Here is a 72089-nt window from a genome sequence, read left to right on the forward strand (position 1 = left end):
GAAGCTCCTGCATTCAAAATAGCAGGTGCTCTTTCTACATCCATATGCAAATTGGGCTGCTCATTCAGAAGCTCAGTACTTGAATTAAATGAAGCACCTGTTTGTCTTGGTTGTCCTGGTGGCAATGAATTTATTTGCCCAGTTTGTCCTGGTTGAGACAAATCCTGAATGACCATTCAGTTCTGTTGTTGCTGCTGGATTGACGCTACAGCGTCCAAATGGGTATTTAAAGTCTCTACCCTTTGCGACAAAAGTTGGATCGACATAGTCAATTTACCCATCAAATCTGGTTCTGTATTAGCATCCAATAAGATGGTAGGTGTTGAATCAAAAGAGACATTAGCCATAGCGGAATACGAGTGACAACACAAACCACCAAAATATAAATGACTAACTGTTCAAACAAACTGCTAAAACTGCCAAGTCTCTTTATACATGAAGCAAGTGTTTATAACTTTAAAAATGTTATTACTTTATCATGTGACCCTGTGAAGGTTATTTAAATGCAGTTGGATTTTTTAAATGTTTTTTGTCAATCTGAAGAAGTCCAACAATACTGTTGGATGAAAAGCACTTAAATAAATTTGCTTCGTGTATAAAGAGACTTGGCAGTTTTAGCGGTTTGTTTGAACAGTTGGTCATTTATATTTTCGTGGTTTGTGTAACCCTTTTAACTGCCTGTTTAGAATGGTCAGGGTTTTCTTAGAATGTTAGGCTTTTTTCATCTTATATTTGGCTAAGATTTTTTTTGTGTTACAGCCGATTGACATTGTGATTCCACTAGGGTGGCTTGTCTTTTAAGTTTGTCTTATTCTTTATATGAGTGGGCCCAGCTCATATTAGCTATCAATATGGCTATACAGGGATTTTGTAAATAACTCAGCATATGCTATGGTGTTTATTGAGTTGGAGGTGATTGGAATAAGTCCTAAAGGTTTTTGGTTTCGCTGGTTCCCCAGATTTAATTTTTATTTCAAGCAATACTGCCTTATGGTCAGATCTGATGAGTGAGGACATTACATTGCGTAGGGAACATTGTTCCCCCATGTTTGTGAGTGCACAATCAAGAATGTTTGTAAACATGGTAGGAAACTGGACCAACTGTTCCAGGATGTTGGTATAAATGAAGTTTAGGAATCGCTGGGCTTGTGCATTAGAAGTGGTGTAGGATTCCCAATCTATAGAGGGGTAGTTGAGATCCTCCATGAAGATTGTATTGGGATGAACAGTGAGGGGCTATTGTACTTTGAGATAAGTGGTGTGGGTTTCCTGGGACATGGAAGGGGACCTATAGGTTGTAAGGATATGGCACGAGACTGTTTATGGTAAGTTACACATATATGCATTCCAATGGGTCATATACTTGAACTGGTCTGGATGTGAGGTTGTTTTTAATACAGACTGAGAATCCTCCACCTTTAGTTCCCTCATGTGTAGTAGATGGTCTAAAGGTCTGAAAGGCATTATAACCTTGCACTGCCAAGGTACTCTCTGTGACTTTATGCCATGTCTTGGTTATTACACAGATGCCTACACTCTCCAGGGAGAGAAAGACTTGCACATAGTGGAGTTTCTACTTAAGACTTCTAGCATTGAGCAGTACCATCTTCAGACATTCCTTCATACTTTCAGTTAAGTCTGGAGATTTATCAGTTTGGCATTGCCTAAAACAGTAGTATGGGAATGGAATAGGTCTTTGCCAAGATCCAAAAGCCTAGATGGGGTAAGTGCAGACCATCCCTGGCAAAGCAGCCAGTGCTCACAAGGTTTTAATGTTATATGCTTGGGTTCTGCATCTTTTATTGTACCTATCTCATTTTCCTAGGTTGTTACGAACTGTGGGAAGATTGCATTTAAATCCTCCATAGCAGCATTCTATTCATTTTGCTTTGATGTTAAAATAGCAAAATAGGTAGCTTCATCTGTAGTGATAGTATTTGAGTATAATCCTAAAGATTCATTAAGAACATCTGGAAATACACCATTAGGTGCCCAATAAATGATGCAACTCAAGTAACACATTACATCTCTACTTAAATTTAGAAGGGCTGAATTTTCTACAATAAAAGCATGCCGATCTTTTAGTGGACCAATATGAATAGGAACAGGTTTAGTTTCTGAGTAGTCTAAAGGAACTTCAGACATGCCCGCACCCTGAATTGTATGTTTGGAAACAGGAAAGTGTTCAGCATTTACTGAAGCAACCATAGGTGGCTGTAGCAGCTCCTGTATTGATGGAAAATGGAACAGATTAATGCAGCATGGTAACACTGACAAAAAGATCATCCTGGTCTATTGGAACCAACGGAGGTAACTGTGGCTCCTGCTCATGGCTGTTCTAATGCTGATGGCTGCCAAGTATTGTTCCATACAGGAGAGTTTCTTTCACTTTGCTGTGATATTTGAACATTTGGCAAACTTACTTGCTCTCCATTTAATGGGAGCTCATTTTGTCATTGCCCAGTTTGTCCACATCTAAGACAAGCATTTAAATGTATTGTACTTTGTGGCAACTGTGGTGAGTCAGATGAATAATAATTTTGTTGATATTGTCCTGGGGTTTGTTGAAAAATTCAAAATATACTTCATCCCCCATGATTTCTTCTTACCATTCCCCACCCTCGGTAGTCAGAATTGAACTGTTGAAGCTGGATGTCTACTCATTTTTTCTTGTGTTCCTTTTCTTCCCTAAATATGTTATCTACTACATATTGTGCCCGATTTACAATGTCATGAATACCTAAACTTAGCCAATTTAAATTAACATTTTTAATATCTCTTTGTACAGGTGGTAATGCCCTGTACAAAAGCTGCTTACAACCCACTGACTACTGCACCTTATCTAGGCTCTGGATGTCCAGAGAAGGCTTCAATGCATCTATTATAAAATGCAGTATGCCTCAATGTATTCATTCTCTTTCTGTACAATAGCTTTGATCCTTGCTTATTTAGGGTTTGGGGGCATGCTGTAGTAATGCCTTTTAACAGGTTATTTCCAGCATCTAGAAATACTTAGTTTCTATGTTTTAGAATGTTATCATCTATGTTTGATTTATCCAATACCTTTCTAAAAATATCAGGAGGTCTGGAGGCTTTTCATACTTCTCTTAGGTCTTTGATAGTAGAGTTCTGCAATTGTTTTGTGTCCATCTAAGATTTTTCCATATTTTGCCAAATGTATTTCAATGGGAGGAGAGTATTGATATTGGTTTGAAATTCCTCTGCAGTCCATGGTGGTACTACTCATATAGTAGGTTCAGCCACACTATTTCTAGCAGTTGCCAGATTTGGTACTTCTCATAAAGGGTGCATTTGTGTAGAAATTATATCAGAATCAGCCGACTGTCTGTCTGCTCTTGAATTATGAGTGGGTCAGAAGGTGGAGGGGGTGCAGAAGGTAACACAGGTCAGTCATTATCTAATCATTCTGGTTCTGTGACTGATAACTTTTCTAACTGTCTTAATGGATATGTACTCCAAGAATGGTATTTATTAACTGCACATTTTGTAACGTTAACTACATATATCTTTTCCTTATCTTTAACTTCTTCTTGTCATTCATTAAAAGATTAAGAGAGTGATATCTTGTTACCCCTTTGTTTCAAGGTGTTTGTTACATTTTCTGAAATTTTCTTATCAAAAGTACGTTTTTCTGGAAACTGTAAAGTGTGATCATTTTGGGTGAGCTCAGATTATTTTGCCAAATAACTACAGCTGTCTCATACCTGGTTGGATTCTCATCCTCTGGCTCTTTTAAACCAATTGTACTGGTGTCCATTATAAAAATACACTCTTGTAGCAAAGGGATAGATATGCAACTGTAATTAGAGTGACTCATATTCCTAATAAAGGAATCCTCCCTGTCCCTTCTCTTTCCATTTGATAAAAACACATTCTTACTGCTTAGAAGGATATGTTGTCTTTTTGACAAGCATACACAGTCCTTGTGTATATTGATTAGACCCCCACAACAACACAATTAAATACATAAAGGCTATTAGTGTGGATGATTCCACGTGCATCCAATTTCCTAGATGTATATGATTTACCCACTCATATACAATCAAAACTAAAGAAAGTTTCAGTAAAGCTTACTTTTAACTTTAGACTCTGCTAAGATTTAAATTTTATGTATTTATATACCATAAACTTGTCTGACAGAAAAGCTGCCACTTCTGGGCCCAGTGGATGCTTCTAATACAGCAGCATATAGACAGCTCAGAAATCTGAGTAAACACAGTGCTAGACTGTTAAGGTACCCAAAAACTTTAACATGACATAGTTCAGCAGAGAATTATAATGTCCTTTATTGCAAAGAGAAGCATGTAAATGGGAGAAAGAAAACCAAAGTCCTGTCTCCCTGAACAACTGATTCATAGAATTTTTATACTTTCCTTAATTAAAAGCAACATTATTGTAACAGTCTTAGAACAACCACTGAACAGTTAAAAATGAGCACTACAGCATTAATTTTACAAAGATCTCCCAACTCCTTATTTATGACTTTCCATATTAGGCATGTGTTCTGAACAGTGGCGGCTGGTGACTTCAAATCAAAGGGGGGGGGCTGCAGTATACACCTGAATGATGTGGGGCCAACAGGAAGGGGTGGGGTTAACTTCACATTACAGAACTAATGAGGTGTTTAGGTTATGCTATAACAGCACAAAACCTAAACATCTCTAAACAATAAAAATGTGGTTGGTCTTGACTGCATGAGACTATTATGAGTACACACAATAAAGTAAACATACATTGTCCTGTATCAGGTAATCAGCATTTTGTACAATGCCAGGTAGAAATCACATAGTACTGTCTTATTTATCATTCACAATTCCAGGACACTCCAACGCCAGTGGTTCTGAGAGACAGTGACACAGGCTTGTATGACAGTTGACTTTACCTACCAAAATGTGAAGATAGGTGAAGGCTGTCATTTGTAAATATTAATGTAAGCCACAGGCTTGTTCTCTTAAATGTGAAAAGACTGCATTGGGTATTGAACTGCAAAAATGTAACAGTGCACTCTGATGTAAGAAAGCTATGTCAAGCATTTTATGACTGTCTTTGGTGTCAAAATTCAGAGCCGATATGTCTGGATGAAGGAATTCTGCCTATTGTTTTGAGGCCAGAGTTAATGGCTAGAATCTGCATGTATAATTTCTTTTATTGCTCTGGTTTCTGACCAGCTGCAAGACCAAAGGACTATTTACCTCTGAGACTCTGTTAGCCTGGGAACAAGAAAGAAATGATATAACCTGAAATGAATCAGTGGTACTGTGTTATCAATTTAAGGACAGAAAGAATGAAAGCATTAGAGCATTTGTCTTGAGAACATCCAACTCAGCATTGCCTGTGTCTATATGCAAGTAAGATCTTAGACTTTCGTGTTTCTTTTAGAAATAGCAAGGAATTAGGAAGATTACACTGTTTCTCTGTGATGTCAGATTTTTTTTACTGTATTATTTTAAACATTTCTCTGTGATCTCTGAACTCTTGACTAGCACTGTGTAGTAAGAATTATTGTCTTGTGTTTTTATTATTTATTAAATATTTTTAAACCTTTCAACTGTGGCTGTTTTGTGTAGAGATAATTTCAGCTCTAAGAGTACATTGCAAGTATATAGTGATACTGTACCAAGTCACTCCAAATAAGTCTTGACTGTTTTGGTCACACTTACCATTTAGATAATAATATTGCACAGTAATAATTGGACACCCTTTAATAAGGGCCTTTGAGTAGCGAACAAATATTAGTGGGTGGTGGCAAGTGGTACTACCGTATAGTCTGGGTAAAAGGGGCACAGCTGGAAAACCTGTGCCAGCCTTCCCCAGGAGTGTTTGTGTGGTTGTGTATAAACTCTTATCTCAAAGTGTGTGTGTGTCAGCTACTTGGGTGGGGACATGAAGCACTGGTTGGACAGAGAGGCTGCTGGAGGTTTTAGCTTGCCCACTAGGCTGAGATCTGGATCCTATAGCTGTGCCAGTGGGGAGTCTTATTAAAGACCTGGAGAGAAAGGAGAAACCAGCCCCAGACTGACTGTGATCTCTGTGCGCTCTTAAGGGAAATCGTACTTTACTATGTGTGTGTGTATTTATTATCCTTTCCCTATATGGATGCCCTTCACTGGTGTTAGTGGTATGGATTGAGGCTCCTTGATTGCTGGGCCAGTGCACGGGCATCACACAAAATACACATTAATCTTGGAAAGCCAGAATTACAACATTAAACAGCAGGACCACTCAACCCATTTCATAGGTTCATAGGTTCATAGGTTCATACTAGGCTATCTGCCCTAGGTCATTTATAAGCCTAGCCAGAGTGTGTTTGGCTTTCACCACCCATTTTAAATTAATTTTGCTATGCCCTTTTTCGAGGTTAGTATACTGTGCCTCTGTCTAACAGTGACACAGAAGTGATACCCGGGGTAAACCTACAATCTCCCATCCACTCATCAAGATTCCTCTTGAAGAGAGTCAATGAGGGACTCTGCCTAACCTGGACTGGGATTTTATTCCAGAGTGAAGGGAGCCTCTGGGTTATGAATCTGTCCCTCCAGCATGTCCTATTAATTTCAGTGCTGAGGTTCAAGTCTCTTGAGAGCGTAGCTCGATGGGATTTGGATTTTCTGAGGTGCAGCATGTCCATTAATTCCAGGTTGGACATGGCTTTATACGTCAGGCACAGATCGCCTCTGAGCAGGTGGTATGCCACTGACTAGAGCTGGAGTTTCTTTAACCGGGCAGCATATGGCATCTGTTTGAGCCCTTTGATCCTTTTGGTGAGGTACTTTTGGGGTCTTTCCAGTTGCTGCAGGTGTCTGGTAAGGTACATCCCAAAAGGGGCATTGTACTCAATTATGGGCCTGATGAGGGATGAGTAAAGAGGCACAATGACCTCCCCTGATCTAGATGTGAATCCCTTCATGATTAGGTGAGCTATATAAAATGTTTTTCTAACCACTTTGGCCACGTGGTTGTTAAATGAGAGATTGCTATCAACTTGGGTCCCCAGGTCCCTAATTACTTCTTCTGTACTTAATGGATTACCACCTATGTGGTAATTTGTGGGCACTTTGTTTTTGCCAAAGGGGATGACTATACACTTTTTGGCGTTTAGCTTGAGGCCATGGCTCTGGCACCAGTTGTCTGTTTCTATGAGGCCCTTTTGGAGGATGCTTGTGTCAGCTGGAGAGTCGATTATGGCGCCCAGTTTGCAGTCATCTGCGATCTTGGTCAGCCACAGTCCTTCCATGTTGGCCTGTACCTCCGAGAAATATATACCGAACAAGAGAGGTCCCAGGACTGAGCCTTGTGGGATGCCACTTGTAACTGGTTTGAAGTCTAACATGGCTCCAGCAATTCTAACCATGTGGGTTCTGTCCTTGAGCCAGTATGCAACCCATTTAGTGACATAGGGGTTTATATTTAAGATGGTAAGCTTATCTATAATGCCCGAGTGGGGTAGTGTATCGAAGGCTTTTGCGAGGTCCAGGTAGGATGTGTGGACCACCTTCCCCTTGTCAATGGCCTTGGTAACTATTTCAAAGAAATCAAACAGGTTTAAGAGGCAGGATCTGCCCTTAACAAAGCCGAACTGGGTAGGATCCAGTGTTTGTAGGTCCCCAATATCTTTATTTATGAGGTCCATGATGATCCTTTCCATAGCTTTGCAGACCAAGCTAGTCAGGCTTATGGGGTGATAGTTTCCAGGATCCGTTGAGGCACCACCTTTGTGGAGAGGGACCACTGTTGCTGTACGCCACTCTTTGGGTACATATCCTGTAGTAAGGCTGAGATTGAACAGTAGTTTTATGTTTGGGTTTAGCTCTTCTTGGAGTTCATGTAGGACGCAGCCTGGGACACCATCTGGTCCCATTGATGCTGTGTTTTTTGCTTTGGAGAGGGCAGCTCTTACCTGAGCATCTGAGATGTCAGGGGGGAAGCACTCTGCTGGGATAGATATTTGCCCTTTTGGTGGGGAGGGGGGGAGAAGTTTGCACTGAACCTGTCAGCTAGGATGTTGGCAATGTCTGTGGGTCCGGTGTATTTTTTGTCATTTTGGACTAATTCTGAGCATATCTGGGAATTCCCACCCAGGTTCCTAACATAACTAAAGAAAGCCTTGTGATTATCCTTAGTGTCCTGTGCAATTTTTCTCTCGAAGCTGTCCTTAGACGATTTTATGAGTGCCCTTAGTTTTTGCTAATACTGATCAGAGATGCCTTCCCTTTTTGGGATTTTGCTCTATCATGTAGTAGCTTCCTCCTTCTATTGTATAGTTTGTTTATGGCTGGGGTCCAAAAGACAGGACGTCTGCCTTTGGAGGATTGGGTCTTGGTTTTATTTGGGATTGCATGATCCATGCATTCCTGAAGGTGTTCATAGAATGCGTTTATAAAGGATTCTGCGGTCTGGGCCATATTTTCCACAGGCCTGGGGGCTTTGAAGGATTCCACCTCGGTTTTGAGGAGTGTGAAATTTGCTTTAGAGAAGTTTTTCACTGTGGTTTTCAGGGCAGGGGGTGGATTCGGGATGTGACTATCCAGTGAGATTAGTTTATGGTCTGATCTTACCAGTGAGGGATACACTTCTGGTCTGGAGCATAGAGTCCCCATGTTGGTGATGATCAGGTCCAGTATGTTTTCCCCTCTTGTGGGAGTGGTAACAAGTTGTTCCATAGCATTTGAGTTTATAAATTCTAGGAACCTTTGGGCTAGGGTGTTGGAGCAAGAGTAATGTTCCCAGTCTATGTTTGGGTAGTTGAAGTCGCCCAATATAATGGTGTTTGGAGAGACCTTCATATTTTCCAGTGTTCTCAGGAAGGCCGAGTGGGGTTCCTGGGTTTGCGAGGGTAGTCTCTAGCAGGCTATAAACTGGAAGGCAGTTTTACCCACTGTTAGTTGCACATGGATAGTCTCTGATGCTTCGTGCTGTGCCACCAACCTGGAGGTGTGGGTATCTTTGATGAATATTGATACTCCCCCTCCATTTGTGGTTCGGTCCAAGTTTTGGGGCCGAAAAGCATGGTATGAGGTATAACCTCGTAGTGCTGGGGTGCTCTTGGGAGCCTTGAATCAGGTTTCTGTTACTGCACAGATATCGATGTTCTCCATGCTAAGGAGAGCTTTGAGTGCATGCATCTTGAGGTTTAGACTTCTAGCGTTGAGTAGCATTACTCTTAGTTTCTTATCCCTTGTGATACCTATGGAGGTGGGTTTGTCTTTTGAGCCTTGCCTAAAAAAGGCACTATGGGGGTAGCAAGAGCCTTTGCCAATATCCGAAAGCCCAGGGGTGACAGGTGCAAGCCGTCCCTAGCAAAGCATCATGGCTTGTCGAGCATGTCATCCCAGGCTGACAGGCATTGGATCCCCTTTGAATGACACCAATACTTAAGCCAATTGTTAAAATTGATCATCTTGTCTTCATATTGTGGCATCATTCTTGGTGAGGGTAAGATGCTACTCAAGGTCAGGGTCATATCGGCCTGGGCTACATGCTCAGAGAGCTCCTCTATGTCTCTTTTCATGTAGTCCAGGGAGGTACGTCTCAGGTCATTCACACCAGCATGGACAATGACTGAGTCATATTTGTACTTGCCTTGGAGTGACCTGAGTGCTTGTGTTATGTGGCGGATCCTAGCGCCCGACAGGCAGCTCACCATGACCTTCTCCTTGTTCGGCCTGGTGAGCGGGATGTCAGTGTGCCTGATGATAGAGTCACCTATTACAAGTGTATCAGGTGTGTTGTTTAGCCTTAAGGGCTGTAACTGTTCAGCACACTGGCTTTGTGAGCTATGTGTTGCACGTGTTTTGTTTTGGGGTAGCGGTTGCTTGGGTGTCTGCTTTGGAGGTCTCTGCTGCTTAGGCAGATTTTTATTTAGAGCCTCCGAGTATGTTTTTGTGTGTTTATGTGTTTGGTTTGCTGTCATAGTAGGTCTATGTGAGACTGGAATTGTAGTGAGCGTGGTTTCCTTCTCCTCCTGACTGGTTTTGCCAGTACTGAGTTGAGAGAGCTTAGCCTCCAGTATGGCTATATGGTTGCATCTCTCACATGTGTTGGAATTTGTTGGGAGGAGGAGAGAGTTGTCTGTGTACATGAGGCAGATGTAACATTGCCTCAAGATTCCCAGATTCACCAGCTGGACTGGAGAGAAGATTGACAACTGACCTTTGGACATGCTAGAATAGTATTGGGAATTCCTTTATAATTGAAAAAAAAGGGCCAATGGGGAACGAGGTACTCAAGGGGAGTTTGTGAGGGTGTAGTGCTCTTAATATTTTAGTGCTGACTTATATAATTGCTTTAATGAGCAAGTGCCAGGTAGCTTAAATGCAATGTGTTACAGGTAACTTAAATGCAAAAACGACAAACAGTAACTTTCTTTCAAGTGAAACAAGGAAATAAGTACAGTAAGCAATGCAGATATCACTAGGGATCCACAGAAGCGCTGAAAATCCGCGTTTTAGGTGGATTCACAAACAGCACCCCCCCACAATTACCAAACAAAAGTATTTACTTTGACCCTGATAGGATTAAAGTATAAATAATAGTAACAGTTAGGCTATATACTTGTATTATTAATTTCATTTAGATGACAGGAAAATTAGTCATAACTTATGTGCACTAGCTTCCCTTACACAAATACAAATTACACTTTATTTTACTTTTTGTTTGTCCAACTAAAACCCTTTTCAGCATATATATATATATATATATATATATATATATATATATATATATATATATATATATATATATATATATATATATATATGGGTCTACTTCAGCAGACTGATGTTTCACTTACCCGACACTAACATTTCTGAGATGAAAGGACCGACAAGTTCAGAAGAACGACAACTGACTATTCACACGAAATAAACAACCTTTTGGCCATCCTGTTGAACTTTGCCCCTTACCCCCACGGTAGTGCAATCTCAGAGTTGGTATATTTAGTTAGGGGTGTGGGGGGCAAAGCCCCCCCACAACAGTGGGTGTAGTTTTGTTTTATTTTGTTTTTTTATTCGGGATGAAAAAGCGGTTTCTTAGCTGAAGTGAAAAGTCTGTTTCGGATGTCGGTCTTCTGAAGTTATCGGTGCTTTCGTCTCAGCCAAGTGGGAGTTGGGTAAGTGAAATGTCAGTCTACTGAAGTAGACCCATATATCTATATCTATCTATATATCTATATCTATATATATATCTATCTCTCTCTCTCTCTCTCTCTATATATATATATATATGTAGATATCTATATATATATATCTATATCTATATATATATATATATATATATATATATATATATATATATATATATATATATATATCTATCTATATATCTATATATATATATATATATATATATATATATATATATATATATATATATCTATCTATATATCTGTATATATATATATATATATATATGAGATATAAAATAATATACATTAAGAATGACTTATACATTTGCTAATTAGATTGCATTCATCTGAAAGTACAGACAACCGTTACAGTCTTACAAAGACAGAATTACAACAACAGTAGACAGCATGGCCAGTTGTTTCATTCACACATAGCTCTAAACCCTATTGCCCACCACACCCACAGTATCTGATGAAAAAAGGAGAAAAGACAGCATTGTTATAAATATATTCATTTTTTTCATATAAACAATAGCCAAAGTTCAGAGCTTGTGGTCGATCTTGCTTCACTCAGGTGCACATTACTCTTGCAAAGCAAGTCAGACGTACAACAGTAAGGCCAGTCATTTCATTCACACATACTAGACATATTCCCCCCCAGCCCAATTACCTAACCATAGTATCTGCTTTGAGCCTACAAGGTTTAAAATAACGAAAAGCAAAGACAGTGGTTACATTACCGTGTTTCTTTCACATCACATAGACGATTTTACTTCAGTCCACCCATACACACTTCAGTCATGCAAGGCCAGAGTTTCCACAACAAGACATTTGCACACCATCCTAATCTATCTTGACTGACCATGATCAAAGATATTAGTTAAAAAAAAATTTCATCCACAAGCAGCCCCCAAAACACACTGAGTACCTAATATCTGTTTGACCCCACCAGGATATTTTGTTAGAAAAAAAGACATCCACAGGCAACTAGTCTCAAGAACACACTGCCTCCTTAGTTTCTGTTTTACCCTGACAGGATACTATATTAAAAAAAAAATCAACTGCCCGCAAAACACATTGCCTCCCTAGTATCTGGCTAACTGCCAAGATAGTATATAAAGAAAAAGAAAGTCATCATAGCTCTCAAAACACACAGGCTACTAATATTTGGTTGACCATGCCAGTGTATTATATTAAAAAAAAAATCAACATTTCCCCAAATGCATTGCCTCCCTAGTACCTGGTTAACCCTGACAGGAGAGTATATTAAAAAAGGAAAGTCATCACCAAAACAGAGAACAAAAATGCACCCAACTCATCAAATGTGCCATTCCTTAAAGTTAAACTATCATCCACAGCTCACAAATAATGTTTTATTTTACATTGGTTAACCGGGAAAGTCTGACTTGGAATGAGACAATTTTCAGCAGAGGCCCATGGAGAAACACTCCAGACACATGTCTTTGTAACATGGGAGGAAACCCACACGAAAGACATTCAGACTCCACACAGAAGGCACCCCAAAAGAGAATTGAACTGGAGAACCTCTTGCTGTGAGGCAACAATGCTACCGCTGCACCACTGTACCATCCAATGTTTTGAAAAATCCATAATGTAGAACTGATGGTATGCAAATATTCCTACCAACATAAAACCAGACTAATGTAAATGGCCACAGCTGCTGCCTCCATTGCAGCCACTCTAACTCTGTGGTAATATTAATTTTGAAAAAAAAAAAATCAGAATTAAAGCCATATGAAAGCAAACATCAGTGTCCTTAGTGGGCACAGTCCTGGTAAATAGTATAGCTTTTCTAAATTATTCAAGTTCCATGTTGTGGGGGAAATCAGTAAATAAATCACTAATGGTATAGTGTGGTGGCTGTTGTGGTTTGGGTTTGGTAACAGGGTAGTATAGGTGGTGAATGGAATATTAAGTATGATAAGAAATGTAATGGGCAGTAACTGTTAGGAGAAAAAGTTGAGTAAAGTATTAGATGAACATGTTGGTTCCATTATTTAATCAATAATGCTTGAAAATTGGAGTACTTGATTCCTTGGGGGAAAGTTAACTTGTCAGCAACTTCACTGGTGAGGAACTGCTGTGGTGTTAGATAGGGACTGTAAAGACAAAAAAGAGACTAGGTTGGTTTGAGCACGAAAAATGCTTTGTTTTCCTTTTTGCCAACAGGTTATAGGTTTTAAGTCTAGGATATTACAACCTTACAAATTAGAGAACAGACAATCAGTAAATAATAAACGAAGGCTAGCTGACATAAATAATAATAATAATATTCAGTGGCTTTCTGACATAAAACGTCCATACTAGTAAATAAGGTAGTACCATCATAAAATGGGTTCCATGAACAGAATGGGCTGACAGATTCATAAAGAAGCAACCGCCAATAGCCAACTGTTAAACTGTCAACTGTCAACCAGATTATGCTACTAACAACAACACTGTACACAGTGACACAGTGTTAAAAATCCATGAAATGCTTCATTAGAAAAGTTATCCTCCTAACCCTGATGTCAATAAGTCTCAGAAGTGAAAGAAGTCTTTGCCATCAGGCATGGAGCATGTCACAGCAGTATAAGCATGAAGCCACTCGAATGTAGCTTCTCACACATAACTCTCATGGAGTGGTTCACCTTTAGTATTACAAGTAGTACGAAATAGAAGTACACTGAACAAGTTGAACGTGCACTGCTCGGTACTCTGCTGTCCGATTGAATGAACTACTGCTGCTGACTGTTTCTCGCTTTTTCCAAGTATGCAAAGCACGGGAAGAAAAGAGAGTGAGGACCAATCAGTAGCGATCTAGCCATCCATGTCACATACATGACTGCAGATGTGGCAGTCCGTCCCCTTCCACTTTACCGCAGTTACAAACCACATAGACTTCTTGGCATCTGTACACTGATTTCTTCTCTTCTTAATCTGGACTGGTTTACAGCAGTCTGGATTTACAGAAGAAACTTTTTTTTCTTTACCCCGGAACTCGCCGAGCATGCATGCACTCGCAATTTGAGTGCTGGGACGTTAACAGGACTCGCAGCTAAGCAGCCACTCCCAGCCAGTATTAATTTACAAATACTAAATATTTTATTTTCTTTCTTTTTCTTTCTTTTCACAGCTGGGGGGGCTGCAGTCCTGCAGTCCGATGGCACGAGCCACCTCTGGTTCTGAATTCCATAAAAGATCTTTCTACAGAGAACAAAACGTTTTGCATTTCTACCTTGCCAGCAACAACTAATATTGGGTAGGACATAAATCAGATGCATACTGAAAATACACTCAGGAATCCGCCTTGTTATGCAAACATATAAGAAATGAAATACATCCACTAACATTTTTCCTTTGCTGTATGCCTCAGCCTTCACAAGAGAAAGACCTCAAAGCAAGACTGTAGTTTTGATTCCAGCTTGTCAAGTAAGGCTATACTGTAACAGTTCCTCAAAAGCCTGCATCAAAAAAAGCTGTGGCTGTTGCATCCTCCAGGAAATGTTTATGTGAAAGTAAGGAAAGTAAACTGTTATTTTTAAGAGGTCTTTTTGGGGAAATGAGTAAAACCATTTATGTTATATTTCTACGAAAGGGTGGATAACTTTCAACATCCTGATGTTTATTTATTTTCAATATTCAATACTTCTTAAAATACACTGCCAAATACTAACAGAATAAATAAATAAACCAATGAATGTTCATTGATTAGAAAGCCTTTACTTTAGAAGTGTAACATCCTGGTAACTCAGGCGTTCACCTTCAAAGGATACACAAACTTCAAACAGGTGCACAATTTATACCAGGTGAAACCCCCGATCACACATTAATTAATTCTCTTACAGTGCTCTGTGCAATAAATATATTTATTCCAAATTTTATATAATTAAACATAGCAATTATTTGAATAAATTACACCAACATGTGCACTGAATATAGCCAGTCAAGCCACTCAATAGCCATAAACTTGCCAACATGCCACCAGACTAATCATGGTACAGTCTCTGACAAGCTATAATCATGGGTGGAAACCTATGTCTCAAACTTACCAAATCTCGAATGATGATCACCAGCAAATGGCTTTTTGCAACTATCCCCAAGTCATTACCTCCAAATGAAAAACCAAAATATGAGGTATTCCAACCTTAATCTACATGCATTCAAACTTGTCCAGAAGTTGATGCCACCTTAGACCTCTAATACCTTACCAAATCATATTCGACCTCTGTTGATGTAACCCCAACTCAGATCCATCTGATCTAATTGCAGCAACCTTCGCCACCCAATACACAAAGAAATGCCCCAATATGACCTCAACCCTGCTCTCCTGAGAGAAAAAAAACATTAATAACCTGGAAAACTAAAGTCCTGTGACCTAATATAAAACAATAATACCCCCCCTTCCCACAAAGCTTCCACTTGACTAAAATAATATAAAACAAAAATGGCCCGATGACCAGTACCCTCCCTTCTTTATAACTTTCACCAAACTCCCTCCTCTTGCCAAATCAGGCACCCTCCTTATCTGAAATGAATGCATAGAAAATCTGTCACCTTGGAAGACTAAGTATTGAAAGGCCTTCTGCAACAAATGTATAACTTGACCAGCGTCTACCATCTTCCCTGCTTGCATATGAAAAACTAACTTCTGATGCCTTCCTCCAGGTGAAAGTTGGAGTTTTTTACCCCAGGCCACCAGACAAAGGAGCTCCTTGACACTCAACCAAAGCACAACCTGAGTACCCAGCCCTCTGGATCCAATTTCGATATCTGCAACCAAACTGACACTGTGTATGAACAATAAAACTATCCTTCAAAACAATGAACCTAACAACACAGTCAACCTAAATGCTCCCTTGTACATCAACATCACTAAAGTAGCCCAAAGTGGGTAATCTACTGAAACCCCACTAATAAACACAAACTGGACAACAGCACCCAAAGAACAGACTTCCTTAATGAAAACATAAGACACTCCCTCTACCACACACATAGTCCTACCCTTTCAACATCTAAACTACCAGCCAAGATTTGGTCAGGTCCTCCAACCCCACCACCCTAGCAAAAATGCTAAGGGCTGCTTAAATGTACTCTAATAGATCTAACTGCCCATCCCTACAACCAAAAACTGGATAAATGCAGCAATAATAACTGCAATGCTTCTTCTGGCATCCTTGTCACAAATTCACCAAAAGCAACCAGTGCCCTATAATATGCTTTCCATGTGGAAACTGCCCACAATTGCGGAAAAGCTATCCCGCTACAGCTGTCCAAGACACCACACCTCTGCCAGCAGCAATACTGGTTCGACTTGTGTCTCTGAAGCCAGGTGTCAAAACATGTGAAACTGAAAAAGAGAAAGGCTGTAGGCTATTACATTACTCACAAAAAGTAGACAACAAACTCTCCTCTCCTTCACAAACTCCAAAACACAACTCTGACCCAAATAAACCACCGACTGTGGTAAAGGAAGCAACCGTGTAAAACAAAATTTCTTTATTTTCTAGCGCTTCAGTGTTTCCACCTTCAATGAATATCAAACAATAAAAAGATACAAAACATGTACTCGTGTTATATATATATAAAAAACACTTTCAATTAACATCACACACCCACTAATTAAACAATGAATTTCTATCTTAAAGCAAACACTTCCAGTTTAATTCATTGTTTAAACCGGTAGGTATCATAGTTTTATACTTTAAAATAAAAATGCTTTCTGTATATAATAACTTTTGTTTGAATACATTTTCATCATTACCCAAGCAATTCACAATTTCTAAAACAGTACCTTGTAATAAATTCGCATCGCTGTTATGAAACATCCTAAAATGTGAAGCAATTATTTTGTCCACTCTTTTATTTTTAATATCCCTAACATGTTCCATGAATCTGACCCGGAATTCTCTCTTAGTTTTGCCTATATAATAAAGTCCACATGGACACCTAAGTGCATATATTACCCCCTTACTTCTGCACATATATGTATCTAATTAATTTAATCCCATTTATATTGTTAAATGTGTTGACAATATTTGTACAAATACTGCATCTATTGCAGCGTACTGTACCTCGACTTAGATTTATCCTTGATATACATGCCTTTGGCATATGAAATTTCCCATGGACAACCATGTCCTTCAAATTCCTACCCCTTTTATAAGAAAAAAATGGTTTATTAGGAAGAATATTATGTAATAAAAGCAAATATGAACAGGCAATGATTGAGTTTGAAAAAATCTTGGATAGGAGTGTCAGGCTAGGATATTTTATTGAAAAAGATGTTAGGAACAGATTATTCAATCGGAATAGTGAAATAGCTATTTTTTTCTGTCTGCCTAAAATACATAAGAGTTTGGTTAAACCTCCGGGAAGACCTATTATCTCTGCTTGTAATTATTTTTTGCACAACATTGGTTTATTATTACATGAAATACTATTACCCCATGTCCTTAAATCCCCTGCTTATATAAAAGATACTGTGGATTTTTTACATAAAATCTCTCCAATAGTATGGAATAAGAAAAGGTACTGGTTGGTAATTGATGTTAGGAGCTTATATACCTCTATTCAACACACAGATGGTTTGGATGCGATAAGGTATTTTTTGGGCGATAGTCCTTTAGCTTGCTTTGCTACCAATATGGTAGATTTTTGTTTAAAAAATAATTATTTTTATTTTGATAATACATTATATAGACAGAAACAGGGTACAGCAATGGGGGCAGCTTTTGCCCCTATGTATGCAAACCTTTTCATGTCTTTTTTTTGAGAAAAGATTTTTATTTAATTTGGATTTTATGAGGAAATATGTAGATTTTTATTTTTGTTACACAGACGATTTAATATTTATATGTGAAGGGGATGAAGAAGAAGTGGACAACTTTATATCAGCTATGCATAGGAACCCTTTCGGTCTCACATTTGATGGAATTCAGAAAGGGAATAAGGTAGTGTATTTAGATCTCATTTTGGAAGGCTTGGAGAATGGGAATATTTCGTCTAATATTCATAGGAAATTTATGGACGGAAATCAATATTTGCATGCCTCAAGTTGTCACCCCCCCATATGTTGGAAGCTTTACCTTATGGTGAGTTAGTACGCGTTTCTAGGTTATGTAGTGAAAAGAGTGAGTTAATAAAGGAGATGTAAAAAACAAATTATATGTTTTTACAAAGGGGCTATGACCCAGATATTTTGAAACAGGCCCAAATTAGATTAAAGAATGAAATAGGTATGGATAGGGATGAAAATGGAATTAGATGAAGAAAAAGATGTCAGATTAGAAGAGTTGACGAACAAAATAAAGAAAAAAAGAGATGCAATTTGTTACGTATCTATGTATAATGTAAAAAGTGAGGAAGTGAAAGTTTTGATAGAGTATTACTAGAAATATCTGTTAGAAGACGGAGTTTTGGCTAATATTCTTCCTAATAAACCATTTTTTTCTTATAAAAGGGGTAGGAATTTGAAGGACATGGTTGTCCATGGGAAATTTCATATGCCAAAGGCATGTATATCAAGGATAAATCTAAGTCGGGGTACAGTACGCTGCAATAGATGCAGTATTTGTACGAATATTGTCAACACATTTAACAATATAAATGAGATTAAATTTGAACCCAGAGATACATATACGTGCAGAGGTAAGGGGGTAAAATATGCACTTAGGTGTCCATGTGGACTTTATTATATAGGCGAAAGTAAGAGAGAATTCCGGGTCAGATTCATGGAACATGTTAGGGATATTAAAAATAAAAGAGTGGACAAAATAATTGCTTCACATTTTAGGATGTTTCATAACAGCAATGTGACTTTATTACAAGGTACTGTTTTAGAAATTGTGAATTGCTTGGGTAATGATGAAAATGTATTAAAACAAAAGTTATTATATACAGAAAGCATTTTTATTTTAAAGTATAAAACTATGATACCTACCGGTTTAAACAATGAATTAAACTGGAGATGTTTACTTTAAGATAGAACTTCATTGTTTAATTAGTGGGTGTGTGATGTTAATTGATAGTGTTTTTTATATATATACGATAACATGTTTTGTATCTTTTTATTGTTTGATATTCCTTGAAGGTGGAATCACCGAAGCGCTAGAAAATAAAGAAATTTTGTTTTACACGGTTGCTTCCTTTACCACAGTCGGTGGTTTATTTGGGTCAGAGTTGTGGTTTGGAGTATTACACTACTCACACCTGGCACATGTGCAGCTGAAAAGGAAAATTTAATTAATGAACTTTGCAAAATAAGCTTCCTTAAAACCAACAAAAGCAACTTACATTTAGCAGTTTTCATCTGCAACACCTCTACCACTGCGGTATTGTCTGAATTGAGAATCACCTTCCTGTTCCACAAATGTTTTTGCCAAATCGCTGAAGCCACACTCCAAATGGGCATCAATTCCAGAAACACCACATCCCTTATCCATTCTTCTGCCCAGTACTCTGGCCATGGTGCCACAAACCACTTCCCACTGAAACATGCCCCCTATCTCTTATCCTCCTGCAGCATCTATAAAAAATTGCAACTCCCCTTGGTTAACCCTCTCCTTCTACCAAAAAGAAATGCCATTGAAATGATCAAGAAATGGCACCTACAAACTCATATCTGCTTGCACTAGCTTAGTAACTCACACCTAATGGTGTTTGTTCTTTCCTCCCTTCAGCAGTCATGCTACTGACCTACAAAAAGACTTGCCTGGACTAATGGCATGCCATGCAAAATTCAAGAGACTTACCTACAAAAAGACCTGCCTGGACTAATGGCATGCCATGCAAAATTCAAGAGACCTAAGAGTTTAACATCCTTAACTTGTAACTTATCCTTAGTCCGAAAAGACTTAATCTTACACTTTAAAGCACTAAAGCTTCTCTTCAGGGAGGCAAAATAAACCTCAGCGTGCATCTACCATGAGACCCAAGAAACAGTGATGTGGCCAGTCCCTTCATTTTCTTCACCATGAGTGGAATACCCAACTCTTTGCATGTATGTATGAAAGCTTGCTTCTCCTCCTCAGCATCCTCATAACTCTCATAGATCAAAAGAAAATCATAATAGTAATGCAGAGCCTTCTGACCTCTCACCTTTTGCGGCCATATACAGTGAAGAGCAGACCTAAATTTTTCAAAAGTGGTACCTGCCACCCCATAGCCCATGGGCATGGCCTTATCAAAATAAAACTTGTTGTCAACCACTATACCTATTACCATACACTATACCCTGCACTGGCAACAAACAAAAAGCTGACTCTGTATCAGCCTTCACCAGCCAAGGATCAACAAACCCCTTGATCATCTCTACCACATCGTCCAAAGATGGGTTCTGGACCTGTGAGCCCTCTTTTTGAATATAGTCATTAACAGCCTCACACTGCGGAAAGGACAAATGTGACTCACATAACTCCCTAAGTGACTTCTTGTGAAACTACCCTAAAGGGGAAATGTTAAAACTAGTGAAAGGAGAGGAATCAAAAGTCCAATATCCTCCCAGCCCTCAACTCTTTCTCAGTCTGCACCTGCAAAATCTCCTCTTCTCCCCAAACTGAACACACATTTTTTACAAACATCACCATCCCCATCAACTCAGACTTGATGGAACCCCCCATGAGCCCCAACACCTGAGCACCCTCAACATACGGGTAACCTGACAATGATTATTGCAATACCTGTACCTTAATGAGAGAATGGGAATGCTGACATGCCCCTCTGATCTTGAAATGAAACTCCGCCTCTCTGCCCTCAAAAATGACCATGCCCACTAACCCCTTGCTGACCTTGCAACAAGGGAGGGCCCCATTAGTCACTGGCAAAACTATTTGTGCTTGCTCCCCTTCAAGCTGCCAACGTTACAAAGCTGAATGCCCACCAGTTCAAACAGAACAAGAATGTGAACATTTACATGCTGGCCAAAGGCATCTACCAGAATTAAAAGCCCAACAGATGCTGCCCCTCTCACCACCAGCTCTATAAATCCTAAGCTTCCCACTCAAGCTGTCTATCATCATAGCCAGCCAAATATCTAGATGTCTCACCTCCCATTTCAATGACTAATCAACAGCTTTCCATTTACTTAATCGATGGTCATATCATAACCACATATTCTCAGAATGCAACCTCTGTTCATCTCAAAATGATAACAAATATGCCAACAACAGTAAAGCTTGTGAACAATCCCTCTCTAGGCAAACTTCCATCTAATAAATAAAACCAAGCATCCAATTTTCCCATGTTTTGGCTTTAAACCTGCTTGTTCTACTATGTCTCAGTGATGACAGTGCTGCCAACAAGTCCTTGTTCCCCACCATATTTGCTTCAAGTAGCCACTGCACCCCATCAGCATCAGTCATCTCAAATACATCAAAATACTCATCTTTCCATATCTTTTCTTTCACAGAACTCAGAATATGTGGGGTAAGAAACCCCCTCCATCACCAGCCGATAACACCTGAGTAGCCAACAAATCCCCACAGCAGACACCAAAAAGTGAGCCTACCTACTGCTGTAGTTGAAACAAATGTCTGCAGCTGATCCTATGCTCCCTGACAACAAGGGGCCACCTTCATCTTCAAACAACCCTGAACTAGGCATAGTGTCCTGTACCTGTTCACCCAAACCAAGAGCCTCCCTACTACTGCTACCACAATTCCCATCAAACTAGTCCTGAAGCACCTTACTTAAGCCTCTCAAGATAGTATCTCCACTCCCAGGAGAAAGATAAGATTAGGTCATTTTGGACGAAGGATAAGTTATGATCTGCAGGTGTGCCCAGATTCATTCATTCCTTCCACTGCACCCTCTTCCATATCAGAACCTGTTGGCAACTTCCTGGCATGCTTCCCTCTGCTGCTCGATGTCTGTCTCTATGTCTGTGCTCATCTCTTTTGTCTCATCACCTTGGACGACTTTCCCTCTGGTGGAATCACTAGAGGTGTTCCTTTAAATAACTCCTCTGCCTGAGCCACAATGGTTGCCCATCTGTCTTTCACATTGCGATTCATCACCATCTGAAAAAGAAAACAAGATACACGAGAGAGAGAAAAAAAAAAAACATTTTCTTCTTTTGACCTTATCCCTTCAGCCTTAATGCCATACAATGTTCCAGAATTAATACCACACACTTAAATTAACTTTACTTCCATGACTACCAAAATGGCAGTTCTAATCACTTATAGAAAACACAGTACCCCCAAAAGTGATCTGAACACTAACATAGACAACACACCCATGGAAGCATGACTGAATAGACTAGTCAGACCAAGTCCTGATTCTCTCTCCCATCCAAGATGAACATTGACATTTCCCTAACCAGCAAGCGACTAAATATAATTACACTATTTTTCATCCTGACAACAGCTACAATAGGGTTTCCTAACTTCACTCTACCTTAATAACAATGTGCTCCTCACAGTCCTCACAATATCACAATATGCAGCAGCTGGCCTCCTTATAAAAGGCCTACCCCATTGCCTGCATCCACCATGCCACATGTCTACAGAAAGAATAGGGCATAACCAGCCTGTGCGATGAAAACAGCTATCCTAGCACCTGTAAATTAGGTTGAAATGATTAGGCCCTTGCTGCCATTCTCTTCTAACCCTCAAAATAAACGCCATTGAAATAGTTGTGTGCTCATCGAGCTACGTCTATTAGTATTACTCTTACCGGAAGCCTGCAAAATCCACAGGCCCAACCAACACACACACACACACAAAAAACAAGACTGGAGATCATTCTTCAGCACACACTTGACATCCACAGCAACCACCTCACGTGCTACCATAGCCAATAACTGTATCAACCCCACATTATTCATATCAAGGACAGTGCTGGAGAAACATAAGGTTCCAAAGCTTAAAAAAAGCAACACAATCCTAAGGAGGATGGAGCTGCATGCTGCAGCTCAACCAAAAGTCTCAGAGCAAATAAATATGTATGTGTGTGTATGTGCATCTATGTGTATATGTGTTTGCATGTAGGTAGGGGTTGAAATCTCACATCAACCGCTGTTAGTGTGTGTGTGTGTGTGTGTGTGTGTGTGTGTGTGTGTGTGTGTGTGTGTGTGTGTGTGTGTGTGTGTGTGTGTACGTTTGTATGCATGCTTGAAGAGAGAAGTAAAATTAACTTAACTAGCTAGGTGACAAAATAAAATGAGGTAACTGAAGACAGTGAGATAAGTCAATGACCGGCTGCTACCAATATCACCACCAACTAAAAACTATCCTAATACCCTCACTGCTACTCAAGATCACAGTCCAGAATCATAACATTGTGTAAAACCACCACAAAACTTAGGCAATGTAGCAGAATAACTTGACAAAAGTAACATGCCACACCATGAACCTTTTTGCAGGTGCAACTCAAATCAAATCATCAAAAAAGAGTCAACCGCAAACTCAAGAATCTAAGACCAGGCCAAGCATCCCACAATAGCCTACCTTCGACCCATGACTAAAGACACTGACTAACACTGATTTATTCTTTTTAATTAGTCAGGGACATGCTATATGTCACTGCCATAAACACATGGCTCCTCCCAAGTGTAGCAAACTATATCAACTAAAGTGTAGCAAACTATATCTCCTAAACAAAACAAAAAAAAAAAAAAAAAAAACTTAGTACCAATCTACTACTGGTCATCGTGATGTAGGCCTGGTGTACTCATTCAGCAAACCCACACCAAAATCTGATAACTTACCTTGTTTTATAGAACTCCTCCCACCTTACTTCACTTCCTGCCTAACCCACTCCTTCCTTTAATCTCTTAACCCTTAAATTTCCATCCCTAAAATTATCTCCCTACCTCATGTCCTAGTTCTATACGACTAGCAAAAATTCTCCCCTACTCCCTGTTGTTGTCTCTGGACAAATTAGTCTGGACCCAAACTACATATTTCTGGAGCAAGAACCTGACATCATTTATTGGGCAAGTATAGTCAATTTTTTTGTTGTAATACAGAAAGCAGAACTTTTTATTTTACATGATAATATAAATGTCTTAATATAAAACATGAACCCATTTGCAATTCATTAATATATAGAAAGAGCAACGAACATCATTACCAGTAATACGTGTAATTTTTCTTAAATGTGCTACAGAAACTAATGTGGAATTGACACAGCAGGTTAATGTTTTATTGGGGGCACTACATTTGCTCAAGCCCCAGCTGCTCGAATCCCACTACCACCCGGCCAGAGACTCTAGAATATAAAAGGACAGGAAGTGCTTGCAAAAATGTGGGGAAGGAGAAAGGGGAGGGTGAAGTTAGTTGTACAGAGGGGGAAGGGAAGTGTAGTGCAGAGAGATCAGGAACTTTAGGGTTAGGGAGGGTTAGTGGATTTACATTTGTGGAGTGATTTTGGACTTTAAATTTAGGGGGGGGCAGGGGATTTTAGGTTTAGGGAGTGATAGGGGATATTAGATTTAGGGACTAGCAAGGGGTTTTTAGGGTCTGGAGCAGGGTTTTCTTAGGGATAGAAAATATCAGGCTTTGGGAGGAATGCTTAGTTAACAAAGACGAGTTCTAGGTAGTTAGAGCACTTCCTGAAACAAGCAAGTGATATCAGGGATGTGTGTCTCGAGCAATTGTACCTCAAGCACATTTAGTAGACCCTGTTTTGTAATTTCATTCTTTTCTAGCATTAAACATTAACATACACAGATAAAATTGAAAATAATCACAGCTATTTATAAGGAGATCTTTTTTTTTTTTTTTGCTTAACAATGTACTACATGTTGTTTCCTTTATGTTGGCCAACTATGATGGTTCAATGTTTTTATTTACTATCATATGCCTGTCCATGGAAAGGGAAGTTCGATGCTTTGTGTTCCACGAATGGCCATTTGATGAACATACCATTATGCCATTCGATGAGTAAACATAGGCCTTACTAGGCTAATAGCCATAAGAGGCATTTTTAAGGCTAGGCATTTGTAAATGATAGAATAACTTACCTGGGGCATCTATTTAGGTTTAGGTGGTAGACCATTTACAAGCTGCATCTGTCCAACAGAAGCATAGATGACAGTCTAGGGGTACATTTCTTATTCTCTATCCATTAGCCAGATCTGATGTAAAAGTAGCTTTTTGAGCTAAGGGCAGACAGTCCTAAGGTATTCTTCAGCTATATCTGCAGCCAGCAGGTCATAACACACTAGTATACTGAACAAATTGTAAATGGAGCCATTTATACCAAGATAGAGGATTTAGTAAGTCAATAAATTCAGCTCAAATATCATACCATTTCACCCTGACACCCATCAAGAAATGTCTCTAACCATAACTCCCCAGCTATCACCAGGAAATAGATCTTAAATGCAATCTCCATGGCCCCAAAATACTGCATCAATGAGATCTCATCCCAGGATGCCCCTTAATAGCATGAAATATGAAATACCAGGCCTACTAGAATTATTATTTAACCATAGCCTCCAAACAGGTTTCATGCCAAATGAATGGAAAACTGCAACAGTTATCCCTTTGCAAAAGAGCAGGTCCTCCATGGACCTGGGAAACTATTACCCCATAAGTCTTACTAGTCTAATATCTAAAGCCATAGCAAGAATAGTCATGGATACCATAAATAACAACAAAGGAAACCTTCAGACATTGGATCCAACTCGGTATGTTTTTGTCAAATCAGGCCATACCTACTCAAACTTATGGACTTCTTCAAGAAGGTCGTCAAAGCAATAGGCGAGGGCAAAACAGTGCATACTGCCTGCTTGCAGTTGGCCAAGGCATTTGACACAATACCACACTCAGGCATTGTAGACAAGTTCACTAAATTAGGTACTAGGTAACCATCTGTCTAATGAATAGGATCCAAGAAGTTAGCATATGGGAGTCAACATCCACAAAAGGAACAGTCACAAGTGGAGAACCTTAGGGCTCAATGTTTGGGCTGCTCCTGTTTGGCATCAAGACCTCTGAAGTCAAAGCTAATGTCAAAGGACTCTGACTGACCAAGTTCACAGACAATTGCAAACTAAGTGCAATCATTAAGTCCCCCATGACACAAATTCCTTCCAGGAATGTCTGACACAGATTAATAGCTGGTGCCAGAGTCATGATCTGAACCTCAGTGTCAAGAAGTGCATAGCAGTTTCTTTTGGTAGGAAGGCCATCTCTATAAATTGCTACATCAGTACTACTATACCCCTAAGAGCAGACCCAGTGGTCAGGGATTTGGGAACATGTAGAAAGTAACTTGGGGCCGGATTTACAAAGGCTTGCATGGAGTCTAAGAGTAGTGTAAGATGGCAGACAGCCAATATGTCTGCTGAGCAATCCAGCAACAGCCGGCAGGGGCGTGCATGAGAGCTTCTAAAGCTACTCTTGCATGGATAGTGTTATGTTATGAAAATTACCTCATTTGCTGCTGAAAGCTATGTAAATGAGGTAAATGTGCGAACCAGGAAACACTAACCTGTCCGTGGAAGAGTAGTGTTATTTGTAGAAGTGTACTCCGTTGGTAACGGAGTACAGTTCTGCAAATAGCTAAACGGAGCTATGACAGCTCCAAATAAAGGATGCATCCAGTTGAGGAAGCATGCCAATGGCCAAATATAAGGCCACTGGCATTTTTATAGGTTGAAAATTAATAAAAATGAATTTTTATTTTTTTTCCCAATCTCTGATGTTTAAGCATAGCGCCGCGCAAATTATCGGCGCTTTAAAAACCAGAAAATAATAAAAAAATAGCCACAAATAGGCATGGTTAATAAAAAGATTATTCTGCCTTGCAGGTGAATGGCAGGCTGAAGACAACATGGCTACTGAGTAGTGGTTGCTAAGGGGGGAAGCTCAGTTTGAGAGATCTAACCAAGCATTAGTAGGCAATCCTATGAAAATGAGGATAAGGATAGTGAAACTCAATTTTCCCTGGTATGTGAGCCATGTCCCTAGAGTGTAAGTGTAGGAGTAGGGGAGTATTAAAGTAGAAGATAGGTGACATCATGAGGGGGGTATGTCTGAAAGACTGTAAGCTTATTGGAGCAGAGTGGCTTGTGTTTGCCATGAGTTGCTCAGGATTGCAAGAGGCGTGTCTACAGTTGTCCTAGATGAAACCCAGAAACCAAAGGTGTACGCCGTGGATATATCTGAAATTTCTTGCAAATGTGCTTACACCGTGTGCGTGTGTGTGCATGCCTGTAAGCCTGTGTAAGCCTGTGTGCACGCGTGTGCACACATCTAAGCCTGTGTAAGCCTGGGTAAGCTTGTGTGCATGCGTGTGCGCTTGTGTGCGTGTTTGCGCTTGTTTGTGCAGCGCTGCCCCTTGTGGAAACAGAAAGGGAAAAGGAAGGAAAAGAAGTAGTAGGAAGTTAACCAAGGAGAACTAGCAGAGCTGCCAGGTGAAATATATCAGAATCAACCAATTACACAGGCAGTAGACTAGCCCAGCCCAGCACTTTAAACTCTGCAAACACCATTCCCCATGTTTTTTCTCAAGAACTCTGCAACACTGCAGTATACAAAGAGTGAAAACTTATAAAGCTTAAGTCAGACAAAATGTTAGGGGCTGGTATTGCTATCATAACCAACATGTGCAAGATGCTGAGATTGGTGATATTGCAAATGCTGCTGAGCAACCCACAGTGAGGAGACGGAGAAGAGTGTAGAGACCCAGGGTAACCTGCCAGGGGCTACATGAGCTGGAGATAGTGGAGCGCTATAGAGTGGACAGAGACCTCCTGCAGCAAATTGTTGAGCTGTGCTGGCCACGCCTCACACACAGAAGCAACAGAGGGGAACCCATCCCAGTGGATACCAAGGTATGTGTTAGCCTACGAATACTAGCTACAGGTACCTTCCAGAGACCAACTGGTGATATGATGGGGGTTTCACAGGCATCAGCATGCAGGGTACTGCACCAGTTCCTGGATGCCATGTCAGCACATGTCGGTGAGCATGTATATTTCCCCAATTCCTGTGAGGCATTGGCCAGCAATATGCGTCTTTTCTACCAAATAGCAGAATACCCTGAGGTAGTGGGTGCAATAGACTGCACGCACATACACATCAAAGCACCACCCAGTGAGGGGGTAGGGTCTACATCAACAGCAAGGGCTTCCCATCCATCAACTGCCAGGTTGTGTGCAATGCCCAGGGCATAATAATGAATGTGTGTGCTGGCTGCCCTGGAAGCTATCACGATTCCCACATCTGGCATCTGACACAGCTGTACCAGAGATTTGCCAAATGGGACATCCCTGATGGTCACCTAGTGGGGGATGCTGGAAATGCACTGGAGCCGTGGCTGATGACACCCATCAGAAATGCACACACACCCGAACAAGAACTCCATAATGAGGCACACGCACAAACAAGAAACATAATTGAGCATGTGTTTGGGATGCTCACATCATGGTTCCGGTGCCTGGACACATCTGGTAGAGCCTTGCAGTACTCACCAACTACATGTACCCAAATTGTCATGGTATGTGCTATGCTACACAATATGATCCTGCAAAAACAGCTGCAGCAGGAGCAGCATGGGGCAGGGCCAAACAGCCCCCACCATTGCCAAGGCCTGCACAGGCACAGCATGACTCAGAGGAGGAACAACCTGAGCCTGCCCCAGTAGGCAGAAGGAAGTGTGCCCAGTATTCCTTGGCCTTGGCAAAGAGGCAACGCATAGCACATACACTGACTCAGTAGGAACCCTGGAAATGACACCTCTTTCTGACTCGCACATACAATAAAAGGGATGCCTAACTTGACACTACCTGTTTTCAAACATGTATAGGGAGTGTACTATGTGCATCCGACATAGGCAGCCCTGCAGCACCACCTGAGGCATGATTGCCCTATTTTAAGCAATATAAAGCAGTGCTAAGCACATTTTACCACTGTTTAGCATATTTAAGCACAATTGCGTGGAGCTGCACACCGCACAAACTAGCTCGACATTGGGCAATGTTGGGCAATGTTGGGCAACATTGGGCAACGTTGGGCAATGTTGGGCAAAGTTGGGCAAAGTCAGACAAAGTCGAGCAAAGTTGGGTAAACACACTCACACCTGCTTTACTGTTCCTTAACCAGTCAGGTCTGCCCAGCAGGAAAATAAAAAGCAGTGATAGGGCTCGAACTCAGGATACTGTGTACGATAGTCACAGTACTGAACCACTAAGCCATGATAGCATTTCACTGGCAAAGACACGGCAGGACAATTGTAGACTAACACAAACACAAACAAATGCTGTATCATGCCCTCTGAACTCCCCCCCCAAGCCTATGCAGACAGATAACAGCAGGCCAGGCAGTGTGATGTGGGTTGGGTAGGCTATGAAGTCACAAACTTATAAACGTGAAATTGGAAGCTAAGATCTGTAGTACAGTAGTATGCCTCAAGCCAGTATGATAGGCAACAGTACAGACTGAAATGGAGTACCTGACATAGCAGTGCAGGCTTAGCAAATGTGTATAAGTGTCAGGTGAACCCCTCATCCTATGTACACCCACAGTAACAATCAGGTGTGCCCCCCTGGGTAGAAATGTACAAATAATAGCTGTCCCCCCTGTATGTATAAATGTTGATAAGTCTATGCAAAGTAACTCATGGACGCCCTGCAGGCACAGCATGCTTCCTGTCGATGTACAACACAAAGGTGAAACCTGAAGTAAAAACCAACTTAATTTTTCACACACCTATAGTATATATGTCCATACTGGGCATGCTCACACACTTAAACAAATTTAGCAAATTTCAGTCAGCAACATACTGAAAGGTCATACTGGGCATGCTCATGCACTTAAATAAACAAAGCAAATGTCAGTCAACAACTTACTGAAAGGTCATACTGGGCATGCTCACACACTTAGGCCATGTCTGAGTACAGCAGTGGGCCACACATATCTGGCAGTTGCAGTTCTTACCCCAGAAACTTGTCACTATTCACCAATCCTGCCTTGCGCACACAGTTATATGAAAACAGACCCATATAATATATTGGACTCCTGTCATAATCAAACTATGTACTACAAGTACTTAAGTTGTTCAAAGAAAGTGAAAATTCAAAGAAGATCAATAAATCTCCGATCAGTATCATCAATAAACAATGAGCACTCCTAACATTATCCAATCCATGTTCTGGCAAAAATATTGTCAAAGAGTCCATAGAGAACCATGAAGCTTTCTTTCGCTATGTCATAAATATCAATGTAAACTCATATATGTTCTGAGTCAGTGCAAACATTAAATGAATACATGTACATGACTGACATTGTCAACATCTTGTCAGACAGGTTCATACATATTTACCCCCCTCTCACTGACAAAAGGGCCCAGTATCATACCTGGAGATTGTGAAAACCCAGAAATCACATATACAATGGTTAAACAGCACTTTCCAAACCTAAAAACATGGCATCTATGGGGTGACATGGTTTCCCTAGCTGTGTCATATGTGAACTCCAAAACAAACAGACCCTGCACCTGCACAGTCTGTTGAGACTCACCCTCTGTACAGGATATGAAACTGTTGAATGCATTACATCAACGTTTGGCACACTCCACAAGTGTTGGTGCACAACAGACCATGGGAACTATTGTCTTATAAGCCTATTAAGCCTGATCTGCAAGGCCATGGAGTCCATCATGATGGAACTCATAAACAGATCTATTGGGAGCCTACAAACACCCAACCCTATCAATTTTGATTTGGTCAGGGGCAGATCATGGTTCCCAAACCTGCTATACTGTTTTCAAGGCAGTCACCCGGGACATACATCAATAAAATGAGCTACACACGTCCCACATAGACCTTGAAAAGCCCTTTTCCAACATCCCAGACACATGCCGTATCCACAAAATCAACAACCTGTGCATAAATATATATGTCATCTGATGGATTGCCAACTGGGGCACAGATAGATCCCACAAGGTAAGAACTGTGGTCTCCTGTTCAAGCTGGTAACAATTGCTGTCCCCCATGGCTCAGTCCTGGGACCCCTCCTGTCTGGTGTATACTTTTCAGAAATACAGTCAAACACATGAGGGCTATGTTTAGCAAAGTTTGTGGATGACTGCAAAAAAGTTGTCATAATCGATGTTTGGGATAACAGAGACATCCTTAAAAAGGGTCTAAGTCAGACAGATGTGGTGTAAAAATTATGGCCTCGAGCTATAGTCATACAAATACCACATAGGTGACAACACCCTAAATATGGAGGTGATAATAAGGGATCTATGGACACATGTGGATAGTCATCTCTACTTCCAGAAACACATTCACAAAGTGGTCAGAAAATCATGCTATGTATTCCCACAAACTGCCAAGGTCTTTGCATGTAGGTCAAAGGAGGTTCCCTCTACTCATCAGTCATCAGACCCGTCAGAGAGTACCACAACACACTTGCGATGAATCTGACTAGGCACCTTCAGCAGCTGGAAAGACCACTGAAGTACCTCAACAAGAGGATTACTGGCCTAAAACAGTTGCCCCATGCAACAAGATTGAATTTAACTCAATCTGTACTCTGTTGCATACTGTCTACTCAGGAGATCTCTGCCCAACAGACAGGTCCATGTCCAATGCAGAACTGATGTACATGCGCTATCTGAAGTAAACCCAAGCTCACTGTACCACATGCTCTAGGGATATCATCATCACAACATTAAATAGAACATATTGGAGGGCTACATTACTAACTCACAGACTTCCCTTACTTTGGAACAGGCTCCCAACCGACATTAAGCCGAGTCCCTCACTGACACTCTTCCAGAGGAACCTTGATCAGTGTATGTGAAACTGAACTATCACACCATGGATCATTTCATCAGCTCTACTACACAGAGGCCTAGGGAACTAACTCCATGGGTGGTGATAGCTGCACACTCTATCCATACTAATATATGCCTTCAGGCAGATAGCCTATTACCTACCTATGTACCTATAGATATATATATATATATATATATATATATATATATATATATATATATGTAGGAGGAACACAGTATAATAAGCCAAAGATGGATGGGCAGAGATGTATGTAAGAGGATGACCATGACTGGGAGCCATCCAGGACTGTCCCACCCAGCACACATCCCAATGGCACGAAAGACATGAGGTGCACATCTCTCCCACTGTACATAACAGCCATCAGTATCTGTAAGCATTACAGTGTATGTGGTCCATGTGCCTGCTGTACAACATGACTGTACAATGAAGTACACATCTACTATCTGTAGACATGTACCTGTCACATAGGTTCATAGGTATGTAGTAGACTATCTCCACGAAGGCATATATCAGCCTATGCAAGTTGTGCAGCTTTCACCACACCATTGGGTAGTCTCCCAAGGCCTAGGTCTAATACTTAGTACCCTAAGCCCCTTTCTAGTGGGGCTGCTGATGTGATGCCTGGCATGAATTATCTGTTTCCCATCCACTCATCAAGGTTCCAGTTGAAGAGTGTCAGCGAGGAGTTCTGTCTGATGTACATTGGGACTCTGTTCCACAGTAAGGCAAGTGTATGGGATGGTACTCTATCCCACCAGCATGCTGTATTCATCGTTCTGATGAGATTCATATCCCTGGAATGTGTAAGGCAACTCAATGTTGTTATCTGTAGATGGAGCATGTTCAACAGTTATGTGTTGGACATGGCTCTGTATGTTAGGAAGAGTGTGCCTCTGAGTAGGCGGTACACAACGAAGAACAGATTTAGTTTTACCAGTTGTGTTGCATAACACAACTGTTTGAGGCTAGTAATCCTCTTGGTGAGGTACCTATGTGGTCTCTACAGCTGCTGGATATGCTAAGTCGAGTGCATCCAAAATGGTGCACTGTACTCAATGATGGGTCTGATGATGTAAGAGTAGAGTGCCAACACTACCTCTTTGGATCCTGATGCAAACCCTTTGTTGATTAGGTGGGCCACATAGGATCTCCCAATAACTTTGGCAACATGACTATGTACTTGTGTCCCAGATCCCTTATCACCTTGTCATTTTTAAGGGAGTAACACCTATATGGTAGTTTGTGGGTATTTTGTTTTCAACAAAGAGGATCACTGTGCATCCCTCCACAGTGAGCTTGAGGCCATGATTCTGACACCACACATCTGTCTCATAGAGTCCCTTCTAGAGAATATGTCTGTCTTCCAGGGAATCTATTATGGCAAACACTTTACAGTTCCCAGCAAACTTAGTCAACCACAACCCTCCTGTGTTGGCATGACATTTGAGAAGTCTATACCAAACAGGAGGGACCCCAGAACTGAACCCTGGGGGACACCAGTCATTACTGGTATAGAGTCTGGCATGTAGCCAGCAACTCTTAATGTGTGTGATCTATCTGTGAGCCAGTTTGCAATCCATCTTGTGATGTATGGATACATGGCCAGGTTGGTGAGTTCATCTATGATACCTTACTGGGGAATGGTGTCAAAGGCCTTAGCGAGGTATAGGTAGGCTGTGTTGAGCTCATTTCAATCACCTGTAGCCTGGGTAACTGTCAAAGAAATCCTCCCAGTTCAAGAGGCGTGGTCTGCATTTCACGAAGCCACACTGGGTGTGCTCAACTGTGTGAAGGTTCCGAATCTCTGTATTGTTGACTTCCATTATGATTGGCTCCATTGCCTTGCAGAACACACTCGTCAGGCTCATAGAGCATGAATGCCAAGGGGTTTTTGTGGCCCCACCCCTGTGGAGTGTGATGAACGTTGATGTGCAACATTCTATGGGTACATGTCCTGTAGAGAGCATGTAGAGAGAGGTGTAGGTATCCTTGATGAATATGGATACATCCTCACCGTATGTGCTATGATTCAGGTTCTGATGCTGGAAGGTATGGAATGAGTAGTATCCTGGTAGTGTTGGTGTACTGTCTGGAGCCTTGAACTAGGTTTCTGTTACTGCACAGATATCAATATTCTCCATAATGAGAAGTGCCTCAAGTGTGTGCATCTGGAGGCTGAGACTTCTGGCAATGAGTAGCATTTAGCTCACTTTGTGGTTATTTGTGTTGGTAATGGGGTGTGGTTTGTCCTGTGTGACCGGTGTTCCACACCTGAAGTCAGCACCTCATTGGTCCCATCTGACCATAAGCTAATTACCCTACATATCCACATTCTGGACCCACACTCCCATTAAGGAAACCATGTTAAAAAATGTCTCCAAAGCCAACTTCATGCTTCTTAAGACAGAAGTGCTGAACTGCAGGACACCCATGCAGATGGACAATACAGTTACGATTACTGAATCCTTCCCAATTGCACTTTATTAGCACTTACATGACTGCATGCATCATGCTATCCCAAACAGAAGCAAAACGCTATACTCCAAGAAAAGGAAGCCAATCTGGTGTTGCCCTGCCAGAAACAAACTGCACAATAGAAGGAAGAAACTGTTGCAAAGGAGGGTAAAATCCCATGAGTGGAGGAGCTCCATGGTCAACATCAGTAAGAAGCTGTGATCCCTGATAAAATCCTCCAAAGCTAGTTATGAAAACAAAATTGACACAGATTCTAAAGACAACAACAAAGCATTCTATAGCTATGTCAAGAATCTCAATGGCAACACTCAGATCTGCTCTGAGTTACAGCTCAATGGCACTAAATATACAGACCCAACTGATATTGCCAACATCCTGGAAGATAGGATCAGTGCTAACTTTACCCCCCTCTCACCCATGAAAGAGCACATCTCTATAACAGAAGACTGCAAAGTTGCTGTCATCATGGCTGCACAGGTAAAAAACACTCTCCAAAGCCAGGAACACAGCATCCATGGGGCCAGATAACTTCCCAGACTGTGTTCTACATGAACTACAGAATGAACAGGCACCACACCGACGTACCATGTTCAGTCATAGCCTCACCTCAGGCTTTGTGCCTGCTGAATGATGCACAGTGACGGTTATCCCACTACACAAGGGTGGAGACTCCACGGACCCCAGGAACTAGTGCCCCATTATCCTGATGAGCCTGCTCTGCAAGGCCATGGAATGTATCATCATACAACTTATAAAAAAAGACATTGGTAATCTCCAAACTCTGGACCACAACCATGTTGGGTTTGTAAAATGCAGATCATGTCTCCTAAACCTGATAGACGTCATTGAAGCAGTCACCAGAACCGTAGAAAAGGGTAAGGTGGTTTGCACAGCCTATGTAGATCTTGCCATGGCTTTCAACACCATCCCCCACTCTGGAATTACAGATAAACCAAATAAACTAGGTATAAATTGCTATGTCACAAGATGGGTTGCCAACTGGCTCACTGCCAGAACACACACTGTGAAAGTAGCAGACTCCAAGTATGACTTTGGACCAGTGACGAGTGCAGCACCACAGGGCCCAGTCCTGGGTCCTGCCCTGTTTTGTATCTACTTCCCTGAAGCAAACTTTAACATGGAAGGTCTGTGGCTAATGAAGTTCCCAGATGACTGCAAACTAGGAGCCATAATTGTAAATACTAAAGATGTGGACATCCTAAAAAAGGGCCTCACTGAGACAGATGCCTCGTGTCAAAGCCATGGCCTCAAGCTCAATGCCAAAAAGTGCATTGTCATCCCCTTTGGTAAAAACTCTGTAGCCATGAACTACAACATAGGCGGTAGAATACTTAACACTGAAAGTGTGATAAGAGACCCTGGGTCACAGGTGGACAGTGGTCACACCTGTGATAATCACATCCCCACAGTAGTCAGGAAATCCTTCTACGTGGCACACCTCATCACAAAAGGTGTCTCATGCAGAATAGAAGAGGACATTGTTCCCCTCTACTCATCAATCACTAGATCCATAATAGAGTACAATGCCCCTTTTGCTATGTACCTCACAAGACATCTACAACAACTGGAAAGCCTGCAGAAATACCTCACAAAGACCATTAGCGGCCTGAAATACATGCCATACACAGACCGTCTCACAATGCTCCAGCTGTACTCTCTCGCATATCGCCTACTCAGAGGTGATCTCTGCCTATCATACAAAACTATGTCAAACACAGAGCTGTTGGACATGCTCCATGTAAAACACTCACAATCCCTCTGATCTTTAACCCCAAAATCCAGAGTGAAATGCAAAAGGAAGGGTTGTATCCATTTACCTTATGGATACCCACACCTTCAGGTTAGTGGCACAGCATGAGGCCTTGGAGACCATGCAAGTGCAACTAACATTGGGCAAAGCTACTTATCAGATTGTAGCCTGCTACAGATCACCTACCTTGTCTCAGGAACCTCACTCAGTATTCTTCAGAACAGTGGAAAATATAAAGGTCCTACCAAACACCATTATATGAGGAGATTACAACTACCCAAACACTGAGTGGGAGAATTAAAGATGTACAACATCTTTTGCCCAATGTTTCCTATAGTTTAAAAACTCAAATGCCCTGGAACAGCTGGTCATGATGCCCACTAGAGGTGACAACATACTGGACCTGATCATCACCAACATGGGGTACCAGTGTTCCACAACAGAGATAAATCCCTCGCTGGTAATATCAGATCATAAAGTAATCATACTGGACATCGACACCCCCCCCCCAGTCAAGGAAACCACTGTGAAGACATTTTCAAAAGCAAACTGCACACTTTCCAAGACCAAAGTGGAAAGTTACAAAGCCCCCTTGCTATAGGATAATGCTATACAATCTGCCGAATCATTTTCAAGTGCATTCTATGAGCATCTACAGGGATGCATGGATCGAGACATCCCAAATAAAACCAAGACCCACTCCTCCAAAAATAAGAAACCAATCTGGTGGTCATTGCCCATAAATAAGCTATACAACAGAAGGAGGAAATGAACACATGATAAAGCAAACTTCACAAAAGGAAAGGCATCACTGATCATTATTAGAAAGAAACAATGATCGCTCATAAAATAATCCAAGGCCATTTTCTAAAGACAAATTGCCAAGGAATGTAAGAATAACAGCCACAAAGCCTTCGTTAGCTATACCAACTATTTAGGTGGCAACTCTCAAATATGCTGTCAGCTACTGCAAAATGGCAAAAATACACTGAACCAACTGACATTGCCCACATCCTGGTGGACAAGTTCAGTGCAAGCCCCCCCCCTCATCACCCCCAAAAGGGCCTGTGTCCATCCCAGAAGAATGCAGAGCCCCAGACTTCATGGACATGCAGGTAAAAACAGCCCTCTCCAAAACTAAGAACACAGCATCAATGGGACTGGATGGTGTCCCAGGCTGCATCTTACACCAGCCCCAAAAGGAACTACACCCTCACCTACATTCACTGTCCAGACTCAACCTTACCACAGGCTATATAGCCAAAGAATGGCATACAGCAACAGTCATCCAGCTCCACAAAGGGAGTGCCACAACAGACCCTAGAAACTATTGCCCTATAGGCCTACTCAGCCTGGTCTGGAAAGCTATAGAGCAAATTATCATGGAACCCATAAACAGAGACATTGGGAACCTCCAGACACTGGACTATACCCAACTTGGCTTTGTTAAAGGCAGATCCTGCCTCCTAAGCCTAGTTGACTTCTTTGAAATGGTTACCAAGGACATAGATGGAGGTGAAAGTAGACTACACAGCCCATCTGGACCTCACTAAGGCCTTTTGACACCGTTCCCCACTCTGGCATCATGGACAAGCTTACCAGCTTGAACATTAACATCTATGTCACAGGATGGGTGGCCAACTGGCTCACAGATCAAACACACATGTTCAGAGTTGCGGGTGCCATGTCCAACTCTAAACCAGTCACAAATGGCATCCCACAGGTCTTGGTCCTGGGACCCCACCTGTTCAGTAGATACTACTCAGAGGTACAGGCAAGCACAGGAGGAGTATGGCTGAACAAGTTTGCAGATGACTGCTAACTGTGGTCCATAATCGACTCTATGGCTGACACAGACATCCTCCAGAAGGGTCTTACAGAGACAGATACCTGGTGTCAAAACAATGCCCTCAAGCAGAATGCCAAAGAATGCATAGTCATCCTCTTTGGATAAAACAAAGTGCACATAAATTACCACATAGGTGGTAATCCAGTATGTACGGAGAATGTAATTATTGCCCTGGGGACCCAGGTAGATAGTAAACTCTCCTTTGATGGTCACATTGCCAAAGTGTTTAGAAATTACTTCTATGTAGCCCACCTAATGTAACCCACTTTGTCTAGTCTGATGATGTCACCATCCTACAAATATACCTGTGGAAAGGGGAACTCCCAATAATGTGTACAGCATGTCATGTACCCTACAGACAACATCTTGCCACAGTGCAGTCCACTCATGCTGGTCCTGCTGGTTCTTGAGAAAAGCACTCTGTAGTGCTGGATCAGACTGCTTGCAATGATGTCATCCTCAGCACTACTATAGCTTGGGTTGCGACACTGGGCCATGATCCCTGGAAGACAATGAAATAATATGTCTGAGCAAGTCATATGGCACACTTAACATTATACAGTACAGATATCACTGAACTGCCATATATAGCAACCTATTAGCTGTCAGAAAATACACACTTTCAATACCACATATCAGTACTCACCCCACAACTGCCTGACAGTGTCTGGCACACTCTGTATATTACACCATGTTCTGCACAGCAACAATGTGAAATCACTATGTAAGACTATACAACAGTACATGGCACACTGTATGTGACACAATGCACCACCTAGCCACAGAATGTATAGATCAAGCTAATGCATAACGTAATATGTCCTCCATCGCAATGATTGTATAGTCCAGTTACAGTATTACCATTATACCACACTACTTGTTGATGGCAAACCCCTGCCTAATATATGTGCACATTTGTGAATATGGGTGGCATACTGCTGTACTAGACTATACCTTTTGCTAGATACTCACTTATATCCTGTAACACACATATGACAGGGGGCATGTTACAGGCATACCCACACACACATCAGACATACTTACAAGACACAAAGGTATGGCAACCAGATGAGCTTTACATGTGTACCATACAGTCCTGTGTGTCAGTACTTACAAAACCTTAAGCCTGAGGTATGTAATCTGTGAGGACTACAGGGAACACACAAAACAGTGGTTCCAAGCAATGTGGACATACACCATACTGTGCTGTTTAGGCCTACAGCTTCAGGTAGTACTACTGTTCATACAGGAGTTGGATTCACCAGCAGTACCAATCAATAGGCATACATGTACTGCTTTAGCCTCCAATGACACACCCTAGTCAACACCAAGGGACTACGTCAGACCGTATGCCATACTGTTTTTCTGCCTAACAGTAGCATACAAATCTTTTGCTGGGATCAAAGCTAGGACACAAAATACCATGTCAGAAACAGTTTCCCACTAGGCTATCCCACATATACACAACTTTGACACATTCACCAACACATTGACCATCATACTCAGTCAACCTCACATAGCATGTATTGCAACAAGTACATGTGGGTGTGTATTGGTTCATAGGTAGGTACAAGGCTATTGGCCCTAGGACCTATATAAGCCTAGCCAAATGGTACCCTGGCCTTTGCCACCCAAGGAAATTAATTTCCTGTGCCCCTGTCAAGCAGAGCCACAGAGATGATCCCAGGGATGATCCCAGGGGTATATTACCTATCTCCCATCCAATCATCAAGATTATTCATGAAGAGTGCTACTGAGGAGCTTTGTTTGCTATAGATAGATAGTTTGTTCCAGAGTATGGGAAGTCTCTGAGCTAGGAATCTATTCCTCCAGCATGTTCTGTTTATTATGGTGACAAGGTTTAGGTCCCTAGAGCGTGTAGCTTGGAGGGATTGAGATTTCTTTACGTGGAGCATGTCCAACAGCTCTGGGTTTGACATAACTTTGTATGTTAGGCAGAGATCACCTCTGGGTAGGCGATATGTGACAGAGTAAAGCTGGCATTTTGTGAGACCATCTGCATAGGGCATCTGTTTGAGGCCGGTAATCCTCTTTGTGAGATATGTCTGTGGCCTTTCCAGTTGTTGTAGATGTCTTGTGAGGTACATACCAAAAGGGGCGTTGTACTCTATAATGGGTCTTATGAGTGATGAGTAGAGGGGAACAATGACCTCTTTTTCCCTGGATGAGAAGCCTTTTGTGATGAGGTGTGCCACATAGAAGGGTTTCTTGACTAGTGTGGCACTGTGATCATCAAAGGGGAAACTACTGTCCACCTGTGTCCCAAGGTCTCTTATCACACTTTTGGTGTTAAGTAGACTACCACCTATGTGGTAGTTCATGGGTACCGAGTTTTTACCAAAAGGGATGACATTGCAATTTTCAGCATTGCGCCTGAAGACATGGCTTTGACACCAAGCATCTGTCTCACTATATATGACTCTGTCTCTCTCTCTCACTATAGATAGATATATATATATATATATATATATATATATATATATATATATATATATATATATATATATACATACATATATATACACACATACATACATACATATACACATCCATTGGTGTACATATACATATACATATAGGCACATATACAGTCCACCTTTCATGGTGGGAATATCAATTATGCAAAGGATGTGAGGTATACAGTAATGTAATGATATTGCACAGTCTTGTGAGAAATGCATTGAAGGTGGTTTCAGCCCATGCAGCTTTAGCAGGCCTCACTGGTTGCAACATTGCAAACTTAACAAATCACACCCACAATGTTTAACCACCGCATGCCATATACCAGCACTGTATGCTGTCTTGTTTGCCACACACTACAACCTACATACAAATATGCACATAACAACCTTCACCAACATATATAGTCCACCCTTCACGTACAGTTGCAGTATGTCTCTTGCTCTATGCACATGTACAGATGTTAATATATCTGGCACATATATATCTCTCCGTATGTGTGTGCCATATACACACAAGGTCCACACTGTTGTAAGTCCCTGGACCTCACAGCTGACCTGTTGGGCCTTGCTGCAACATGAACAGGTGTCACATGTGAGCACACAGTAATATTAGAGGGTGTGTATATAGCTACAAATGCTAGATTAGCATACTAGCCTGGTACAGCTGTTGCCAATGCTAAGCTACACATTAATATGACTATCATGCATGTGTTACTCTGTCACATCCATGTTTATATAGCTGTTTGCGCTACTACCCCAAACAGCCATTATCCACACTACTGTACAGAACACAGATAACATGGATCAGATGTTTGACATTTAATGCTGAGCTACATATGTCACAGTTATGTCCCCCTGCACACAGCTGCACACTGATTTGTCCATGGTAGTAGTTATGCTGGACATCTGTGCATAGATATGTACTGCTGCCACATATGGATGTTTCAAAGTATGTAGAGTACTCTTCAAAAACATCTACTACATGCCAGTAAATACATATCTGTTACACACCTTTCATTTATATGTGTTGGTATTATTAATTTCCGTGTTCCTTTTGAGTTTGCTTTTGCTGTTAATGTCTCTCTCTCTCTCCCTCTCTCGCTGTGTGTGTCTCTCTCTCTCTCTCTCAGTGTCTGCAATGGAGTGATTGCATGTGTGGGCAACAAGTACAGTCTGCTTTTATAGGTATCTGCACATGTGCATGTGATGGCCTCTGCACCAATTGGTGGCCACCATTTGGTAATTGCATGCAGCCTGCTGTGTGATAATTGCAGTACTCACTGTCCTAGCAACCCAATGCTATAAATTGCTAAGTCAGGTAGGCATAGCCCTTTCAGCTTTCCAAAGTGGGGCTCATACTTGTTTGCTGTGGACACCGTTGTTTAAGTCAGAAGGTTGGTATAGTTCTTATATCTGAAGCTAGGGGTATAGCCAGTGATTTAAATGTTGTACTCAGACCTGAATGTTGCCACTTCCAGTACAAACTTGTCAGTGTAGAATTGTACTCACCCCTGCAAATGCTAACACAAGATACATGGGAGTATGTAGTTTTTTTTTCTACTTATACAATTAACTGCCATACTAAAGTAGTTATTGAGATGTTTTCTTTTGGCACATGAACTGTCTGTGAACTGGTATACTGTGAATATTAATGTACTCACTTCTGAACAGTTTGTGCTTTTTTAGTGTTGACATTAGCACAGGCTGCTCATGAAAACTGGACAATTCCAGTACTGAGTATGCCTTCCTACATCCTTGGTAGACCCAGAACACACAGGTATATTGTACATTTGGGAAGGGATGCAAACGTACAGAGAGCATTATGTATTATTGTGTGAATGTTATCTTGCTGGACTTAAAGGGTGGTTGCGTACCTGTTAGTTTATCAAGGCAAGTAGTCTGTCTGCATAGCTCCCAACTGTGGACCTATCCAGATGGTAGCCAGATGTTAGCCTGTTATTCTTTGTCTGTGCAATGCACAGGTCTTTTCAGCACTGGTACAATGGCATTGTTACAGTCAGTTGCTACCAGTACATGGCTACATCCTTTGGTATTTCAGTGTTGTACTCCTACATAAGGGTATGCTTGTGGAACTCCTTCCAAAGCTATTTGCACAGTGTATAACAGCAGAAAAGCTGATATGCCTGTTTGTTTCTGCCTCTGTCAGGCTTCTGAAACACTCAGGTACATATTTGAACAGAGTCAGGGAAAGGTAGGTAAAAGTGAGGTACACCTTCAAAATAATAGAGACAGTAAGTGGAGACTTTGAGAGAGCCAGTGCATATGGATTACTACACCTTTTCTGAAGTACAAGCGGTGTCTAACTCTTATTATTGTCATTATACATTAAGTGTAATACCCCACCTTTCTGCCTAAAGTCAGTACTTTTCAGAGGGATTCAGAGGGAAACAGGTAACATATGTTTCAAAATCAGGGACATCCCTGAAAAGTAGTCACAGTTGGGATGTATGTCTTCTGCCCTAATCAGATATGCCACTGTTTGTCCTATATGATACTGTGTGTGGGTTGTAAAGTGCTGCTGTACCATTATTTCCTGCTAGAATGGCTAGTTCTCTTATCACAGTCATGTAATGCAATTCCATAACAACTGCTGGTAAAGTTCCACAGAACAAGTTTTGTGTTATGGCATTCCTATTTTTCCTTTACATTCACTCATTCTGATGCATGATATATTTATTTATAGGTTCATAGGTTGATACTAGGCTATCTGCCCTAGGGCATTTATAAGCCTAGCCAGAGTATGTTTGGCTTTCACCACCCTTTTAGATTAATTGACTGTGCCTCTGTATAGTAGGTCACAGAAAGTAGCCCTTTTAAGGTTTGTTTACTGTACTTCTGTCAAGCAGCGACACAGAAGAGATCCCAGGGGTAAACTTACGATCTCCCATCCATTCATCAAGATTTCTCTTGAAGAGGGTCAGTGAGGGGTTCTGCATGACATGGATTGGGATTTTGTTCCAGAGTGAGGGGAGCCTCTGGGATTTGAATCTGTCCCTCCAGCATGTCCTATTTATTTCTATGCTGAGGTTCAGGTCCCTTGAGCATGTAGCTCTAAGGGATTTAGATTTCCTGAGGTGAAGCATGTCCATTAATTCTGGGTTGGACATGGCTTTATACGTCAGACACAGATCGCCTCTGAGTAGGCGGTACGCAACTGAGTAGAGCTGGAGTTTCTTTAGCCGAACTGCATAAGGCATCTGTTTGAGCCCCTTGATCCTCTTGGTGAGATACTTTTGGGGTCTTTCCAGTTGCTGAAGGTGTCGGATAAGGTACATCCCAAATGCGGCATTGTACTCAATTATGGGCCTGATAAGTGATGAGTAGAGGGGCACAATGACCTCTCTTGATCTAGATGTGAATCCTTTCATGATAAGGTGGGCTATATAGAAGGTCTTTCTAACCACTTTAGCAATGTGATTGTCAAAGGAGAGATTGCTATCTACTTGGGTCCTCAAGTCCCTAATTACTTCTTCCATACTGAATGGATTACCACCTATGTGGTAATTTGTGGGCACTTTGTTTTTTCCAAAGGGGATGACTATGCACTTTTTGGCATTTAGCTTTAGGCCATGGCTCTGGCACCAGTTATCCGTCTCTGTGAGACCCTTTTGGAGGATGCTTGTGTCAGTCGGAGAGTCGATTATAGCACCCAGTTTGCAGTCATCTGCGAACTTGATCAGCCATAATCCACCCATGTTAGCCTGTACCTCGGAGAAATATATACCGAACAAGAGAGGTCCCAGGACTGAGACTTGTGGGACACCACTTGTAACTGGTTTAGAGTCTGACATGGCACCTGCTATTCTGACCATGTGGGTTCTATCCCTGAGCCAGTTTGCAACCCATCTTGTGACATAGGGGTTGATATTTAAGCTGGTGAGCTTATTTATGATGCCCGAGTGGGGTATTCTGTCAAAGGCCTTTTGCGAGGTCCAGGTAGGCTGTGTGGACTACCTTCCCTTCATCTATGGCTTTGGTAACTGTTTCAAAGAAGTCAACCAGGTTCAATTGGCAAGATCTGCACTTAATGAAGCCGAATTGAGTAGGATCCAGTGTCTGGAGGTTCCCAATGTCTTTGTTTATGATTTCCATGATGATACGTTCCATAGCTTTGCAGACCAGGCTACTCAGGCTTATAGGGCGATAGTTTCCGGGGTCTGTTGTGGCACCACCTTTGTGGAGTGGGACCACTGTTGCTGTACACCATTCCTTGGGAACATATCCTGTTGTAAGGCTGAGATTGAACAGTGACTTTATATGAGGGCTTAGTTCTTCTTGGAGCTCGTGTAAGACGCAGGCCGGGACACCATCTGGTCCCATTGATGCTGTGTTTTTAGCTTTGGAGAGGGCAGCTTTCACATATGCATCTGTGATCTCAGGAAGGCTACACTCTGTTGGGATAGACATTTGCTCTTTTGGGGGGAAGGGGTGGAGAAGTTTGCACTGAACCTTTCTGCCAGGATGTTGGCAATGCCTGTGGCTTCAATGAATTTTTTGTCATTTTGCACTAACTCAGAGCATATCTGGGAGTTGCCTCCCAGGTTTCTGACATAACTAAATAAAGCCTTGTGATTATCTTTAGTGTCTTGTGCAATTTTTCTTTCAAAGCTGGCCTTAGAAGATTTTATGAGGGATCGTAGTTTCTTGCTAGTACTGATCAGTGACGCCTTCCCTTTTTGGGATTTTGCTCTGTCATGTAGTAGCTTTCTCCTTCTATTGTATAGCTTATTTATGGCCGGGGTCCACTAGACAGGTCTCCTGCCTTTGGAGGAGTGAGTCTTGGTTTTATATGGGATAGCATGCTCCATGCATTCCTGTAGTGTCCATAGAATGCTTTTGTAAAGGATTCTGCATTTTGGGCTGTATTGTCCACTGGCCTGGGGGCTTTGAAGGATTCCACCTCAGTTTTGAGAAGTGTGAAGTTTGCTTTCGAGAAGTTCTTCACCATGGTTTCCTTGGCTAGGGGTGGGGATGGAATATGGCTGTCCAGTGAGATTTGTTTATGGTCTGATCTTACCAATGAGAGGTATACCTCTGGTGTGGAACATAGAGACCCCATGTTGGTGATGACCAGATCCAGTATGTTTTCCCCTCTCGTGGGAGTGGTGACCAGTTGTTCCATAGCATTTGAGTTTATAAATTCTAGGAACCGTTGGGTGTGGGTGTTTGGGCTTCAGTAGTTTTCCCAATTGATGTTTGGGTAGTTGAAGGCACCCAATATAATAGTGTTTGGAGAGACCTTCATATTCTCCAGTGATCTCAGGAAAGCTGAGTGACGTTCCTGTGTTTGGGAGGGTGGTCTGTAGCAGGCTACAAACTGAAAGGCAGTTTTGCCCACTGTTAGTTGCACAAGGATGGTCTCCAAAGCTTCGTGCAGTGCCACTAGCCTGGAAGTGTGGGTATCTTTGATAAATATGGATACTCCCCCTCCTTTTGTGGTTCGGTCTGAGTTTTGGGGCCGGAAAGCATGGTATGAAGTATAGCCTGGTAGTGCTGGGGTGCTCTCGGGAGTCTTGAACCAGGTTTCTGTTACTGCACAGATATCGATATTCTCCATACTGAGGAGAGTCTCGAGTGTGTGCATCTTGAGGTTTAGACTTCTGGCGTTGAGCAGCATTACCCTTAGTTTTTTTTTCTTTGTGTTGTCTATGGGGGTGGGTTTGTCTTTTGAGCCTTGCCTTAAAAAGGCACTATGGGGGAGGCAAGAGCCTTAGCCAGTATTCGAAAACCCAGGGGTGACAGGTGCAAGCCATCCCTAGCGAAGCAATGTGGCTTGTCAAGCATGTCATCCCAGGCTGACAGACACTGGATCCCCTTTGAATGACACCAATACTTTAGCCAATTGTTAAAATTGATCATTTTGTCTTTATACTGTGGCATCATTCTTGGTGAGGGTAAGACGCTACTCAAGGTCAGGGTCATACCAGCCTGGGCTACATGATCAAAGAGCTCCTGTACATCTTTTTTCATGTAGTCCAGGGAGGTACATCTCAGCTCATTCACTCCAGCATGGACAATGACTGAGTCATACTTGTACTTGCTTTGGAGTGACCCGAGTGCTTGTGTTATGTGGCAAATCCTGGCACCCGACAGACAGCTTACAGTGACCTTCTCCTTGTTCAGCCTGGTGAGTGGGACATCAGTGTGTCTGACAATAGAGTCACCTATTACAAGTGTATTAGGTGTGTTGTTTAGCCTTAAGGGCTGTGACTGTGTGGCACACTGACTTTGTGAGCTATGTGCTACGTGGATATTGTTTCATGGTAGGTGTTGCTTGGATGTCTGCTTTGGACATCTCTGCTGCTTAGGCAGATTTTTATTTAGAGCCTCCGAGTATGTTTTTGTGAGTTTATGTGTTTGGTTTGCTGATGCGATAGGTCTATGTGAGACTGGATTTGTGGTGTGTGTGGTTACCTTCTCCTCCTGACAGGCTGTGCCAGTACTGGGTTGAGAGAAATTACCCTCCAGATTGGCTATATAGTTGCATCTCTCACATATATTTGAACTTGTTGGGAGGAGGAGAGGGTGGTCTGTATACATAAGGCAGTTGTAACATTGCCTCAAGATTCCCAGATTCACCAGCTGGACTGGAGAGTAAACTCAAAACTGACCTTTGCACATGCCTGAATAATATAGAGAACTACTTATTGACTGATCAGAAAGAACCAATAAAGTGCTTTGAAGGAGTATAAGAGGATGTAGTGCTTTAGTTTGTGTTTACCTGTGAGATTACTTATACGAGCAAGTGCAGGGCTTTAGAATGAGAATAGAGTGCTTAATTTGAGATTTAGAGCAGTTCTAAGGGAAAAAGTGAAGAGTGGACTTTGTGGAGCCGGGAATAGTTTAAGCTTGTTTAAGCGGCGCTGCCCGATGCTGCTCTGTGCGCAAGACCACGCTAAAAGAGGGTTGCAGGGTTTTAAGAGATAGAGATCAAGGAGTTTAGAATTGACCCAAAATGGCCAATAAAACTACAGCTTCTAGAAAGTAACCACTCCTACAGGGACAGGCAGGCTGTTCAGTGTTAACCACTGCCACTGGTGAACACAGAGACTTCCCTTTAGTCCAAGCAAGCACTGGCCTCCAAGAAACTTACAAACAGTTCAGAACAGCAATCTGTAACTGAACTTTCTTAAATTTCAGAAAGTGGGAAAAAAGCAAGAATTTTTTTTTTCTTTTTTGTTTTAGTTTAAAGGCAGCAGAGATACACAAGTAGCAAAATAATCACAACAGTGCAATAAATGACCCCACACTTGAGTGCTAGGCCAAAGTCAGGTAAAATGCAGTTTTAAGAGCAAAAAAACAATTTTAAATTAAGCGCAACACAGGAAATGCAGTAAACAGGCTCTAGATGTGTTCTAAATTCTGTTTCTAATACAGATATAAACTTTAGCAAGCTGGAAAATGCTGAAAAGTAGGTGGCAAAGCAGTAATTCTTAACAAAAAAGCAGAAGAAAATATTTTAAATCTCAAAAGTGGCTCCTTTCTCCTCTCAGCGTTTTCTCCCCTTGGTAGGTGCTTCAGCAACAACTAACAAGCCTGGAAAGACGCCAAATCCATGAGGCAGCAGGGTTTTAAGAGATAGAGATCAAGGAGTTTAGAATTGACCCAAAATGGCTAATAAAACTACAGCTTCTAGGCAGTAACCACTCCTACAGGGACAGGCAGGCTGTTCAGTGTTAACCACTGCCACTGGTGAACACAGAGACTTCCCTTTAGTCCAAGCAAGCACTGGCCTTCAAGAAACTTACAAACAGTTCAGAACAGCAAATCTGTAACTGAACTTTGTTAAATTCCAGAAAGTGGAAAAAAAGCAAGATTTTTTCTTTTTTTTTTCTTTTTTGTTTTAGTTTAAAGGTAGCAGAGATACACAAGTAGCAAAATAATCACAACAGTGCAATAAATGACCCCACACTTGAGTGCTAGGCCAAAGTCAGGTAAAATGCAGTTTTAAGAGAAAAAAAGATTTTAAATTAAGTGCAACACAGGAAATGCAGAAAACCGGCTCTAGATGTGTTCTAAATACTGTTTCTAATACAGATATAAACTTTAGCAAGCTGGAAAACTCCAAAAAGTAGGTGGCAAAGCAGTAGTTCTTAACAAAAAAGCAGAAGAAAATACTTAAAATCTCAAACGTGGCTCCTTTCTCCTCTCAGCATTTTCTCCCCTTGGTAGGTGCTTCAGCAACAACTAACAAGCCTGTAAAGATGCCAAAACCACGAGGCAGCAGGGTTTTAAGAGATAGAGATCAAGGAGTTTAGAATTGACCCAAAATGGCCAATAAAACTACAGCTTCTAGGCAGTAACCACTCCTACAGGGACAGGCAGGCTGTTCAGTGTTAACCACTGCCACTGGTGAACACAGAGACTTCCCTTTAGTCCAAGCAAGCACTGTCCTCCAAGAAACTTACAAACAGTTCAGAACAGCAAATCTGTAACTGAACTTTCTTAAATTTCAGAAAGTGGGAAAAAAGCAAGTTTTTTTTTTTTTGTTTTTTTTTTTTGTTTGTTTGTTTTTTGTTTTTTGTTTAGTTTAAAGGTAGCAGAGATACAAAAATAGCAAAATAATCACAACAGTGCAATACATGACCCCACACTTGAGTGCTAAGCCAAAGTCAGGTAAAATGCAGTTTTACGAGAAAAAAATTATTTTAAATTAAGTGCAACACAGCAAATGCAGTAAACAGGCTCTAAATGTGTTCTAAATAATGTTTCTAATACAGATATAAACTTTACCTAGCTGGAAAACACCGAAAAGTAGGCGGCAAAGCAGTCATTCTTAACAAAAAAGCAGAAGAAAATACTTAAAATCTCAAAAGTGGCTCCTTTCTCCTCTCAGCATTTTCTCCCCTTGGTAGGTGCTTCAGCAACAACTAACAAGCCTGGAAAGATGCCAAATCCATGAGGCAGCAGGGTTTTAAGAGATAGAGATCAAGGAGTTTAGAATTGACCCAAAATGGCTAATAAAACTACAGCTTCTAGGCAGTAACCACTCCTACAGGGACAGGCAGGCTGTTCAGTGTTAACCACTGCCACTGGTGAACACAGAGACTTCCCTTTAGTCCAAGCAAGCACTGGCCTTCAAGAAACTTACAAACAGTTCAGAACAGCAAATCTGTAACTGAACTTTGTTAAATTCCAGAAAGTGGAAAAAAAGCAAGATTTTTTCTTTTTTTTTTTCTTTTTTGTTTTAGTTTAAAGGTAGCAGAGATACACAAGTAGCAAAATAATCACAACAGTGCAATAAATGACCCACACTTGAGTGCTAGGCCAAAGTCAGGTAAAATGCAGTTTTAAGAGAAAAAAAGATTTTAAATTAAGTGCAACACAGGAAATGCAGAAAACCGGCTCTAGATGTGTTCTAAATACTGTTTCTAATACAGATATAAACTTTAGCAAGCTGGAAAACTCCAAAAAGTAGGTGGCAAAGCAGTAGTTCTTAACAAAAAAGCAGAAGAAAATACTTAAAATCTCAAACGTGGCTCCTTTCTCCTCTCAGCATTTTCTCCCCTTGGTAGGTGCTTCAGCAACAACTAACAAGCCTGTAAAGATGCCAAAACCACGAGGCAGCAGGGTTTTAAGAGATAGAGATCAAGGAGTTTAGAATTGACCCAAAATGGCCAATAAAACTACAGCTTCTAGGCAGTAACCACTCCTACAGGGACAGGCAGGCTGTTCAGTGTTAACCACTGCCACTGGTGAACACAGAGACTTCCCTTTAGTCCAAGCAAGCACTGTCCTCCAAGAAACTTACAAACAGTTCAGAACAGCAAATCTGTAACTGAACTTTCTTAAATTTCAGAAAGTGGGAAAAAAGCAAGTTTTTTTTTTTTTTGTTTTTTTTTTTGTTTGTTTGTTTTTTGTTTTGTTTAGTTTAAAGGTAGCAGAGATACAAAAATAGCAAAATAATCACAACAGTGCAATACATGACCCCACACTTGAGTGCTAGGCCAAAGTCAGGTAAAATGCAGTTTTACGAGAAAAAAAATTATTTTAAATTAAGTGCAACACAGCAAATGCAGTAAACAGGCTCTAAATGTGTTCTAAATAATGTTTCTAATACAGATATAAACTTTGCCTAGCTGGAAAACACCAAAAAGTAGGCGGCAAAGCAGTCATTCTTAACAAAAAAGCAGAAGAAAATACTTAAAATCTCAAAAGTGGCTCCTTTCTCCTCTCAGCGTTTTCTCTCTTTCAGTACGAACTTGTTGTATGTCTACCATGGCTTAGTGGTACTTCATGCAGTCTAGTGTGTCCCAGGTCTGGGGTTCGAGACTAACAGAGGTGTTTTATTTTGCTGCTGAGCAGAACAAGGGCCCTGACATACAGAATGACTAAGGCACTTTTAAGCAGTTGTGAGCGGGTTTGCGTGGGTTTATGCGATGCTTAGCGATGATTAGCTAAGCGCAAACAAGTGCACACTCGCACAAACCCACTAACTACTGCTTAATAGTGATTACTCCCACTAACCCTCGCGATCATTTCTTTGAAAGAAATGAAAATGGGGAGATAGGAAAGTGGTGGAAAAGGGGCACAAAGAGGGAAAGACAGTAGGGAAAACAGCTCAGGATGTGCAGGATGGGTGTAGGTAAGGTCCATAGCTGCCCATTTCTTTAACAGCAACAGCTGTGCATATGCAATAAATTTGGAGGGAAATATGAAACCTTCCACCCCTGAGAGAGGGGTGAAGACAACAAAGTATGTTGTACTACCAATTAAATATCAGTTTATGTGCCCAGCGGACATGTGTGCTAAATGGGCAGCTATGTATGGGGCGTAATTATTTTTTGGGATCAGATTGCCCCTTTTTTTTTTTCAGGTGAAAGTGGAATGTGGGGTAGGGGAAGTAGGTATATTTGGGGCAGTAGGTTGGGGAGGTAAACAGACAAGACAAACAAGATGCATACAGGGGCAGAATATGACACATGTGGTGGGTGAACACCACTGACGGGGAAGGATGTTTGGAAATCGCAAGCCCATGAGCCCACAAACGGCAACAATGGAACTGAGATCCACACCCATGGGCAGTCACCACTGCACCTTCACAGACCAGAGGGTGGCTGTGCTGGGGGCTGCGTAGGAGGGGCAGGCTCACCCATGAGTCACGCCACTCATGCCTCAAGTTGTGTCTCTTCAGGTCTGCGTGGTGGTGTCTGACCTGCTCACCAGTCCGAGGGACACCTGTGGCACTGGTGAGTTCATGAGCTAGATGGTCCCAGGCTTCCACTTTGTATTGGGTGCCCTGGTACTGGCCCCACAGGAGTCTATCCTCATGATTATGGACAAGGAGCCAAACCATTACTTTTGACTCCACAATGCCCCAACGTTGCGCTCGAAAACAAGAGCCCTCTCCAGCACCGGCCATTGCTGCCTGCAGATGGGAGCTACAACCAGTTATGGCAAGTATTCCCGCCTATGGAGCTTAAATATGCATCATTTCACGCACTTATTTGTGATTGGCCAGTTTTGAAAAAACTCAGCTGAAGGCATACCTGCTTAGCAATGGGTAAACTTCCATTGATATGTATGTGTGTGTTTAAAGTGCATGCTTATGAAAAGCTGTCATGGCTTAGTTGTTCAGTACTGTGATTAAAACTTTGCGTGAATCTATCAAGAATATTTCATAAGTAGTTGGGAATGCTTATCCAAGTTTCTCTTAGGTAAATATATTAAATCAATATTTGCAGACATTTTATATCTATCAGATCCGCAAGTTATAAGTAATAGAAGGAATAGCAATCCAAGATACAGTAACGTTGTAGGTCTTTTTTAGTATAATAGATAATGTTAGGGTGCCTTGTAACTAACAGTATTTAATAAGGAAACTAACAGTTATGCTAAAGGTGAGGCAAAAACTAGTTAATGATTAAGAACTCTATACCAATATATTAGGAATCGCAGACCTTGATGGGAAAGTCAGAATGACAGCTAGATGGATCGCTGTCATGAGCTGTGATCTAGATATATGGAGTTATAGGCAGCTGGATAATTGTAATGAAAAGATGGTAGCCTAAATTAATTATGGTCACCAAGCGCGAGGGTTTCTCTAAGGTGAAAACCTTGGCACATTGTGAACATATTTTATATATTATATATGTATTTTTATACATGACTATATTTTGATATATAATAATATTTAACCTTGGTTAGTTAGTCTACAACAAGATAATTATATTACTATCTAAGGCTAAAGTGAACTAAAATTTGTTCAAGTAAATGTTTATATAACTTAAGATAGTTAATTTTTGTAAGTTCATGACATGCCGTGTTATTAACAGCCCAAAAAGCAGCACCATGAGGCTGGTATTCAGTCATAAATAATGTAATCGGTGTAAGTTTATATGTAGTAACCCAGCGCAGTAGAATATTAATGTTAAAAGATTATAATGCAGGCTGTGCTTTTTAAAGTTGATGAGCCAAGTTACTTATCGGGCAAATATGAGCCAGCGCTCATTTTTATAAATAAATACACAAATAAAGATAGCTAATGGATGAATGTTTTTATAATGATGTATAATCCACTAAATGAAAAGTTGAACGTTTTAATAGTAGTAGTGAGAGGTTAGCTTTCAGTTTGATATGTAACTTTATGAGTGTTAATTTAATTATATATAGTGATTCTGTTTAGAGATATATATATACTTCAGTATGTATATTTTGTTAGATTAAACGTAGGATGTGTTTTTAAAAAGTTAATTGATTAATTGATAGTGATCACATGACTAGAATAAAAGTAAATGTTTGTGCCGAGAGAAACTTTTAAGGTCTGAGGAAGCGAATAGTGAAAGCGCTTACCTGTGCATGAAAATAAAAATTCATATACTTTTTACCAACAAGACTAGATTATTGTGAGCCTGCTGGTTGCCTCTCTCTGTCTATCATTTTTGGATTTATTATATCTTATATTTCAGACAGCAGAGAGGCATTTGCTCTCGTGGGTGTGTTTAGCATAACTGTTTTCTTTCTTTATATATATATATAAAATTACACACACACACACACACACACACATATATATATATATATATATATATATATATATATATATATATATATATATAGCATGAATAATTACCATTGAGTTTGATTGAAACACAATACATCAAACTCATTGGTGACAAAAATTGTAAAAAAATAATCGCAAATGTTAATTAATAGGTTACATTTGCCATTATTAGAAGTAGTCCCACAGCCCCAGATATTAAATATGCTAACTCCAGGATAGTACAAACATGAAGAAAGGTCAAAAACACTATAATTATGTAACTGGTTATATAATAAGCTTCAACCATATTAAAATTTGACAATTTGAAATGATGAAAAATACCAATCTTTCACCATGCAATAAAACAAATGCAGCAGTAACTCAAACATATGCACATATATATATATATATATATATATATATATATATATATATATATATATATATATATATATATATATATATACTTCCTACCTGTGGGGCAGCATCACATCTGTTATATCACTGTTTCTTAAAATATATTTGATTGTTACTATTAGTGCTACACCCAGTGACTGGAAAAAATGTATCCCTCTTTTTTTAAATATTTAAAAAAAAAATAAAACGTCTTTATAGTTTATCTAAAGTCACTTTCCTATTTCAATAACTTTGCAACTTTCAGTTCTTTATCAAGTGCTTCCAAAGTAATACTTCATCATGAAAAAATTGTGCAAATAAAGGATATGAAAAAATATATTTACCTTGAACTAGGATACAACACTCCTGTTAAGTGTGTCAAGCTGCACCTCTTTATAATCAAGTGAAGTCGCAACAAAAAGCTGGATATTCTGCTACTTACTAATAAAATGAATCATCAGTATCTGCCATTTTTTTGTAGACACATAGTGGTCATGGAATCATTTCCTGCTGTAGGTAAGCTTGTGAAAGCTTAATGTGCATGTGACAGAACACACTTTATTTTATTTTATTTATTTATTTTACATTTGTTAACCGGGAGTGTCCGACTGGATACATGTCCATTTTCAGCGGAGGCCCATGGAGAAAAGCTCCACATGTACAAAAGATGACAGTCAATATTCATGGTTACATTGAAAAAAATGTAAACATTTTAAAAGGTGATTATATATATATATATATACATAGAAACATTGAAGTTTTAAGATCTTTATAGGTTTATAGTATGAAGTATGTACAGAAATTATTGGACAGGTTGAGAGAGTATAGAATGACATGACACTTAGACAGATGTCATGAATGACAACCAGGAGAAAAAATGTGGTTAGTTAAGAAGGAGCGTTATTGGAAATTAGATGTAGTAGGTTAAAAGGTATGTGCTTGGAATGTCTAGGAAAACAGGTTGATATAGAAGAGTTAATAAAATGTATGAGCATGGTTAGGATAGGGAGTTAGAAACAAAGCATAAGAAAGGATAGGATAGGAAGTTAGGTTAGATTTAGTTAGTATTGTTCTAAAGGGTGTTGAGTATTATAAATAGCCCTGTGGGTTTGGTTTAGAAAGTTGATTCAAATAGGATAAGGAAGTTGTTTATATTGCATAGTTTACCTACTATGGTTGTATGTATATTGGGTTAGTCTGGGTTTAGACATGGACATAGCCAATCCCTGTTTAGATACATCTTTAGGGATATTTTAAATTGGGGCAGGGAGGATATAGCGGTTCGTTCAGCAAGAAGTAGGTTCCATTTTTTTCCAGCTGAGTTGGAGAAAAATGATTCTCCGGCTGAGTTGTTTGCTTTGGCAGATTGCACATACATTTTGTTGGATAAGCGGAGTGGAGCTTTTTAGAAATGTTCAATAAATCCATAAAGGCTTTGCATAACTCAGTTTCACTAGTGTGATCAGAAACTGAGCCAGAAGTAGCTTTATCGCTTCCTGATGGTACTACATCCAAAGAGTTTCCTTGTGAATCAGGGATTGTCCAACACAGAATCAACTACATGCACAGGTAACATGATAGACCACATAGCCAGTTTTATATGTAGTAAATCATTTGATATTGTTATGTGAAGAAAGGTACTTATTTCTAAGAAAATGTAAGTACATGGAATAGTTCCTACAAGGGAAATAGTCCAATATTTTCCCCCAAAAAGAAATCTGTTAATTCTGTTAGAGAAATTCTTAAAGTTTGAAAAATGTTCTGTCAAAGTTCTGTTGACAGGGTCACTAAATCTGCATGAACCAAGGACTGAAGAACTGAGAATGTTGTCAGCTTTAAGAATGGCCAAAACTTGTTAATAATATCTCTGATGATAAAGGTAGTTCTAAACTGAAGTTCTAGTTTGAGGCTTTTTGTTCAGTGTAGATTTCAAGTTACCCCCCCTTACCCCCCCCCCTCTGTTTGGAAATCAATACATAAATAGATGTGATAGCTTTCCTAATGGTAAATGTCATGCCATGAGGGTTGCTATTAAGGTATTCAATGAAACATTCAAATTGTAAAGCACTCCCATCCCATAGCAGCCAGAAGTCATCTACCACATATTCATGTCCTGTAAAAATGTCCAGATTTTGCCTCAAATTTGTGGTCTGATTCTCATAAAATTGCATTTTTCTGGCAAATCAACAGAAAATCATTGAGGACTGAAGTCAGAAAATAATGGGAGACATTCGAGTTTCAGACTTCATACACTTCAGAAAATTCATGCTAATGTAAAACTTGTTACTCTGTCATCTTTCTAAGTTTGTAAGAGTAATATTTTAAAAGTGTCCCTGTTTTTGAGCCTTTGTCCCTCATTATTTGCGGATTTGTCCATATTTCTTGCTCTAAGAGGTTGAGAGGTATGATCTCTGTTCTGAAAGAAAGAAGACTTACCAAAATGAAAACATTTTTCTCAACTACATCTTTGAAAAGGTTTAAAAGGAAAATACATAAATTTCTCAGAGTACATCATTGAAGTTACTAACCAATAATTTATATCTCTGAAGCCCATATTGTGTGGAATGAAAATGTGTAGGCTTTTCATATCCAATATATGCAGGAGCCTATCAGTGTCCACTGAGATGTTGTTAACCAATTGTAAAAAGTGAGTTGTGTCTTTTAACTTTACCCTTGCTAAACTTATTAGTGGTTTGAGAAAATGTTCGAAATGTTCAAAAGGTTAGTCTGTGTTTTCACTATTCTGACATTATTTTGTATGCATTTTTAATGGTCATATGACTTGGTCACTTGTTTGACTTTGTACTTTCCACAGCCTCAGTTAACATTGCAGACCTAGTTTAAATTATACGGAGATTTTTCAGTTTATCTTGTGTGGTATTTCATTACAAATAAAAGAAGAGTTCTGCTCTTCAGCTGGATTTGATGCTGTTTGTATTTTCAATGTGTGGATATTTCTAAACATGCACCCCCATCTACTTCCTCTATGTGCACCAGCTTTGGAATTTTTATATATTTTTTTCATCCTGGTGACTTCTTCATTGACTTATATTTCCTTCTATACCTTCTCAAAACTATGATTAAGAAAAATTATTATTATTTATTTATTTTTCTTTTTGTGTGTGTGGTAACTCTCGTTTCCTCCATACCAGAGCTACAGCTGTCAGAGCCACTGTTGCCTCCATTCATGCTGAAATCTAATTGTCCATCTTGAACTTAAGGTCATTTGTGATTGCAGCACTAACCCATTTTTACACGAGATGAATATGGGTCATCATTTTTTAGACGACTGATGGCTATTATGGAATGACACAACTTTGCAGTTAGGATGCTGCTACGATACCCTATTAATATCTGCAGGATTTGTAGAAGCTAAATGGGGTCTGATGAATGTTTGAGATTACCCAGTTACTGCAGCAATGCCAATCTACACTATATCCATATTAGAAGCTGCAGACAATCACCCTCATCCAGTGGCAGTAGGTCTTCTACACCAATATATACTGTGTCCATATTAGAAGCTGGAGACAATGACTCACATCCAGTGGTGGGGGAGCTTCTTATGAGTGGTGATCAACGGTGGACTTCTGATGGGTTTTGGTGATTGCCAAACAGAGACATTGGGCCCCCATGTAGTGTAATCTGTCCAGGGTCAGACATACAGTGCAGCCATCTCTCCAGCATCTGTTATCAAAGTGGTGAATAAGACTAAGAAGGGAGATATTGTTCACTGATAATTACTAGCCACATCACTGGCCAGCAGATGATTGTCTGCACATCTGGACTACTGTAGTATCATGTTGCCTCTCGGGCTATTTGTTGAACTTGTGCCAGTGCATGACTTTTTGACTGTTAAGAACATAATCTATCAAACAAAATGTAAAGACAACAAACATTTGGCAACAATGACCATTATACCACATTCGGCTGCAAGACTGTCGTGCACTGCTGATGTCTTGAGGCAAATAAATACAAAGATGTTCAACCCATACTCTGGTGTAGCACTGATTGTAGTGACAGAGATTAACACTTCTGTCCCAGCTCTCTGCCTGTCAGGGGTCACATGTAATATCACTGGATCATAATGTCTGTGTTAGTGTGTGTGTGTGTGTGTGTGTGTGTGTGTGTGTGTGTGTGTGTGTGTGGACATTGGTTGTTGACCTAAGTAAAACCATTTGATGTGACACCAGTAGATGGTCTATGGGGGGGGGGGTCCCTGCCCTATGATACCACATGAAATGACAGTAGCAGTTGACATGTATTTGAATGTGTGTATGTAACTGCATGTGCTCATGTGTACATGTTTGTGCTTATGCATACATGCATGCATGTGTGTACATGCATTTTTTTGTGTGTGTGTGTGTGTGTGTGTGTGTGTGTGTGTGTGTGTGTGTGTGTGTGTGTGTGTGTGTGTGTGTGCGTGCACACGCACATGCTGTGTAGTGATTTCTGCCCTCTGAATTATACCTGGTGTGCTAATGAAGAATGATGGTAGTGTGTGGGCAGTAGTCCCTGCTCTATGTATTATAACACCTGACACAACACCAGTAAATAACCTGTGTGAGAAAACAGTGGTCCCTGTCATGCCTTCACCTATGTGTTGCCTCATGTAGGTCACAGACTCACTGGCATCATCAATGTTTTATAAATGTGGTACATTTATGGAACAGCAGCAGAATGCTTGCAACCCACATCCATAGCTTTCTTTGCAGTGTAGCAAACATGGTGACTTTGTGAGCTCTGTAGTCTGGGAAGACATCAGCTGCAAGAGTTTGTGGTCTTGTCAAGCCCATTGCCTGTGTCAGCCATCTCCATATGTATGACAAGAGTATTATGGGAAGCAGAGTATGCTAACTCTGGATAACATTCTTTTGTAGCAACTGTAACAAACAACTTTACACACAACACATAAATATGCAGTCCTATTGCAATAAAATATGTGGTTCACTCATCAACACATCTGTGGGAGAGTATAGAGCTAAACCAGGGACACTGCTGTTTCTAGATACACTGTTAAAGCTTTTATTCCTATAATTTCAGCTATCAGCTAAACATTAAGCATATAGTGCAAAATGTAGACTACATATTCCTGTTTTTATTGAATAGCTAAACTCCTCAAAGGCATAGGTAGTTTGTTATTTGAGACCATCCCATTGCCATAAGCTGATACTTCTGGCAGTGCTCCATCCAGTGTCCATTAGGATAATGTAACAAATGAATGAACTCTGTAACAGCACTCATATATTAATATCCTGTACCCATCTTGTGCTCTTACATCATGGACTACCACTGACTATACCTTGTTTCTCTTTTTAGCATCATGAAAATACCCAGATAGTTTCATTGATTCGGTCATTGCTAACATTAAAAAACACTGTCTTTTCTCTGTGAAAAAAAATATTTCTTTCCTGTTTATGGTTCTGTTGCAGTTTATTGACAATAACACATATATTACCCAGCATCTTTAATTAAGCAAACCACAGGAATGTTTTTTTTTCCTATTTATCCTTTGTTGACTGAATTAGTCCAACAAAGCTAGTAGCCTCTTTTCAGAGGAGACCAGAGTGTCAGGGAATTTTTCCTATTCATCATTGTTGTGAGTAGGACCAATTTTGGAGGCGCACTTCCAGTTTCCATTCCAGGTGCAGAGGCAGCCCAGAGAAACAGGGAAGCAGATGGAGAGAGAAGAAGGTGATGTAGTAGTGAAAGAAATAAAGGAGAAAGCAAATAGTGAGACAGGAGAATGTTTGCAGGATTCTGAGGAACTGTTTTAAAGATACCTGTATGATGGAGAGGACTCTGCAAATGATGGATGTATAATTACATTCCTCTAGTTGGGAAGGTTGTGGGATGATTTACTTAAAACCAGTGTTGAAAACGAGAACTACCTAAGTGAGCAACACCTGTACCAGAGTCGATGGTCAACACACACAAAGGAATACAATAGATCCCACCAAAAAAGTTTATTAAGCACTTTCGTCAGAGTATATCAAAATACTACATCAAAATAATAACCACAGGTAAATCAGAAATTTAAACTTCCTCCTAAATCACATCATCTATAACCACCAATAAAACAGGTTGGCAAATTTAAAAGGCTATTAACACCATATATAAAAAAATATTGAACTCTTTCTAGATCGAGTATTACAAAACAGAGATTTAAGAGTCATGAAACTTGACGGGGGGGGGTTGTTATTATGTTCAGGACTGATCATGTTAATAAAATGAATTTACATTTAAATGAAGGTTTCTCTCCAAAGATGTTTTAATATTTTTATCACTATATTTTGATTTAGGATATATTCCTGATTAGGTAGATTTTAATATTTTTGTATGTTGATGGTTATGTACTTACTAGGTTCTAAGATATGTTAATGCAGTATAAATTAGAGACAATAATCATTTTGAGATATGTATAAGATGTATCAAGCCAAATTCAAATATTCATTAGTGATTGCCTGTTATATGACTGCACTGTTCCTTCCATCATAAACTACTGGTAAATAATGATATTCCTTTTGGACACTGGAAAAAAAAAACATTACAATACAGCAGCATAAAGTGCCAGTAAAGTCAACAACAATGTTTTCAGTGCAAACATGAATACATATGTATTTACTTGTGCAGATTGCTATGTTGTCTCAATACTGGAGGCTTAAAATATTATTGTAAAACTGTAGCTGAAAATGTGGGAAACATAAAAACTATTTCTGGATGAGTAACTAAATGAAAAAAGTTGTCTCTTCTTTAATATTGCAAATTGTAATTTACATCAGAAATGATGTAATGTTGAAGTTGTACTATGATTTTATTCCATGCACAGATTATCCTAATGCTTTAGCTGCAGTCATCTCTTTAATCATAAATATATTTAAAAGATTGTCTGGCTAAGTACTGAAAATGTTATAGTAAACCTTCTCGCACTGCATTCGTGTACACATCCCCTTGTGTACCATATAACAGAAAGCATTTTAATACATTTTGGCCTGATTGTTATTTGCAAACATTGCATCCCAAGCTGCAGTGACAATGAATATGCGAATGTATTTGTAAGCATGCCCCACGTGTGTTTTTGATTCTAATTGTCTACAGCATGACACAGTTTAAACTATAGTCCTGCTTCTGTTTACTTGCTGCAGTCTGCATCATCTTGAAGTATCTCCATTTTTTTGAGAATATGCTTTTTAATATTCTGTATGCAGTGTCCTACGATATTTCAGAATACCCTCACTGACCCTCTCTTGTTGCAAGAAGAAATGTAACAGCCAGGCAAAGCAGCATATATACATATTACAGCAGTCCAGTATAACATTACAATCTTGGCCTACTGCATTTGAATTGAAGCTCTGCCTTTTATCATGAATAGAGAAGTCACAAATTCACTCAGTATGGATACACAGTATGAATAATATCTAACAGTTTTGAGAAATTGTAAAGTAACGTATGAATTACGAATGACTTCCACTCATCTTTCTTGTCCTACAAAAACCTTTTTATGTATCCTAAACAGAATAACAGAAAAATATTGCAGATGCCTCTGCCATTTATATTACATTTTTGGAAGTCACACAATGCCATAAAAGCACCATTTTTTCTGCCACTTCACACTAGTTATCAGATTGTGATTACTGAGGGACGTAGCTCCGCTGCATTATGATGTTTCGTGATTATGCAGTAGAAGGCATGTATTGATAGCAAACTCTGCAATAGCAGCACTGTCTCATATACATTCACACTAGGACTGGAATAAAACTATGAGCTCCTTAAACTAAACAGAGATTTTGTTTAGCCATAAAATATTATAGACTGCATAGTTTGTTTATTCCGGAGGTCAGATTTTACTGTTAGTCTCTTCATTTCTGTATTTTCTAGTAAATTCCCACTGTATATTTCAGTGTTTTGTTAAACTACTCATTATATACATTTTTAGGTATTATTTAATAAAGACTTGGCCTCAGATATCAACCTATAGTCACCGGTCACCATAAAGAAAGAACAATTACTTTGTCACAGCACCTCTTAAACTGTACAACAAAACTTTTAGTTTTTCTTAATCTTTTATGTGCCTAGCAAGATGATCCTGCTGTGTTTCTTAGTTTATGTCATAAAATATTATGTGGAAGTGCTCACTGGATAGCCATCACAAATAACATCTTGATTTACTGTGATGAAGAAGACAGTATGCCATAATGGATTAACCCAGCAGAATATGCCTTCTGTTTTATAGGCTCTTGCTTTGCTTATAGTTCTACAGGTAATCTGAAAGGTATTATCTTCACACCTCTATGTTCATACTTGATAATGTAGCTTTCCATTATAACAACCATACAGTGCAGTGTTTACACTTTGGATGGAACACGTGAGGCTGGCTTTAGAACTTGCTATTGTGTCTTTGTGTCACATCACCCTACATATAAATGCAAAGGCATTGTTAAGCATGTTGCAGTTGTCTTTGTACTACAGACTGCCTCATATTTTACTTCACTTGCTGCACATAAGATCATTAACTTCTTTGTAGCAATAGACTGACCACAGGGATTAAAGCTACAGCTTTGTAAATGGGATATATACAGTCCGGCTGGTCTGAATCAGTCTTTGAAACATTTTAGAAAACATTCATAACTTTTCCAAGGTTGTGTAGTCTCAAGTATTTTATATTAAGAAAGGGTGCACAAGGCACACATCTCTCTTAATAGGGTGCAGTACGGCTTGCCACCACTTTTAGCCAGTCCTGCTAAGTAACATTTTGATTAAAATATTTTCAATACAGTGGTCCATCACCCAACTAAAATATGTCAGACTGTACTACAGCACAAAAGAAAACCCTGATCATTTTAGACCTTTTCCTTTAATCTCTCTGCAGTGCTTCCATAACAAAGAGATGGCATGAAGTAAAAGGCTTACAAATGTTGATGAATTCCAGTCCAACTTTTATAGACTTATGTTTTCTCTTCTTATCTCAGTGTTATAGCCAGTACTTCCCTACCAACTCTACTGCTCAACACAGTCTCCAAAATCAGCAAGAAAACCCAAAGGCAGTGAGTGTATTCCAGCAGGAGATCCAAACAAAATTCCAAGCAAAACCACAGCTAGTAACCAGCAGAAAGGCAGGGCTCAGCAGTTGTGAAATCCACAGGTTTTATTAAAAGTTAATGCTTTCTCAGTGTTCACCACCAGTTCATCAGACAAAAAAGTAAAGCAAATGAATTTCTTTTATACTAAATTTTAGCATCAATTAACATGACAATGCAGAATCATAACTGATCCACAAGACATTTACTTTTAAAGCAATAGCATTTAAAAACAGCACATAAAAAAGTAGCAAGTAAAAACACAGAAATGCAGAATAATACATTTATCTATTTTTCTTTGCCTTTAATACTGGTTTTAGGGTTTCATGGTCATTCAGACCCATTCCCCTACGCGCTCCTAACTTTAAAATCCACTGTAATTCTACATTTTTTGTCAAGTTTACTAAGTCCCCCCCCACACAGACACACACACACTCAGTCACAACTTGCAAAACTTGGAATACAAGTTGCCATTTGTTAGTGTGTGTTTTGCTAAAGCACTACAGTCATTCCCTCTTCTCGTACAATACAAATGATCCCGCACTCTCTCTTTCAGTTTCCGGTTAGTTTTACCTATGTAAAATTTGAAGTACACAACACAGTGTGCTGCATAAATAACATTCGCCCCGGGATTTAGCAAGCTCTGCACAGCATGTAAGAATAGTGCAAGAGCTGCTGCATGCAATATGGCTGACGAGCGATCAAGGAACGAGATCCCAGGTCATGCACGAACACTCCTGCACTATTCCTGCACAGACACAGCGCCTATATGCTAATTACCCCAATTTGCTGGTGCAAACCATGCAAATGAGGTGAATTAGTGATCCAGGAAGCAGGTAAGCATCTGTGCAAGAATAGTGTAACCTGCAGAAATGGAGGCATGACAGCTCCAAAGAAAGCATGTATTCAATGCAGTAGGCATGCCAAAGGCAAAATATATGGCCATTGGCATGGGAAATAGTTACAAAATTATAAAAAATAACTGTTATTTTTTTGGCTGATTTCGGCCATTTACACGTAGGGCAGCGGTGTGCAAATGGGATCGGCTTGAACATAATGAAAAAAGTTGGAAATAAGCTTTTAAACCAAAATCAACATTCTACCATAATAGTCAATGGCATGCATAAGACAACAATACCATGGATTAGTGATTGCTAAGGGGGAAGGCTGAGTGTCAGTTTTGTAACCATGCATTAGCAGTCAGTTTTATGCAAATGAGGGGATTAATACCGAATCACAGATTTCCCATCAGTGTTAGCTTACACCTAACAGTGTAGGTGCAGCAACACCAAGGTATAAGCATAAGAGGTAGATGGGGGAGTATCATGCATGCTGTATGCTTACTGGAGCTCTTCAGCCTGTGTTTGCCCTTAGATAAGCACAGCTAATTAAGGGGTGGGGGGGGGTGTCTGAGGCAGCCTAGCAGTGTTTACATTGCCTAAATGGGTATGCCACCGGGTTTTAAACAAAACAAAAAAAAAAACACAGTAAATAGCAGCTCTGTTCACATCTAAGCACTGGGTATGCACGGCAAGCCTCGGGGCTTAAACATGAACGCAATGGGAAGGGAAACCAGCAGTAGGAAGGCGATCAAGGAGAACTGGCATAGCTGGCAAATAAAATGTACCAAAATCAGCCAATTATAAAGGCAGCAGCCCATCCCAGCCCAGCACACTACTATAAACTATGCAAATACCTTTCACTCTGGTTTTTCCCACAAACTCTAGACCACCTGGTGTACACAGTCGGGAACATTTTACCTGACAAAACTAACAAAATGATAGGGCCTGTTGTTGCTCTCATACATCAATATGTTGAAGAGGCTGAGGGTGGTGAGGATGAGAATACTGATGACCGTCCCACAGTGAGGAGAAAGAGAATAGTGTACAGACCCAGGGTAACCTACCAGGGGTTACATGAGCTGGAGATAGTGGAGCGCTATAGGGTGGACAGGGACCTCCTACAGCAAATTGTTGAGCTGTGCCAGCCATGCCTCACACATAGAACCAACAGAGGGTAACCCATCCCAGTGGATACCAAGGTATGTGTAGGCTTAAGAATACTAGCCACAGGTACCTTCCAAAGGCCAACTGGGGATATCATGGGGATCCCAAAGGCATCAGCATCCAGGGTACTGCACCAGTTCCTGGATGCCACGTCAGCACATGCCGGTGAGCACATATATTTCCTCAACACCCATGAGGCGTTGACCAGCAATATGCATCTCTTCCACCAAATAGCAGAATAAACTGAGGTAGAGGGTGCTATAGACTGCATGCACATACACATCAAAGCACCAACCGGTGAGCGGGGTAGGGTCTACATAAACTGCAAGGACTTCCCCTCCATCAACTGCCAGGTCATGAGCGATGCCCAGGGCATTATCATGAATGTGTGTGCTGGTAGCCCTGGAAGCTATCATGACTCCCACATCTGGCAGATGACACAACTGTATCAGAGATTTGCCAGTGGGGACATCCGATATGGCTACCTAGTGGGGGATGCTGGTTACGCACTGGAGCCGTGGCTGATGACACCCATCAGAAATGCACACACACCTGAACAAGAACTCCATAATGAGGCACACGCACATGCCAGAATCATAATTAAGCATGTGTTTGGCATTCTCAAGTCACAGTTCCATTGCCTGGACAAATTTGGTGGAGCCTTGCAGTACTCTCCAGCTACATGTACACAAATTTTCATTGTATGTGCCATGCTACACAATATGATCCTGCGGAAACAGCTGCAGCAGGAACAGCACGGGGCAGGGCTACACAGCCCCCCACCATTGCCAAGGCCAGCACAGGCACAGAGTGACTTGAAGGAGGAACAACCTTAGCCTGCCCACGTAGGCAGAAGGAGGCATTCCCAGTATGCCCAGGCTGTGGCAAAGAGGCAATGCATAGCACATACACTGACATGGTAGGGACCCAGGGAATGACACCTGTCTCTGACTCACACATACAATAAAAGGGATGCCAAACATGACACTACCTGTGCTCTACCATGTATAGGTAGTGTACTATGTGCATCTGCCATAGTCAGTCCTCCAGCACCATCCTCAGTACTGGCACAGCCACAAGGTAAGTCACTCTTCCTATCAATTGCTGAATGGAGTAGTATGTTCTGCTAGTTGTACCTATGGTATGGATGTGAGCATGCAAGGGAATCGGTTGGCTGAATGGGATGGCAACAGATAGTGGACTCCTATATGGTCAGCATGAAATCCATAATAAATACTGATGTCAACAAAGTAGGCAGTATTAGACAAGGTCACAGATTCCACTGCAGTACACGGGTGGCCCAAATGTGTGTCCATAGGACACACACATGCATGTCAGTGAGGCTCACATACCCAACAGCAGCCTCAGCCAGCAGGACAGGTGTAGATGACCATAAAGAAAGGTTGTGCTAAGGCCTCCAATTGATGGCAATGGAGAACAGCCCCACTCCAGACCTATACAGACAGACTACAACAGGTCTGGCATTTGTATGTTAGTTCTGAAGGGTGAGAAGTCAGAATCTTCTGATATGCCTCCACTCTGCATGATAGGTCAGAATACAAAATGAAATGGAAGCCAGCAGAGTACCTGAAATGCCAGCACAGTCATAGCAAATGTTTACAGTTGTCAGGTGTGCCCCCCTCCCCCCACAATCCTATGTAGAAATGCAGTAACTTGTACATGTGGGTTTAATAACAGTGGAGCACAGTTTACCTGAGCTGGCCCAATTTACAAGACAGATTGCTGCATGTGTACAATATGCAGGAGTCTGTGTGTTAGGTTGTTGTGAGTTGTATATTGTGTGGAAGTGGTCAGCATGTAGGCATGGTTGGTTGTGTCGTGGTGGCCTATGGTCAGTACTGTTGATGACAGGGCCATGTTCTGACAACTGCAGTGCCAACCACAATGCATCCCAGCAAGACCAAGTTCAGCAGTCATCCATACTCACTGTTCGGATGTCAGTATCTGCCAACATCTGAAAGATGGACATGCCATGAATGTGAGCACAGACATACACACAGTACACAGGTGGAAATACCATAGACAGAGTACATAAAATGTAACTGTCAACTGCACACACCTTTGGAATTGTACATACAGGTTAGCAGCAAATTAGTTGTCTGTGTGTTATGGAATACTGATGTAGTCTGGCCAATCACTAGCAGACCACAAAAGGCGCATAAGGGGAATGTCCCAGGTATATCTGTGAGTCAGCTGAAAGAAGCTTCCATATCAAATATGCACTTAGCTCACCCCACCTTCAGCCACAGGTTTATCACAGGTCATATCCCTGCTGTTGGGAATGAGTACAGTATGATCCCCACTTCTGTATGGGATTACCCACAGAATGCAGCATGCTGAAGGAGTGTCCCATGCAGGTGTGTCCCTAGCTGTAAGCAGCACTCTGCCAGCATCCAGAACAATGGATTAATATGGACAGGAACTATTTCCATTAACACCTTGCACACTTACCCTGTCTCCCCAGGGGAATACAGTGGCTTGCAGCCTGGGACTGTAGGAGTTACAGAATGCACTGGCCTGCTACAGATGGCCTGCATCACTACCAAATGCCCTACAGTCCTCTGTCAAAGGCCTGTGACTCACCCATACTGCCAATGTATGTTATCTCATGGGGTCCCAACTAACAACATAACACAGTCCACAGAACACAAATGCAAGGCCATGTCGACAAATCCCAGTAGCATGCCCACCATGTCCAACTGCATGAACTGTGTATCAACCCCTAAATACCACTGTGATGAAGGGACAACTATAGGGATACTTCTCAGATATTGTTTGCATAATGTTAGGGAGAGGATAGAATAACAGAGTGGGGGGTGTAGAAGTATGGACGCCATGGAGTATGTGATGTCTGAAACTCTGATGTGTCCCCATACTACCCCTGCCTGCAAACCCAGTAATGGGTGGCTACAAGCCTGCTCATAAACCACAATGTGAAGGTGGAACTGACCAGATATATGAGCCCTGCCTCTAGGTAACCTGGGTGAATCTGTACAGCTGAGAGGTATGGCTACAGCAGGATATGGCCATTCTGTTGTGTTGATAGATGTACAAACAGGGGATCCTCAGCCACCACAGCACCAAGGTGATGGACCATTTACACAGACAGAGCAAGTGTTTTCAGCTACCCCTCCAAAATGGCATGAGTGTGCAAGAATATGTAGGCTGCAGACCACAATACTGGACACAGCTTCATTCATCTTGTATTTCCTAGGAAATAACTGTGAGCAAATAAGTATATCTGTCAGTAGTTGATGACATAATACATCACAGCGTAAAACAGTATGAATATATTTGCTAACACCAACCATTTAACACAAGAAGCACAGACACAATAGTTACAGTATCCCACTATCTTTTGCAAATTGTGACTCCATATTGTCAACCTATCTACAGATAATCTGCAGAAACAGGTTGCTAGCTGTAGACGTAGAACACAAAATCCTGGACTGGAGTACAACCTACCTGGAATGCATTTACACACTCAATACACAAAGTCATACTGGGCATGCTCCTACACATAGAGAAATGAAGCCCATGTCTGACAACAACAGTGGGCTATACATATGTGTCAGTCGCAGATGTCTGTGCACACACACCACATTGCACACCATTCATGCTTTGCACCACATTGGATAGAAATACTCACACATATCAAAGGCCAACACACTGTAATAGGTCAAACATACACACATAGAGATGTGGGGAAGAGACAGACAGTGACAGAGATATTTCCATCATGAGCCCTGCCTCAACCCCAGCACATCCATTTGGCCAATTTCACATGATGTGCCGATGTCAATCACTGTAGACATTTGCTTTTGGTAGCCCTTAGCCATATAGTGTCTGTGGTGCTTGTGATAACTGTGTAACATGATAGTACAAATCAGTATTCATCTAGCATTTGTATACCCAGTCCTTTGAAATGTAAAGTTGTATGTGACTGAGTGTTGTGTGTGTGTGTTTCCAGAGGAATGGTTTATGGCCCATTCACACACACTGCCTTTCCCATTGCCCATGTTAGCACTCATGCTGATGTCAGTCACCTTGAAATAAACCTCTGGCCAAATCCTAGCCCCTTAAGCTCTGTGGCGCTTGCGATAACTGTGTAATACTATAGTGTAACACACTAGTTAGGTAGGAGTTCTAATCCCAGACATGGCAAATGTGAAACTGTGTCAAATCCTAGCCCCTTAAGCTCTGTGGCACTTGTGATAACTGTGTAATACTATAGTGTAGCACACTAGTTAGGTAGGAGTTCTAATCCCAGACATGGCAACTGTGTGTGTGTGTGTGTGTGTGTGTGTGTGTGTGTGTGTGTGTGTGTGTGTGTGTGTGTGTGTGTGTGTGTGTGTGTGGAGATTAATGATTTTGAGGCCATTCACAGACACTACACCTCCCATTGCCCTACTTTAACAAGCCTGCTAATGTCAATCATCTCGAAATACACCTTTGGATAAAAACTATCCCTATAAGCTGCATGACATGCGTGATAACTGTGTAATGCTATAGTGAAGCATACTAGTTAGGTAGGAGTTCTAATCACAGACATGGCAACTGTGTGTGTTTGTGTGGAGATTAATGATTTTGAGGTCATTCACAGTCACTACACCTCCCATTGTCCTACTTTAGCAAGCCTGCTGATGGCAGTTATCTTGAAATACCCCTTTGGACAAGAGCCAGCCCTATAAGATATGTGACATGTGCAAGAATGGCATAATGCTATAGTGTAACACACTAGTAAGGTAGGAGTTCTTATCCCAGATATGGCAGCTGTGAAAATGTGTGTGTGTGTGTGTGTGTGTGTGTGTGTGTGTGTGTGTGTGTGTGTGTGTGTGTGTGTGTGTGTGTGTGTCCTTGATAATACCTGATATTATGGACATTCACACTTACTACTCTCCCATTACCCCTCCTTTAGCACTGCGGCTGATGTTAGTCACCTTCCCTTCAAAGATACCTGTAGAGAGCTCTCCACTGTGCAAGCTCAATTGTGTGTGCCGTAAATACAGAACAATGTAGTAGCAGTAACTACAGATTGTTGGGTTTGAATCTCATCTGTGGCAAGTGTTTGTGTGTATACCTCAAAGATTTTGGCCCCATTTACACCCAGTACACATCTCAGAGCCTGACTTTAGCAGTCCTACAGATATCATCCACCTTAGAAGTACCTGTTGCCATACATAAACCATGTCAGGCCAGTGGTGCATGTTGTAAATTTGTACCATAATGGTCCATAAAGATCCTTAGATAAAGGTTTGAACCTCTCCCCAGGCAAATGTAAATGTGTATTTAGGGTAAAATTATTTTTGGGATCTCTCTACATCAATACATCACCCAATGTCAGTATTTACAAGGGCTGGTGATGTTCCTCACCTTAGAAGTACCTTGGGACAACATCCATCCTATAAGTTCCATTGCACATGTGATAAATGCAGTACACTATAGTAACAATACATAGCTAGGTAGGGGTTGAATCTCACTACTGGCAAGTGTGTGTGTGTGTGTGTGTGTGTCTCTGTGTGTCTGTCATCAATATCCCATGTGGAGGTTTCTGTGATTGTGTAACAACAGACTGCATTGGGGGGTGGGTTTTGCTAAATTATTTTGTTGAGGACCTAGTATATGTCACAATGTCCACCTTACAAGGACAACAGATGTCAAACACCAGAGAGGCTGATGTAGACAATCCATAGCCCTACATGTGACATTCTGGACTGTTGAACAATATAGGCAACCCTTCTATTACTCAGAGAACACTCTCCACTCATGTCTCATAAACAAACACACTTAGCTAGGCAACAACCACTATACTGGTAGTTCCCTGCATATTGCCTCACAGATAGTAACCACGGTGTCATTGCAGTGGACTACATGCCTGTTGACCACAACAGTGCCACTGACATCAGAAAGTACTGTGATGTGTTACATCACCTGACTGTGTGTTATCCAGCAAGTAAAAGGCCATGGCACCCTGTTCCATCCCCACAGTAGACAAATAAATGCTTACAGTGGCCCTTTTGCTATATTCCCCACTGGACAGCTGCAACAACTGTAGAGTCTGCAAATGTAACACACAAAGGGAATACCATGCCTTATAAACCTGCCTTGTATGGACAGATGCCACTTACTCCACTAAATACCTGTATCATGCTGTCAATGTAGGTGCAAGCACGACCTCAGTTTCATAGCCAGGTCTCACCAAATGAGGTCAGGAATGCTACATCAGAAGATAACAATCTGTCCACACAACATGCCCCAGAGACCTCAAGTACACTTCCACACATCAAAGAACATGTGTGTGGGACATGTGCACAACCCAGACACTGTCCATGTTATGAAATATAGATCACATACATGGGAAGCAATGCACATCACTGGCCACCCACAATAGTAACCCAGATACTGGAGACTATTGTCATGTGGCCTGATGCCAAGTTATTCCCGTTGCGTAGCCTTGTGCAGCCTTCTGGCCCATTCACCTACTACCCACCTGTGAAGCAATGAACCTATGCATCTCAGTACTGGCAAGTGTGTGTGTGTGTGTGTGTGTGTGTGTGTGTGTGTGTGTGTGTGTGTGTGTGTGTGTGTGTCTGTCTGTGCATGTGCGTGTGGAGATTAATGATTTTGAAGCCATTTACACTCACTACACCTCACATTGTCCTACTTTAGCAAGCCTGCTGATGTCATTCACCTTGAAATAACCCTTTGACCATGTTTCAGCCATAAACACTCTCTGGCGCTTGTGATAACTGAGTAATACTGTAGTGTAGTAAACTAGTTAGGTAGGAGTTCTAATCCTAACCCTGCCAACTGTGATAATGTGTGTGTCTCCTTGAGAGAGTGTAGGTGTGTCTTTGCTGACACCTGCTTTTGTGGAAATTCACACTTACTACACTTCCCTTACCCCTCTTTTAGCACTGTTGCTGATGTCACTCACCTTCAAAAATACCTTAAGACAACTCTCCAACAGGTAAGCTCTGTGGCACGTGCAATAACTATGTAACACTGTAATAGCAATAGATAGTTAGGTAGGGGTTTGAAACTCAGTACTGGTAAGTGTGTGTTTGTGTGTATGTCATTAGTATCCTGTGTGGGTGTTGGGGTGATTGT

The sequence above is a fragment of the Protopterus annectens genome, chromosome 1.part2 (genome assembly GCF_019279795.1).
Source record: "Protopterus annectens isolate FY-2018-M chromosome 1.part2, PAN1.0, whole genome shotgun sequence".
Lineage (NCBI taxonomy): Eukaryota > Metazoa > Chordata > Ceratodontiformes > Protopteridae > Protopterus > Protopterus annectens.